Genomic DNA, 72089 nt, shown 5'->3' on the forward strand with positions numbered 1-72089 from the left:
TGATTCTATGGCTCCATTTTGGGCCATCTAGAGTAGAAATCGAACCACCGCTCCGATGCGCATGTCCATGTCATTGGAATTTCTACTCAATAATGTATGGTAAGTTTTACAATCCATTTTACTTGCAATTTACTTATTTGTTTTCCTTTTGGTCGGTCCATGACAAATTAGGTTAGTCGTAACTTTGGTTGGCATATGATGGGAGTCAAGAATCATGTATTTCTGTCTTCAAAATAGCTTTGTTGTTTAAGGGTTCTCCCTCACGTCTTTTCCTGCGTTATATAACAACTTTGTTTTCAATTAAATGAACGAATTGGGACGGTTAGATCTTTGTCATGTGCCGACCACATGTTTATTTCTTATGCTTATATACACTTATTTACCCTTTCGTCAGGTACTAGCTAATCGATTGCCTTCTGTCAATCGTCGACACGACCAAGCAGAGATCTTCGATTTGCACTAGCGTAAAAACTAGGATGGAGAATGAAGACACCGACACACACATAGCCAAGATGGAGGACCAGCTGGCCCAACTTACTGTGATGATGCTTGAGATAAGCCAAAAGCTCAAAGAGCCCCCCATCGTAGTTGTCACTGGGACTTCCACTCCTACATCATTAAGACACGCTCCCTTGTTGACGGGAGACCCACAAGTCTCCAACCTTCCCGGAAAGGAAACTGCCAAAGAAGTCCTTTCTGTCACGCCAATCGTCATCGACTTAGATCCTCCTCAAAAGGAAGAGTCAACGTCCCACCTAGATGGAGAGAGTGAAAAACGCCTGGCTAAGATGGAGGAATGACTGTGTGCCTTGCAAGGATATGAGCTGAAAGGAATTGACAAGCTGTCCCCGTATACCAAGAAGAATTTCCCCGAGACTTTCCAAGAGCCTAAATTCACGAGGAAGTATGACGGAACATGATGCCCTAAGACTCACCTTAGATACTACTTGAGGAAAATGGCTTGCTATGTTGACAACGTGCTCTTCCTCATTCACACGTTCCAAGATAGCTTAGAAAGCATTGCCTTAACTTGGTTCATCGCACTAGACATTGAAGAGTCCACCAGTTGGGAGGACTTGACCAATGAATTCTTGCAGTAATACAGGTTCAACACCGAGCTTGCCCCCATGAGAGAAGAGTTGACCTTTGTAGAAAAGAAGAGGGATGAATTATTTAAGGCCTTCTCGCAGAGGTAGAGAACCATGGCCTCATAGGTAAAGCCAGCCTTGAATGAGAGGGAAACAAAGCAGCTATTCCTCAAGACATTGCCTCTTGAATACTTCCAAGGATTAGTGTACTCATGATGCTAGACATTTTCACAACTGGTAGATATGGGTGAAGGAGTCGAGGGCAATCATCGAGGGAAGGATATCTACCAAAAGCGTTAAGAAATTCTCAGCGAGGAAAGATAAGGAAACTGTGGTTGAAGTAGCGCTGATGCAAGAGCCGTTTCTCTCTAGACCACCTTCAACACCCGTGCATAAGCCTGTAATGGCTCAAGGGAACTCATCCTGGGCATATGACAAGGGCAAGAGACCCATTTGAAGGGAATTTTCCCCGTTACCGCGCGTGTTGTCAAAGCTATTGCCCATGCTTCTTGAATAGAGGATGGTTGCGAAGAAGGCACCTAGAGACAACCCCGCAAAGTTTACTGGATTCGATGTAACTAAAACATGCGAGTATCACATGGGGGAGAGGGGGCATGATGTGGATAATTGCTATGTGCTAAAATGCAAAGTCTAGCAACTACTAGATGTGGGCATCTTGACTTTTAAGGAAGTTCAACCTAACGTGCAACAAAATCTCTCACCAAATCATGCAGAGGTAGTGAACTCAATTTTCGAGGAGGACGTCATATGCATCATCCTGACGTGTGAGAAAGCTGAGTCTTTCGAAGTCGTAATTGTCCCTCTAAAGTAGGGCGATTCTTGTTTAGCTTAGTCTTTTGTTTTATGTCCAATCCCTTGCGTGGGATCTCATTGTTATTTCTTTCTTGTCTATGTCGTTCGTAGTGTGAAATATGGTTAGCCCTGATCTTGAGCAGTTGGTCGAGGGTGGTGTGTGTTAAAATACGACATTATCTTTCCACATTCGATAAAATAGACGCATGTTTTATTAAGGATATGTGGAAGCATATAAAACTAGTCTTATGATGGTCGCTGAGGCCAAGGCCTCCACATGCTCCCAAGTTTGACTGTTTTGCAAGGACGAGGAAATCCAAGGATATGATGATGAGTTCTTGAAACTTTTTACAAAAAAATACTTCAAAAATATTATTCGAAAACGACATGCGTGATCTTTATTGTTGACATGCTCTAACTTATCTCATCGCATCCTAAGAATTTCATTATGCATAATCATGATAAGGACTCATGTGACCCGGATGTGCATGAAGAAAGTCTCTTAGGTTTTGATTACACCGACGATGATCAGAAGGGGATCGAGCGTGAATGGAGTTGACATGAGTAAACGCTGATGCAGTCAAGAAATATTTTCCATGAATGAAATCAAGGCCGTGGAGCCACTTCATGCACAATTTGAGTCGCATAGCATCATGCATAGCATCATAGATATTATGCATATGTTACATATACGCATATCTACTTGTGTTTTAGGCACCCAATTGTTCGATGAGGAAATGACTGAGGAAAGAGTCGATTGAAGGACCCATCAAGTCTCCGCACAAATGGTTGAATATCTATTTTTCTTAAATGAGAGGTAAACCGAGACGATTAAAGAAAAATGTATGGCATCATTCGTATGATCTATTTTCGGTGTCACTATGCGTGCTTCATGTCGGTGACCCTCGAGAAAAGGGGTTTGTAAAAATGTTTTTATTCAGGCAAAAAGGTGAAACGTTAACCATGCCAAACAAGAAGTGCTTAGGATGAAGAAAGCCAAGTTATTTCCAAACACATCCTTCAAACACTTTTGAGAGATGAGTGAAAAACAACCTTCTCTTAGGACGAAGGATTCATTCACATTAAGCACAAATATCAAAATGATAAAGACGTTTCCTTCATCAATCCCAAGCATTGCACTAATCTCTTGCTACCCCTTTGGGTCGAATAAAGATGATCCTTCAAAGTACGCCTATCGAGAATAACCCAACATTGAGGCAACATAGGAGGTTACGGTTGTGTTGTAAAGTGAAAGATTGAGAAAGATTCTATTACTTTCACTTGCATCAATTTTTTAGTGATAGCTTCAAAGGAATTCTCATCAGAGCTTGACTCATCCCAAGGTGAAGAAGAGCATTTCCTTCTCTATCAAAACACTAATACCCATTACTTTAACCAATTTGGGCCTGATTGTTCATTTCTGAACCTCGAGCGGTTATCATCTGCCTTCACTAGGGCAAGGCATGAGGATTGACCACATATAGTTGACATTTACGAGAAAGCGAAAAGCATCTCGAAAGTCATAAGAGCTCCAAAAGTTCAAAGAGCAAAAAGTTCGACAAAATTAGGGAGCATGAAAAAACGGTGTGCACGGTAAAATGCCCGTCAAGAAAAAGAGCCAAAAGGTTGCATCTTATGTAAAAGAAAAATTATTAAAGTCCAAGTGCTTGCGTAAAAAATCATGGCAAGTACAAAAGAAATTAGAGAAATGAGCAAAACTCCAATGCAAAAATGATAAGTCAATTCGAGATGTGCTGTGTTTCAAAAGCCAAATGATTTCGAAAGGTTGAGTGACCTGGTCACAATGCCATGATGATCACCGACTCTTGAAAACCCTTTTGAAAATTTTAAGCCTTTCGAGCCTTTTCCGAGCTAACATTACAACTTTCTTCCGAAGTCTCTTCTGATTGGGATGGTTCGGTGAAAATGAGAATACCACAAAGAAGCTACTGCTTGAAGGAGTGGAAACAATTCTATCTTGTCTTATCTTCCAAGTTCTCGACTTGTAAACTCGATGAAAATAGTGAGAAATGTTCCTTTATTGGTCTCCAAGCAATAATTCTTTTGTGTAAGCCCTAATCGAGCCTATATTGCGGTCATTTCAAAAAACCTTTTTGATCGATCAGATTGTTTTCATCGAGAATGTTTTTGAAAGCCTTTGACATGGGTTATGTGAGATACCCTCAGCAATTAGTTATTTCTCATGCAAATGGATGGGATCAAGTAGCCATTTTATCGAGAGTGTATAAGAAACCCTTTTTGACTAAGAAGCTCTAGTTTGGCATGCTTAATGAACATTTTTCACGAGTCGTAGCCATTTTGATAAGAACTTAACTCCCAGAGAATTCGATGATTAATGATACATCCTTGAGCAAGATGACAGTTTTGCGCTACATGATACTAATTGACATCAAATGTTTTTTTTTTTTAAAAGTAGTCGGACTTAGCTCGATTAGCTTGTTCAATTAAAGTTGCAATATTGCCAATACGTCTCTTGATAACGTCCCTAATGACATTTGCTCAAGTTGAGTTTAACAGGATTTCTCAATGAAGCCATGCAGTTTTTAAGGGGTTAGCGGATGCTTCCCTGAAAATAAAGGTTCATGGTCAGCCTCAAACCATGTCATCTATAAGGTTCATGGTCGGCCTTAAATCATGCCGTCTCCAAAAGTTCATGGTTAGCCTTAAACCATACCATCTCCAAAGGTTCATGGTTAGCCTCAAACCATGTCTTCTACAAGGTTTATGGTTAGCCTTAAACCATGTGCCGTCTCCAAAGGTTCATGGTCAGTCTTAAACCATGTCATTTCCAAAGATTCACGGTCAGCCTTAAATCATGTCATCTATAAGGTTTATGGTCAGCCTTAAACCATGCCCTCTTCAAAGGTTCATGGTCAGCCATAAACCATGTTATCTCCAAAGGTTCATGGTCAGCCTTAAACCATGCCATCTCCAAAGGTTCATGGTCAATCTTAAACCATGTCATCTACAAAGGTTCATTGGTTTTCCTCAAATCATGCATTTTCAACCCAGTCAAAACTCATTGTTACACGGTGAGACTTCATTTCTTTCAATCTCTTTTTCCTATGACACGGTGTGCTTTTGTAGCCCGAGTCTCTCTTTCTTTTTATGACACGGTGTGCTTCTATAGCCCGAAGACTCTTCCTTTTTCCTATGACATGACATGCTTCTATAGCTTGAGGTCTTTCCTTCTTCTTATGACAAGGCGTTCTTCAGTAACCCAAAGTCTTTCCTTTTTCTTACGACACGACGTGCTTCTATAGCCCGTGGTCTTTCATTTTTCTTATGACACGACGTGCTTCTGTAACCCAGGGTCTTTCCTTTTTCCTGTGATACGGCGTGCTTCTGTAGCATGGGGTCCTTCCTTCTTCTTATGACACGATGTGCTTCTATAGCTCGGGGTTTTTCCTTTTTCCAATGATACGGTGTGCTTCTGTAGCCTAGAGTCTTTTTTTTTTTTTTTTTTTTACGACACGGCGTGCTTCTATAGCCCTGAATCTCTCTTTCCTATGACGCGGTGTGCTTCTGTAGCCCGAAGTTTTTATTTTTTCTTAAGACACGTCGTACTTCTGTAGCTCGGGGTCTTTTTTCCTCTTATTGGCATGACACGCTTCCATAGCTCGACCTGGTGCGAGCCTATGCACCCAAGGTCTTTCCACCGCCGAAATAATTTAAGTGTCTTCTATCTTTCAATGCAACCTCTTCGAGGCTACATTCAAAGAGGGGTAGATGTTGACACATATTTTTAAACAAAAAAGAAACAAAAAAAAAAAAGAAAAAAAAAAAAAAATGCTTAGGGGTCGGGCCGAATCCGGCCTTGGCCTGACTTGCCCCTCTTTCTTTTTTTTTTTTTCTTTTTCTTCTTTTCCCCCTTGCTAGGCTTAGCCTAGCCTCCTTTTCTCCCTCACGTGGCCCACCCCAGCCTTTCTTCTTCCTGGCCATCCTCATGCGTAGGGAACCTGCAAAAAGCAAAAGCAGCAATATTAGGGGACAGAGGTGAAAAGGGGAGAAAAGACGAGGGCGGAGCGGGGGCAACATGGGGAGAAAATAGAGGAGCAAAAAGGGAGGAGAAGGGGGGGAGAAGAATATGAGAGGAGAAAATAAAGAGGAAAGCGGAGGAGGAGAGGGAAGAACGAATCGAGGCTACTACCACGACGCATCTCCAGGTCATTGTTATCGCCGCCGTTACCTCTCCAGGCCACCATTGCCGCTGCCGACGCATCTTTGGGCAGGCAGTGAGCCGTTTACCGCTGCCATTCCCACCAGAACTCAGGTTGGTTTTTCGTCGAGCATTTGGTGTGCGTTTTTAGAACCGAGTTGGCCAAAGCTCATCACGACCAGTTCGGACGAGCTCCGGCCACCACCCACCCCCCGCTACATTCCTTGGTGTTCCAGCTTGCTTCGATAGCCCTCTAGACTTGCGCTCGGGCCTTGGCCGAGTTCGAAGCCTCTGTTTCCCATGTCGCTTGCCACCTGATCGATGAAATGCCCAATTGGAATCCCCCCTGTTTTTGTTGTTTAGTGCCTTAGCCGCATCCATCTCTCCCCCTCTCCCTTCTACATGTCTTTTGGGATGGGTCATTGGAGCTGCGTCGTCGGAGCTGAGGAAGAAAGGGAGCCGCGAGTCCTGCGTCATCGTCGTAGCTTACCTAGAGCAGACATTGCCACCGTCGTTGAGACCCTTAGCCCTAGGGGTCAAGAGTCGCTTCCCTCCATCCTTTTCCGAAGTAAAGTTGCCACGCTTTCACCGAAGGACCGCTTGAGCTATGTTGCCGCCATTGCTTCCCCGGGTTGCGGACTAGGGAAGCGGGGCGAGCCGGGTTGGATCACAAATTTGGCCCGCTTAGCCTCTTATGCTCCTTGGGCCAACAACCCAAAGTTAGTCTAGGTTGTGGGCCCACGAGGTGTCTTTTTTCTTGCGAGAGGGGTTGGGCCCGTTGCTTGGGCCTAACCCTCATTTAAATGCAGGCCCGACTAGGGCTAGTCAGGCTTTAGCCCTTTTCTGGCAGGTGGACTGACCCGCCCCAAACCGGACCGGATCTGGGCGGGTATGACTGACCAACCCCAACCGGGTTAGAATCGAGTCGGGTTCGGTTGGGTTAGACTAGACCCGACCGGGTTCCCAAAAAAAATATTATTATTTATTTTTAAAAACTATATATAAAAAAATTTAAAAAATTAAAAAATCTAAAAAATGTAGGGTTTGGTTAGGAATGGTCATATCTTGCTTTCTTAGTGTAATTAGACATTTATTTGCTCATATATTGATTATATTGCATGTTTGATTTGCATATATTATTATGTTTAATTGTAAGTGCTCAAGTTTGCTGCAATTAAGATATTGGTAGTTGTAATTATTATTTTAATGATTGTGCACCCACATGATCATCTCACATGTGAGTGAATAGGTGTAAAATCAATCCAAATTTCATGACAAAAATCTTTTCTTTTAAAATGAATAAGATTAGGTACCGAAGTTGCACTAATTGGTTAATTAGTGTAATTAAGTCCCCAACCCTAGATTTTCTGGTTGTGTAGAAAGCGAGGCATACTTCTATATCTCGCTTGGTTTCTAGCCGACCCCAATAAACTAGTGGTGGTTCTTTTTTACGAAATTCTCTAGAATAACCATTGCCTGCGGTGGCCTAGCTGGATAAGAGCTCCCATGAAGTCTACCCAGGACGGAGGAGTTCAAATCCCGTGGGACGCATGGGATCTTAAGCGCAACGTCCGGGTGGTGGGTCCTCTGCTAGCGTTGCCCCAAGGTGTACCCGCTGGCTGCCGGCTGTACGAGATTCCCTGGGTATCAAAAAAATAAAATCTCTAGAATATCCCAATGTCGCGCAAGGTATGGGCTTGGGAGAGCTCGTGTCTAATCATGGGTCTTAGGTCATTCCTTTAAGTAATATCCCTAAACCTATCCCGTCCCCCCGAGGGGTAGGTCGCGACAAGCTCCCAATCTGAAACACGAAGGGCCTCCCGTCGCCCTAGCTCCTCCTTTGCTTGCAGTGCTGTGAATCTATGTTATGAATGAGAGAGAGGAGTAGGTCTTGTAAGAGAGCAAATGCATAGAACAAATAGAGAAAGATAGAGGGGAGGGGGAAAAGGAGAAGAGAGAAGAGGAATCTCTCCTATGAGAGAATAGAAGTGGCAGATCTAGGGTTGCTTGTGAGAGTGCAGCAGATTGGGCACATGCTTGCCATGTATAGAGGGTTTCATGTGTTTAGGTTCTCTTTTATGAACAAGCCCTAAAAACTAGTTCATTTCTAGGTGAGTTTTCACTTGGAATCGGTTCCTGAACCGGTTCTAATCAGTTTCCAAAAATTGGAATAGGTTCCTGGACTAGTTTAACCAGGAAGCAAATCCTAGACCTACTTTTTGAGTGGTTCGGTCTGATTCTCAGGTAAACGTGGGCAGGTTATGCACCCCTAGATCAAACGAATAGATTGCCTTAGACATTTCAAAAGAAACTTCAACAATTGGAATCTCAAAGATATGTTTCTCGTTATTATTTGGAGGTTCAAACGGCCGGGATGGAAAAATTGAGGAGACAAATCAAGCTCTTATAGGATGGAAAATTTGTTCCTCTTACAAATCAATTTTCCTAGCCTTGGCAAACAATTCTAGTGGGCGTGCGCCCTTCTAAGGTTACATCAATTGCTTCATCATTGAAGAAGCTCCAAAGAAAGATCAAGGAGATATTTGTGCTTCGAAACAGTATTAGAGAAATGGATAGGTAAAGAAAAATTAGTGAATAAAAGAAACCCGCTCCTAAACCTTTTTCAAAGCCTCCCTATTCTCATATGGTCTCAAATCCACCCGAGGCCTTATTATGAGATCAAAGTAGACAAGAGATACCAGCTAATACTACATTCGATTTCGCCAAGCAAAATATCTCTGAATCAGCCTTTGAATTGGATTCCTTTTGTTCTGAAAACACTAGTATCGTATGCATCTATTATCTTTATGGCTGACTTCCTTGAAACAAAAATGGAATCAAATCCATCCGAACCAAAAGTAGTGCACCTTCGTGATCCAAACCTAGATAAGAGGTCTTTAAACTCAAAATACTACTTCATACTCAATGATATCCCATATTCTAAATGGCCATACAAGTTACAAGAGTTTCATGCTTAGTTCAACACAAAAGCACTTTCTATTGAAAATCGGTACAAATACTGATTGAGTTCGTGAGCAGATTTATTGGGAGCTTAAAAGATTGGTGGAGAACTATTTTTGATCAGGATCAAATGACATTTCTACTTCAAATAGATTTTCATTATGTGATCTAGGTTATCCATCAATTCTTTATTGGTAAACCAGAAGATCTTCTTGAGCTTAAAAGAAAAGAATTTCTTTGAAAGAAAATGCTGTTATTTGTGGAAAAAAAAACATTTGAATAGGAATTTCCAAGAAATGCTTAAATTATTCTATTCTCTCGAAGCTGACCCAAATTTGAAGTTGGTCTCCTTGGCTTTTATTCTAAAAGAAATTGGACAAATTGTGGAAAAAATCATTCAAAAAAAGTAGAAGATTGTTGCCAATGTTCTTTTTGAAGAACTCTGGTAGGAAATACATCTTACCCTTAATGATCTCCGCATTTGTAGGAAGGCAGGCTTTTAGAAGTTATCTCAAGAGCAACAAGGAACTTGAGCAAGCTTGCCAAAAGCCTGAGTTGAGAATTAAATGCTCAAAGAAAGACTCTGTGATGACCCTTCTTGTGGGGGATCAATGGAAAAAACATACATTTCAAGAGATTCTCCTTGGAAAATATGATGAAAAGGCGTAAATGGCAATTCTCGAGAAGGAGACACTCTAGATGAAGCTCTTCTGGGTGTTATATATGCAACAGTAAGGGCCATTTTGCAAAGAATTGTCCCAAGGCCAAGTGAAGAAATTCTCATTTGATCTAAAATATAGAAAAGCAAACTAGAGTATCACTTCAAGATGACAATGTTGAATTAGTCTTCTCCCTAGAAGATGAACCAACCAAATAGACTGCGTGTGCCATCCATACATAGTCACAAACTATTGACACCGAAAGTTCGTGTAAAGAATCTAAAGAAGAGGTTTTCTTTTTCTTTGAAACTTTCACAATCCAAGATCTTTGTGCATATGCTCCTTCTCTTCTCCTATATTTCCCTGTCAAAATAAACCCATCAAAATATGAAAAGCCTATTTCTTTCATTGCCCTTATTGACACTGAAGCTAGTGCTTCCATGCTTGATAAAAAGATACTTCTAAAAAAATATTGGACTTCATACACTGGGTATTTTAACTTTGCTTTTGAAGATATCTTTGCTACAAGAGTTTGAAGAAAACCTATCATTATACAGTTCTTTCCCCAATATTCAGTCACCACTAAAATCCTTGGTTCTAGTTAACTAGATAAAGATATCATTATTGGTTGGGATATTCTTACACATATTCCTAAACTCAGAATTGCGCCAAATGGACTATGGTTCAATGGACAATTCTAGAAATTTGTAGATATCCAAAGATCTTTCACTATTCAAATGAGCATTTTATATCCAATGTCACAAACCCTTCTCGAAGCATGTGCAAACTCTTACTTGGACTTTGTCCAAAAATGCTCTAACTCTTTGTCAAAAAATCATGACTTTTTCATCCATCTTTCTTTCAAGAAAAACGAGGATGTCAATCTCACCAAAGCCAGACATTCTAGAATGAATCCAGTTAATTCGCTTTTAGCACAAAAGGAATGCTTGAATTTGCTTCATCAAAGATTAATTGAGCCCTCAAATTTTCAATGGGCTTGTGAAGCATTCTATGTCAACAAACATGTCGAGCAGAACAAAGGAAAAATGAGACTGATTATTACTTATCAACCTCTCAACCAAATTTTGCAAGGTGATAATACTAGATTTTGTATCCCAAATGAACATTTTCAATGGATAGTGCTCTCTTTTGGCCTTATGACAACTCCTTCGATATTCCACAAGGCTATGTGCAGAATTTTCTAGCTTATTCTAGCCAACGCCCAAATTTAAATTGATGGTATCCTCCTTTATAGCTCAGACAAAGATTGTCATTATTGTTGGAGAAAACTCATTTATTGTTTTGAAGTTGACAAAACGTTTCCGTCGGTCTAGTCTGAAGACTTCTAAACTCAAGTGTTAAAGTCTGAAGAACTCCTTTATGTGCAGAATTTTCTAGCTTATTCATAGTGAAATCTAGCTAGTGGGCTGTCAGCACGGGAGAGTGGATGTAGGCTTGAATTAAGCCGAACTACTATAAACCTTGTGTTTAAATTCTCTTTCCTTAACCCACTTATCTTACTCGTTGCTTTACTTAACTACTTTATAGAATTGTTCAAAACTATTTACATTCTGAGTTTATTATTATCATCCAAAGGTGATCTATTTTATTAAGTCTTATGAAAAAGAAAATCATTTTATACACCTATTCACCCCCTTCTAGGTGTGCGTACTAGCCCTTTCAATTATAAATTATTAGCCCCATTTGCTAGCCTGTACAAAAGTATGAAATCATGTTATCCCAGAAGAAGATGATTATTACTCAGAAAGAAATTGAATTTTTGGAATGCATCTCAAAGATGGAACCTATTATCTTGGTCCTCATATCGTTGAGGAATTGCAGAAGTTTCCTAATGAAAATCTTTCCCACAAGTAGGTTCGACAATTCCTTGGGATAGTTACTTATCTTAGGGATTTTGTTTAAAAAATCACAGAATTTGTAAGTCCACTTCAACAAATGCTTAAAAAAGATGCTCCTCTGTGGGGACCACAACAAACTAACTCTGTGCACAGACTTAAAGAAATTCTACAACATCTTCCTCCATTACAAACCATTTTCAATGGAAAAAGAATTTTGCAGACAGATGCCAGTGATGAATATTGGGCTAATGTTCTTCTTGAAGAAATTGATGGAAAGAGGAGTTTGTGGTCACAAGAGTGGAAGATTCATGCAAGTAGAAATGCATTACTACTCGACACTAAAAAAATCCTAGTAGTAAAAGATGACATCAAGAAGTTTGAATTTCATCTTATATGCCATCATTTTCTTGTCGAGATGGACATGTCCTCATTTTTCTAGATGCTGAAGTTCAAGTAGAAATGGATTTTGCATCCTCAGCTTCTAATATTCTTTTGAGACTAAACACATTGTGGGAAAAAAGAATATACTTGCTGATTTTCTATTCCAACCCAAAGAATTTACAACTACCACATCCATAAATATGCATTTGGTGAGTAATCCAAGAGGTGGTTTTGAGGCCCGAGAAATAAAGCCAAATGGCCTTCATATTCATACCACTAGAAATCCCCGAGCTCATCCAAAACAATGTTCTCTTTGAAAATCTTGAAAGACTTATGTGGTAATATCATTTCCATATTTTCAGCAATTATGGTGGTCTTCTCCTTTATTGAGATAGATTGCATCCAAAATATCTCTTTATTCATCCTCTTACTTTCTTCCTAGAAGAAGAATTTTTAGATAAACTCAAATGGTTTTATTGGTATTTGTTTAATTTTTATACCATTGTCATCGAGTTTTTGATAGCCAAGATGCCTCTTATCATCAGCAAAATCATTCAAGGAGAAGCCAAATATAAATATTTCGAGTAGATGCTTAGTTGGTTCAACCCATTGGGTGCATGGAAAAATATTTTCTAGCCTCAATTCAGAGCATGCAGACTTGACCCAGAGCTTTATATAGTTGTTTTATTTTTAGGCCATGGTTATTTGTCCAATCTAGTGGAGATATGTGTAAAACTCTAGCAGATGCCGGAGTATCCACATATAAACCCCAACCTATTCCAAATGAGATTTTTACAACTCTTCCTTATAGAATTTCGGCTTATCCTTGATAGTATCGGGAATTGTAGAGGATATTGTGCCGGCGCAATCAAGTTATTCCACCTGAAACATGGCCAATAGAAGCTAGTAATGTTTCTTAGGATCATTGTGATGACTATTGCACAACTAGACCAACGATCGATGCATGCCTAAGAAGATACTATGGAATGGACGTGCCAGACACTTTTGGGTCACAAACAAATTCACAAAATCTAGCTTTATCATCGCAAGATCTATGAGGTGGACCATTGTCACAAGATCTTTTTTTATCATAGTGAATTATAGCTTGCACTCAATATAGGCCTTAATAAAGAAAGTCCATCACTCTAGCTTGGAAAGCTACCCCAACCTAGCATTTTAGCATGTTCTTCTAATGTTCTGACAAGCTCTCATCAATCATCCAAAAGATAAGAGGCCATTTGAATTAAATATGGAAGTTGCCCCGGCAATTGAAGAAGTAGATAAGCTCCTTAAAGCACTCAGACAACAATATACAGAAAGAAGTAATTACTATCCTCTTGACATTCCATCCACCTCTTATCAGCCCCAAGATAATACAAGTACTGAACATCTTGAAGCTTTAGAAGTTGAAAGACTCATTAGGAAATACTGGAGGTAAAAAGATGGAGAAGACTCGAATAATTCAAACGTTAACTCTGAGGAGCCTATTCATAGGCACAATAAGTAAAAAAGCTAAAGAACCTGTTCAGACAAACTAGAGGGTCAAGAAGTTCACGTGAAGAAGCTGAAAATTTTGGCTCAATGTATTGTATAGCATTATAGCTTCTTGTTTGGTATTGTACACGTGAAGAAGCTGAAAATTTTAGCATATTGTTTGGCACTGTTTGGTACTATTCATAGCACGAGTAGCACATTGTTGGGCACTGCGGCAGAAGCGAAAAAAGTGGGATAAGAATTTGTCAGGAGTAGAAAAGTTAGTCTCTTAGTATGAGGCTCGTCAAAGGCAAGGCCAAAAATGGTCTGTATAATTATAGTGTATTTGTCCTTGTTGCTTATTTTATGTCTATAAAAGGCAATATATGTAATGTTAAGGGGCAGAACATTCCCTCTCCAAAAATAATATTGTGTGATTTGCTATGAATTTCCAAAATCTCTCATCTCTTCCTTTCTATCTGGTATGATTCTTTAAAATTAGAAATGTTCTGATCAATCTTGATAGTATACTTTGCGGTTACCACAATGTGGAACCTGTATATCCGAATTTCGCTACTATAAAATTTTCTATGATATGAGTCAAAAAAATAAAAGAAATTTGGTGGCTAGTAGGTAGTCCCTATTCATAGGTCAAGGAAGAGCTATGTGTGTGGGATAACATACCTGCCACAAGTTCCGTTTTAGTTTTCCCCAGCTCATATCATAGGCTAATTTTCTGGTATACTCTTTTCTCTTGCCTTGCTCTGCTAGTCACTCACCTCTATTCTCTCACCTCGCATCGCGTGTTTATTTATTTATTTATGGTTTGTTGCTTTTAGCAAGTGTGGAATTTTATTATTACTTTATTTTATATTTATGTTTAATATGTATTAATGTTCATAGTTAAGTTACTCAATGTTGCGTTGTTAATGGATATATAATTTGAAATAATATATTTGTGTTTTAAGGAAATATAAATAAAATAAAAAATAATTGGTTGGTCCCGAGTTGATCTTGGAATCAAACCGAATCCATAGGGTTGGTCTAGTACTCGGTCTCGGACTCATAGAGTCGGTCTTTGGTTTCAAAAATTGGGGATCAATATTCTATGAGTTAATCCCCGAGTTAGGTACTGAACCTACTCAATTCCAACTGTGCTGATCCCTAGCACGCGAGCCTCTCTCGATAAACAAAGTCCAAGTTGGACTTTTGTGATCGCCTCTGCGACTTTCTTTAGCATGTTGGCCGTACTTCATACATTAAATGGTCTGCATGTGAAAGGAAGATGGGGAAAAGAAGAAGGGGGAAAATATCAAATCTGTCTTACCGCATGTCACTCCACAGGGGAAGGATGAAGTCAAAGAAAGCAGCAAGCTCACGAGCTACCGTTCAATGAAAGGGGTTTCCCCTCTTGTTCTTTTCAATTAACGAAGCAAGGTAGACTCCTTCAAAGAATGCATGGGAGTTGGCGTGTAGGAAGAAGACTGCAGTGATGGGCATCCATTGTATGTGTCAAAGGGAGAGAAAAGAGGGGGGCCATCATGGAGACGGAGAAAAGTAAGATGAAGTGCAATCATGAGCACGACCATTTCTCCTCGTCTTGTTCCTTCCTGTTTCCCCCCGTTGAGCTTCTTCCTTTATAAATCATGGAGAGAAAGTGAGAAGAGAGAGAACTTTGACACTGCACAAAAGAGGTCGAAGAAAACCGGGGATAAAGAAACTAAAAATATTAGAGGTGAGCATCAGTCTACGGTCAATCCTGGACCGACCCTGGACTGGCCCAACCCTGCCGGTCCTGGTTTGGTTCCTAGGGAGACTGGGTCGGTCCTTGGTCCTAGAATTCTTGGAGCAGCACTGTGTGGGTTGGTCCTCAGTCCTGAGAGTTCAAGATTAGTCCAACCCAGACCAACCATGACTATATATATTATTTATAATTTTTTTATATAGAGAAAATCTTAAAATAAACGGCGTCAACAACATTAAACAGCTCTTTAGTGAGGAGTTTAAGAAATTTTACATTATTTTTTAATAACTTAAATTTTTAATGTCTTTTACGACGTCAATAGTCATAATTTACGAATGAAGAAAATATTTTTGTGAGGAGTCCTCACAACGTCCAAAATGGTATAAACAACTCCTTATGGCATCATCCTTTAGTATTCATTCTAGTCTATCTTATTTGTTCTCTTAGTCTTCAATTTGCCAAAATAAAAAGAAACAACTTCTCCGCTCACCATTCGACACTCACCTCTCTCGCTTTGGGTCACTCGTGCCGCTCATCGCTCAATGCTCGCTTCGCTTGTTGCTCCCTGCTCGACACTTGATGCTCACTCTGTTCAACGCTCAACCCACTCGACCCTCATCGCTTGCCTTTCTTAGTTGACCTCGCTCGTCATTGAACCTATTGGGTCAGTTCGGTCCTTAGTTGTCCTTTTAAGGAGTACAAAAAATGAAATAAAAATTTATTGGTTGGTCTTGAATTGACTCTGGAACTGGATCTAACCTATTGGGTCAGTCCCCAATCGCTTTTTTAAGGAGTTTAAGAAATGAAATAAAAAATTATTGGTTGGTCCCAAGTTGACCCTGGAACCGGAATGAACTAATTTGGTCCTCGGTCCAAAGCTCAATAGAGTCGATCCTCGGTCCAAAAAATTGAGAACCGGTACTGTGTGGGTTGGTTATAGGGTTATGGGGTATACCAGTCCAACCCGGACCATGCTCACCCATAAAAAATATCCAAAGTCATGAACGGCCCTTACTTTAATAAGTGCTATTAAAAAAGGAAAAGATCATTTAAGTGCCAATTCCGATCTGGACTGTTGAAAATCTAATGTGGCCATATTCTATAAGTTTCTCAGTCTTATGTGGCTTGCCAACATGCCTAGTCAGCATATATCCTTAAACGACGTCTTCTAAAAATTATGAAATAATGATTGTTTGAGTGCCAAAATTTTGTTTGAAGTGATCGTTTCAGTGCTAGTCGTTGTTAAAAAAAAGCGAACACTTCAATGTCAAGCATACCACGTGAAAACGACATGTGGATTGAATTTTTAAATAATACTCCAAGTCATATAAAAGTTTTAATTATAAAAGACATATTATTTTTGCCGTGCTTAAATGATAGATTTTATTTGACTCGACATTTAAGTGATCCGAAGAAAACTTTTGACCTTAAAATGAGCGCCGTACATAGCCTTTGCCACTTTTAATATTCTACCAAGAGTAATGTGTAGAGAATTATTCTCTAGAGATTTTTGAGTAGTTTGCTTGTTGTAATTATACCCTATTGCTCTAGTTAATTAAATTCTTGTAAGTAGAATTTGTATAATTCCTTGAGTGAGATTACATTAGAAATTATGATGGGCTAAATATTAAGTGAGTCATTGGGTGTAATTAGGGGTTGGGAAATATCAAAATAGTGTTTGAGTGCTCAAGTGATTGTAATCTCTATTATATTGCTTGTTTTTATAGCGGAACTCTGTATTGTTCTTCTCGTGGACGCATGTATCAACATTCGGATCAAATTATGTAAATCCATTGTCTTGACTTATTTCCTTTCTTCTGTCTTTTATCCGATTAGTTTGTCCCATGTTATCACAAGTGGTTATTTGTATGAGACCGCGTCTTTCGGGCAGGAGAATGGCCATGACGACGATATCCAAGACTTAAACCTTTGCTTTCATAGAATAACTACGAATTAATGGTCAAATTCTAGCTAGAACGGTTGACTAAAAATAGAAAGAAACGAAAAGCTATGCTTCCATCAAAGTTAGAGAAATTAACGACTATCCGAATTATGCAATGTCAGGACAAATAACACAGAAACATACAAGTAGTTCGATGGGAAGCCATAACCTGATTATTTAATTTTACAAAGATGTGCTCGTTCTATGGACAAGCATCAGCTCTCTCTCTCAGTACAGACTTCTGCACCTTCCCTGTGGAATTCACTGGCAATTCCCCGAAACACACCGTTTTTGGAACCATCGCCGCCTTTTGCAGCCGCCCCGCACAAAACTCGATTATCTCCTCGGGGTCGGAACTCCTCCCTTCCTTCAACTTCACGAATGCGCATGGGACTTGCCCCGCAATGACGTCGTTTTGGGCGACAACCGCTGCTTCCGCAACTTTTGGGTGGCTCAACAAGACGGCTTCTATGTCCAATGTGCTGATCACCTCCTTCCCTAAGACTATGACGTCCCTCGCTCGGTCCTTCATCTCTATGCAACCGTCCGCATGCCGCACCCCAACATCCCCGGTCCTGAACCACCCGCCAGAAAAGGCCTTCTGCGTTGCCACCAGGTTGTCCAAGTAGCCCGCCATGAGGGTGTTCCCTCGGAGCATGACTTCTCCGATTGTTTCCCCGTCGTGTGGAACACTCCGCATGGTGGTCGGGTCCTTGACATCGACAGCTTCCAGTGTGATGTTGTGGAGCCCTTCTCTACATTTCAGGTTATGATCGTCGTGGTCATTGTCGTCGTCATGGTGGTGGTGTTGCGATGACCTCCAGGGTCTGATGAGGGCGGGCCCTAGGGCTTCCGTCATGCCATATCCGTAGACAATGTTGAACCCAAGTTCTTGGACTCTCTTGAGGAGGGGATTCGTCGGGAATGCGCCGGCGATGATTACGTCCACCACGGAAGGCAGTGGCTTTTGGTCGACCGGTGGGGAATCAGCAATCATATTTAGGATAGTGGGTTTACCTGTTGAAAGGGAAAAAAGAAGAAGAAAATTCTACTTTTTAATGGGTGATTTTGCATGAACGTAACATTATCCACACTTTCATATGACATGTTTCAAAAAGCGTAGGCATCCTCCCAATTACTTGATTATATATTTATACGACACTTAGGTAATGACACATTAACGACATATCTCAATGCAAGTCATCTATTTTTTTAATGTGAATGGTGAAGCATTCTTATCCTTCGACTCCGTTGAATATGTCATGCTCATGGTGCAACAGGACTGTCTATATTGAAATAAACAAAAAATGGACCATTACCACAGAGATGAGTGACCTTGTAGAGCTGAATGGAGTCGAAGATGATCTTCGCCGACACATTCCTAATACACACATTAACGCAGCGCTGCCATCGCCCACGTGAAGCACCACCCATTGCACCTGAACATGTCCACCGTCCATAGGAGCACAGGCGACTTCCCCATGTCGTACCGGAGGAGCAGCCCTAGAGAGTTCAAGTACGCTGCTCGGTGGCTGTACGCCACTGCCTTGGGCGTCCCCGTCGACCCTGAAGTGAAGTTGACCGAGATGGGATCGCACTCATCGGCTGGACTTATGGCTTGGAAATCGCTCTCTCCCATAGCTAGGGTTTGTTCATACTCTGGAACCTCAAGAACACGTTGGGTTTGACGGTCCAGTGAGACGTCGTGGATTGCGACAAGGAGTGGCTTGTGATCCTGGTGGTTTTCTTGAAGCTGCGTGTCGTTCTTGTTATGGATGACTTTGGAAACGAGGTGCACGAGCTCGGAGTCGACGAAGATGATTTTGGGTCGTAACCGGTGAAGAATGATCGTCAAAGCGTGCTCGTCAAGGCTTACGTTGAGCGCGCAAAGAGTTGCGCCTGCCATTGGAACGGCGAAGTGGAGCTCGTACAGTGCAGGGACGTTTGGTGCCATAACTGCAACCTGCATGAACATAACAACGAATCGTGAGCATAACATTACCAAACTGCCGCCATTGATTGTTGTTCAGATAATCTCGTTGCTCATTTAAAAAAAACAAACCCTATCACCAAACTCGTTGCCCTCTGACGAGCTAGAGTTTGAAAATTCATCACCAAAAGACTTAGGAATCTCCCGCACGCGCCACCATGCGTCACCACGTCACAGGCCACCGACGCCGTCGCCTTAAGTGCCTTTTTCGAAGCAGTAGTTGGATATTATGAACAAAATCCACCAGAAACAGGTTGCTCATCCTCCAACAAGCCCAACCAAATAAACGAAGTCGCCAGATCCCATTTACATGCCCTCACGCGCCGCCCAAGTCCTTTGCGCGTGAGATCCACGAGCCCTTGTTACATCCGTTGAACAGGTGATGTCATCTTCCACGTTAGTGCCACATTTCAACCAAGTTGTCTGCCATGTCATCATCTGACGTCATCCTCCACATCAGCGCCACTCCTTAGCCAAGTTGTCCCCCACGTCATCCTAAGATTATTATTGTTGACCTGTCTTGACTGCTGTTGACCAGACGACTTAAAACGTTTTGGACTGAGTTTGGCATTTTCAAATCAGTTCTTGAGGTATTTTGATGTCTTGAATCTATTTTAGCTTCGTTTTCTCCGTATCAGCTTTGCAAGTACCAATTTTCTTTGAATTCTTTATAGAATCTACTGGTTTATGCTATTATATTATATATCATGATAAATTAGAAGTCTTAATACCCATTCAGACCATCTTGATTGGATCAAACTATATTTTATGGGCTCAAGAAATATCAAGTTTAACAAGATGTAGGCTTTGGTGTTACGTCACCGGAAATAATCGCAAACCTATTCAGGTTATTGATGAGACAATGATCAATTTGTTGAATGTTTAGAGGAGTGGGATTGCAAGAATCATCAGATACTCGCATAGTTTCGAAACATTTCGATTCCATCTATCAAACTTCAGTTGGATCACCTAAATACAACAAAGGAAGCCTAGGATCTTCTTACCAGTTGTTTCTCCACATCAGACATTGCTCATCAGTATTAAGGGTGTGCATGGTCTGGGCAGGCTGTTCCCGACCTACAACCGGGAACCGCCCGCTAAGGACCGGTTCCGAAAAATTGAAACCGAGATCCACCCATTTGTTGCATGGATCCACCCGGGAACCGGACCGCCAGTCCGGTCTGATTCCCAGGTGGACCCATGAAACCGGTCTCACTGTAATAATAATATCACTTTCTAAATCTCACCATGAGAACTCTTCATATCGAGTAATATACTAGAAACCAAAAGGCAACATTCAAAGACCAAAAGAAAATTCCACGAACCATATAGTCTCCTTTTCTCATATTAGGTAATAATACACTTGTTTCCCGTGTCTAATTTTCATATATGCACTGGGCACTACAATGGGCAGTGAAAATTTAATATACAGTAAAGAAAAGGAGGAGGACATTTGGAGAGAGTATCTATGCAAATTTATAGCTGCAGAAAGAATACACTGTCGACGACCCAAGAAGACAAACTCTTTAGCAGAGAGAGAGAGAGAGAGAGAGAGAGAGAGAGAGAGAGAGAGAGAGGGTGGGATGGGAGTACAAATATGATGTTGATGATGCACGTAAAAAAAGAGAAGGGGGCTTGTTGGAGATTGAGACTAATGACTAATGGTTGATGACTGAGAGATGAAGGGAGGAAGGAGTAAATGCAAATCCACTTTGATTTAGCAAATAACTAAAATCAAAGAGAGGAAAGGCCAAAGAAAAGAATAAAGAAACCGAGAGAGAGAGAGAGAGAGAGAGAGAGAGAGAGAGAGAGAGAGAGAGAGAGAGAGAGAGAGCTATTTCCATAAAGTCCCAATCCACCTATCAAACCATTTGTTATAAGTCCAATTTTTAATATTTAAAATTAATCGATCCAGTCCGGGTGGGCGGGTGGACGGATCCGCCCATGGAACCAGGAATTGGACCGGTACCCACTGGTTCCCATAAATTGGAACTGGGAACCGGACTGATTCCCTCAAGAACCCCTGTTTCAGGCGGTTCCGGTCCGGTTCCGGGCGGATCCCGATTCTTTTGCACACCCCTAATCAGTATCAACTATTAGGGAATTTTCATTGTATGCATCAGGATACAAGTCAGTCTATTAATAACTTTTTATCTTCCATGCATGCTATATAAGATTAGCTAGCTATTTGAGCCTAAATGGGAGATGACTTCTTATGCTTGTCAGTTTGCTGAATATCACGATCGTATGGGTATTATGCAATTTCCAATGACATTTAATGATGAGTTTGAATTTATGTGAGCTTTACTTTTGCATTGGGATTCTTTACCTCATCTTGAAGCAGTTGCCTCAAAATTGTTAATGGAGGAGACTCAACTTGCTACTACTTTAAATATGCAACGCGTTATTCTATCAATCTCCATTCTTATTAATGCAATGCTTGCCACTTTTGGTTCCTCCTCATGGTGCAACCCTACTGTACGCACTGTCGTCGACTTGGTCATCGTGCATCCAATTATTATTACCTACAACCTAAGCAACCTACAGGAATGAACAACCTATCCCGATTTAGAGGTCTGCATGCATGTCTATCCACCATTGTTGCTACCATTGAGGATTCCATCGATAGTTCATCTGTTGCTCTTACCATTAGATGATCTTCGGTCCACAGTTCGTTATATCATTCAAGAATCCAATACTTTTAGCTCATTTGTACCCAACCCTTCTACTTTGTTAGTCACCCTAGGTAATCCTTATTTGTGGTTCTTTGATTCTGCCTGCTATAATCACATGACCTCTAGTTCCAATTTATTCAAGTCAAAGTCGTATACTTCACAAGTGCTTATTATTTATATAGCTAGTAACTCTCAGATGATAGTTAGTCATACAGGGCATGTTTCAACGTTCAAATTATCTTTGCCCGATATATTTATGGTTCCCAAACTCTCACTAAACTTGATATTTATGAGATAGCTATGTGAACTTGGTTTTGATGTTGATTTCTCTTCGAATGGTTGTCTTGTATAGGATTCATGGACGGGATAGACAATTAGGATAGGCCGTAAAGTAGGACATTTGTTTGATCTTGTTTCATTAAAGCTTCCCCAAACCTTCACTCATTGTGCTGCTACAATACTATCTAAAACTTGGCATTCTTGATTGGGACATCCTTCTGTTTCTAGTCTAGGTCCTCGGTTGTTTAGGTTCTATTGACAATAATACTTTTGATTGCTTGCCTTGTAAATTGGGAAAATATCATGCTTTGTTGTTCAATATTAGTGAATCTGTCTCTTATGCTCCCTTTAATCTAATTCATTTGATATTTGGGGATTATCTCCTACTCCTACTATGAGAGGATCTTGTTATTTTGTGATTTATGTGGATGATTATTTCTGTTATTCATGGCTTTATTTTATGAAGAATTGCTATGAAATCACTCATATTTATAGTAATTTTGTTGCCATTATCAACACACAATTTTCTTGAGATATTAAGTTTTTCGTACCTATAATACCATGGAACATCGAGACAAATAGTTCCTTAGAATTCATTCTTGGAATGGTACTATGATTCATCGTTCTTGTAGGGGCTTCTCAACAAAATGGTTGAGTAAAGCGTAAATATAGGCACATCTTAGATATCGTACACACTTTTCTAATCTTGGCATCTTGTCCAGAACATTTTTGGGAAGAGGCCTATCATATTGCTATATATACTAGTAATCATATTCCATCACCTACTATAAGTAACTCCTTACAAGCTCTTATATGATAGTGTTCCTAATTACAATCTACTTTGAGTCTTTAGTAGTGCATGTTTTATGCATCTTCTTTCTAATGAATGCACGGCGTTAGAATCTCTTGCTCGTCTATGTTGTTTCCTTGGATATGACATTGAGCATAAAGGGTATAGATGCTGGAACTCTATCTCAAGTCGACATTGTGTGTCTCATCATCTTACCCTTTGGGAAAATGAGATATTCTCGTCTCTTTGTCCTTTTGCATCCTCTCCAACTATTTGCTTATTCACTAATCATTTTACTAATTTATTTCCTAAAGATGACACATTGGAATCTTCCTCTTTGGAATTGTCCTCTCCTAATCTTGATGTAAGTGTCTCTAGTAATCCTACTTCGGTTGCTCTTAACATGTTTGTGCCATTCATGGATTCTCCACCCTTAGACATATCTTCTTCTCTTGTTTGTCATTCCACTTGTGTAAGTCAAACTTATGTTTGGCTTCATGATTTTAACTGTTATTCTACTATTGCTTCTTTTCATGAGTCTCACACATATAGAGAAGCTAGTACTAATTCTCTTTGGTAGCAAGCAATGGTGATTGAGTTGCAAGCGTTAGAAAAATCTCATACTTGGGATTTGGTTGATTTGCCTCTTGAAAAGTCGGCTATAGGTTCCAAATGGGTGTACAAGATCAAAATGAAGGCATAATGTATGGTGGAATGCTACAAAGCTAGACTAGTGGCAAAAGCTTTACTCAAGAGTGTGGCATTGATTGTGATGAGACATTTGCTCCAGTTGCACGTATTACTTTTGTTCTTAGCCTGCTTCCTATTGCTACTATCAAGCAATGGTCTCTGTTCCAAATAGATGTAAAAAATATATTTCTTAATCAGGATCTTACTAAGGAAATTTATATGGAGCCTACTCTTGGATACACTCACACTTCTAATAAAGTGTGTTGACTTCACCGAGCATTATATAAACTAAAGCAGGATTATTGTGCATGGTATTTTGAGTTTAGTTCTACCATGGAACACTATGGATTTACATCTAGTCCCTATGACGATACTCTCTTTGTTCAACGGACATCTCATTGGTATAATACTCTTATATGTTGATGACCTAGTTTTACTAGCGATGATCATAATGGTACTACGAAACTACAAAAGTATTTGATTCAACATCTTGAATAGATCAATTTTTTTTTTTTTTTTTTTTTTTTTTTTTTGGGCTTGGAGGTTGCTCCAGATTCCTCTTGCTATTATCTTTCTTAAGGAAAAAATGCCATTGATCTCCTTTATCAGTTTGGACTTACTGATAACAAGATCACTATAACTCCCATTGAGACTAATGCCAAATTTGATGACAAAGATGAGACTCCTCTTTCAAATCCTACGCTTTATCGATTGCTAGTTGACAGTCTTGTATGCGTCACCGTTACTCGTCCTGACATCGCTAATGATGTTCATATTGTAAGTCAATTCATGCCTTGTCATGAATGACTCACTTTGCGGATGTTTTTCAAATTCTTCACTACGTCTAGGGTACCTTATGTCACATTCTTCACTTTTCTACTAACTCAACCTTAGAGTTTACGACTTATTGTGATGCCAACTGGACTAGTGATCCTCTTGATCGTCCCTCTACTACAAGCTACTGCTTCTTCTTAGGAAACTCTCTTATTTCCTGGCAAAGCAAGAAATAGACTACTATCCACTCGATCTATTACAGAAGCAAAATATCACACCCTTATTGATACAACATCATAATTAATATAGTTGTGGAGGTTATTAGAAGACATGGGAGTCTCTCATGATGGTGCAACAATAATTTGTTGCGATAACTGGAGTGTTTTCCACATAGTTTTCCATGGGCATACCAAATATATTGAAATAGATTGGTTTTTCATACGCTCTCACATGCTTCATTGTATTGTTTGTCTTGTTCCCACTTCATTAGTTGATCAAAGGCTAATATTTTCATTAAGGCACATCCACTTGGACGTGTTTTAGATATTTTCTCCAAACTCTAGTTGACCTCTTCTATGTCACCTCGAGTTTGAAAGGGGATGTTAGATATATTGTTAGAGATAGTATCTTCCTTAATTGATTGTAATTGATTGTAATTGATATCGTAATATCTTGTTATTTTACATAGTTATCTAGAACAGCCTATAAATAGGCAAATATACATAGAAAAATATACAAAAATTCCATTGCCTAGCTTCCTACTAGCAACTCAAATTCTTCGATTCTCTTTTCCGCTTTATTTAAACTCAAATTAAACGTGATAAAATATTCTCAAATATTATCAATTGACAATACTTCTGAATAAATGATAATATCTAGAAAATCACGGACAGCCCAAGTTAGTTGGCCACACTTACGCATGCATGCACATCAGCTTTGACCAGATGAAAACCCATTGTTTCTTTCTTTCTTTTGAAACCACGACTTCTAACTCGAGATGATTATTGTCTTGATAATTTCTGCTTTATGACCACATAAAACGAAATGAGAAACGGTAGAAATTCGATAGTTGTGATCATTGGGAAAAAAAAACTCCCCGAAAGTCTTTTTATGCATCTCCGGGATTGTGTGTCATTTTGGATGGAAAAGCAAGGGTATTGGGTCTTGGAAATGCAATGGAGGTTTGCATCCATATAGGGCGAAACTCCTTAGTGCGTTGTTTATCTATATTAATTAGTGTAATGGGTCCATTAAAAGAAGGAAGTCAGACAAATGTAAAACTGTTGAAACATTAAATATAGTCTGTGACTATTAGCAACCTAAAAATGTCAACTTTGATGTCAATTTTATAAGAATTGATGCCATTAACTAGACACATCACCTATGGTTTTATGGCTTTGATGAGAAAGTGCTAAACCCATTAAGACGAAGAGCAATCTTTTAAGTCGGGCTGTAGTCAACTAAACAAAGGTCAAGGCCGATTATGAATATTGACAGATTAATAGATTATGTAGGGTGTCACTAAGGAAGCAGTAAAGGGTATGTTGACGAGCATATGCAATATGATATTCACTATAAATACAGTAAGTGGTTAAACGTCGACGATGATTGTGAGAAGCCAACGGGATTAAGTGGACAAGGTGGGAATAGTCCAGCCGATGTTGGTCAAATCAATGTCGATGGAATTGAGAAACATTAATATCAACTCAAATAAAGGGCTGTAGTCAACTAAACAAAGGGCTGCTAGTGCAGGGCAGTGAGGCTTGCCCTCGTTGGATGTGGTGAGGGTCAAGCCTAGACAGCCATGGGTGAGGCTCAACCTCGCCAGATCCAGTGAGGTTTAGCCTTGCACCTCGCCCAACCTCTGGTAAGGCTAGATCAAGGCTACCCAATGTGAAGGTGGCCTCGCTAGAAGCTAGGTCAGGGCAAGTCTCGTCTCCTAGTGCGAGGTAGCTCTCATGGCCTAGGCAGCCTCGAGCTATTCTCATCAGAGGCTGGGTGAGGCTCAACCTCGTTGCCTGGCGCGAGTAGCCCTTGTGGCCTTTGGTGAGGACTTAAGCCTCACTAGTGGCCGTGAGGCTCACCGACTGTTGCCTTTGGCCGATCCCTAAGGTTTGGTGACCGGCTGGAGGAAGGAGAAGAAAAAAAGAAAAAAAAGAATAATTTTTTTTAAAATATAAAAATATTATTAAAAAATGTCAACGTCGGTATTAGCCGTACCACATTAGTCGACCAGTGCATAGTTAATAAAATCAGGCCAAAATTAGCCGGAAGGACTGACTTGGCACCAAATCAAAATGTTTAAGATTAAATTGGCACTGATAAAAGGTCTACAAAAGGTTTAGGACCTCTTCAATGCTTTGCCCATCTTATACAAATTTTAAAAAATGAATCGGTGTGTACCAATTGGTAGCATTGACTTAGAGGATTGCAGCTCACCGTTCAATTAAGCATACCAAATCATTTGTAAGATTTACTGGAATGAGCAGAAGAATTTAGGACTAGAGTGTTGGATCCACAAAAGATGTAAGATTCCCTTTTAACCTTTCCTCTCACAAGAGAGATAATATTAACGATGTTGACTCCCCTTTAACACCTTGACTCCCCTCTAACTCCTTCGGGTCAAAGAGACTAATTGGAACATGATGCCATCTGCCCCCATTTCATACTCTCAATCACGCGGAGTATATATAACGTGATGGGTGTAATTCTTCTAACTTGGGAATTGTACCCTCAGCAAATCAAGGAGAACTTCACGCTGAGTCCATCTTCACCGGTTTACACGCCTCGTTTACTTAAATTTTTTCTAGAGATGGACACATGCCATGATTCACGACGTAATATGTTGCACGCGAGTGTACGCCCAAAATTTAGGGACCCTAACTTGTGTATAACGTTAGTTTGTTCTGGTCAAATTGAATGCGTTGTCGAAGCACATGACCCCCAGAAAACATGCAAATATATAGATTTATATTCAGAGATCAAATAGGATCCTCTTTGAAACACGCTTTTCGATCAAGCAAACTCTTTTGATCGGGGATTAATGCGTTTATTATTTTAGCAAAAATTGCTTAATGGGAAGTTAGCTGAAGGCACAGAATTCATTGACGTGCGGGACTCCTCATCGTGCGTGGGTGGAGATTGAGATGGCACCTCTTGGGTTGTCAGATTATAAAAAGACAAAAAAGGATTTCCAAGTGGATAATAAGAATTTGTCTCCCTATAGTCAGCTAAGAAGCATCGACACTCTTTGATAGCTCTTGTGTTGTGTCTGACACTTCGACATGTGTCCGACATGGTCTAACACGTGGTCGACGAGTGTTAGAAAATCTAATACACGATCAACTCTCCCCGACACACTCCGACACGCGAGTCGGAATTCGGACACGCAATTCGACATGCACGGGGTGCATTTTAAAAATTTTCAATACTTGAGGGGTCAAAATGTAAATATATGAAAAAAAAAGAAAAAGAAAAAGAAAAAAGGGTAAGGGTCATGGCTGGGGTTGCTGCCGTTGCCATCGAAGTGGGGCCGGTGAGGTGAGGTCCTAGGTGGCAGATGGGGGCCGGCCCTTGTCGGCCCAGGCAAGGCCATCACCAACCAAGCAAGAGTCGGCAAGTCTCGCGCAACTCTAGGCAATGCCTTGGCTAAGGCTTGGGCAAGGCTTGCCCAAATCTGGTTGATGCCACACCCTCGCTCGGGCTTAGCGAGGGTCGTCAGCCCTCACCTGGGTGGCGACCTTGGTGGGCCCTTTTGATGATGGCAACGGCGGCGGCGGTGGCATGCCCAACCGCTGCCACGACCCTTCCTTTATTTTTTTCCAGTTTTTTTAAAGAAATATTTTAGCCTTTTCCAGTTTTGTTTCTTTAATCTTATTTATAAAAATGAATAAAAAATTCCACATACGATAAACAAATTAATTTTAAAATACCACAGGACTTGTAGTGCACATATCCTCAAATTTAATAGTGAAATGTGATTTGCTTATTTTTTTTCCCTCAAGTTTTATGAATTATTGCAATGGAAAGTAGTTGAATTTGTCAATTTAATGTTGGATTAATGTCTTTAGTGTAAATTAATTCTAGGCTCTTTTTATTATTATTTGTTTATTTGTGAGTTTATATATAAAAATATATTTAATATATAACGTTTGAATTCTCTATTTTTTTTTATTTTATAAATGACATGTTGGCATGTCGTGTCTTGTCGTATTGCATATTGCGTGTCCATGTCAATATTACATAGATACTTAGTGTTGACGACGCTAGAATTCAAACGCGGAGGGGTGCAGGGGTCAACGTGCTCAAATGATTTACTTAACAATTATTACAGTGTGTAGAGAAAATATTGGTTATAATGGATTAATAAAAGAGTGAAATAGTTTATGTTATTTTACTCTTGCTGATATAAAATAACTAAAGGGCACTACAATAATTTGAGTCAGTGGAGCAATTTATAATCATTTTGAAATTTCATCCTTTTCAGATAGAAGAAATTAGCTATAATGTTAGTGTTTCACTTCAAAAAGTTTAGTTTCATCGATGGTCTTGTACTGTTAGCTCTGTACATGTTATATATTACCATATTAAGAGAGGATTCTCAAGTTTCAACACAACCACCAACGGGTCTTAGTTTTTCTGTCTTAGTTTTTCTTCTAAAAGCATATAAAATAGGGGTTCCTATATTTCCAGATTATAGTGCTCTTTGATACTATGTTGGATAGGGGTGATTGGAAATGAAAAAAAATGGGATTGTAAGGTACTTAAGAAGGAACAGGAGAGAAAGGATTTGAAGGACGCGAGGGAAAAGAGAGGGCAGAGATGCATTCATTATATCTTTTAAGTATTTAGGGCTTGCCTAGGCTTATACTTTTTTGCCATTCGCTTAATCTAAATCTTGTGATTTACGCACTGACTTATTTTCAAATCTGAAACTCCCGAAACTTACACTCAAGTATTGATACACAACTTCATATGTAATTTGATCATAATTTTCTAAAATTTAAATAATATTCAAATTTTGGCGGGAAAGCAAAAAAAAAAAAAAAACAGAAAAAAATATTACATTATGCTTTTTTGGAATGCAAAACATGACCTTTTACACAATCGTTGACTTTTACCAACCTCTTCTAATCCTTTCACTTCGTTTCTTTAACTTCATCCAAACAAGAACGTGTTTTTAACAAACCTTCCTCTTGAAATTTGGCAAGTCACTCGCTATCAGTTTAGGTAGGATTAACATGAACTAGGTTTTTTTTTTTTTTTTTTTGGTAAAGAACATGAACTAGGTTACGTATTATAAATTCTTCCTTTGTGAGGCTAGAATTTTTTTTTTTTTTTTGGTCCATGGAATATAGTTTTGTATTTGTATTTCCAATCATTCCAGTTGTTTATGTTAATAATTGGTCCCACGGCATACAGACATCTATGAAATAGCATAGACGACGGAGGATCTCGGGGATTGACTTGCTTCATCTTGACCTAATTGGCAGATCGAACGGTTCCATGGGTTCTCCTTCTCTTGATATACTATCAAAGAGGACGAGGAAAGAAAAAGAGACACGAGATAGCATTAGGGGTGAGTATATCGGACTGACTGACGAGAACCACTCAATCCCAGATCGGACATGCTGGTTTGGTCCATTTTCCTAGGTGTCAGTCTGGTTTCTAGTTCCATAAAAATGGAACCATTGATTTTTGGTCTGGTCCAGCTCCCCCTCCCCTAGGAAAAAAAATTGGACCGACTCTTTTTTTTTTTTAAATATATATATATTTTTCTTAAAAATAGCAATAAACCCTAAATAGTAACACTTCTAGTATTTTTTTTTTTAAATTAACTTTTTTGGCTAAATGACCATTTCTATTGGACCGAACCGGACCAAACCAGATTCTTGATCCTAAGACTGTCCGATCGGTCCTCAATCCCAAAAATTAGGATCCGGTCTTCCAGATCCGGTTCCCAATTTTTAGGTGGAACCGGATCGAACCGGGAACTGATCACTTTTAAATATCATCTCTAGTACATGCATATTTGGTCCGATGTTCGCTTGATCTGACGACGGTTCATGTTCACCAAATGCACTTGAACTCGAAACCGTCAATAATAGCTCGACGAGAATGTACCGTGAAGAACAATCTATATTTGGAAAGATCTTTGTCTCTCCCACTTTTCTTAGGCTTATAGCTTCTCACAGGATGACCCTGACTGTTGTAAAAATAAGTCTGCGAAATGGGTAGAACAATGAAATCGGATCGAGTAAAAACAACTCGGACTTTGAGGCGTGATATCACTTTCTTTAAGGATTTATTTGCCCCACTACGTTGCTAATGGTCACCGGCAAATTTCCTCCAGGATACAACAAAGTCTCAAGTGAGAATACTAGATAGCAATTCTAATATTTCTCCGGGGTCTCTCTAAGAAAAACAATCGAAAAATTGGCTGCAGTTTTTCAGAAAGAAGACTCGAAAATTGACCACTTTTTCTTTCCGAAAATGACAAGTATTTATATGAAACGGTCTTGCAACTCTTCGTGAAAATTGCGAACAAACATGTCTTTAGAAAATTGTTCGGATAAACCAAAGCGACTCTTCGGAAGAAGTCGAAATGAAAAAACGAACAATTTCAATCCTTCGGATAAATTAAAAAACCGAATAAGTAATTTTCCAAAGGTTGTCTTGAAAAGGCACAAATAAAATTCGGAATATAAATATATATATTTAAATAGAATTTCAATTTTCATTTACATTTCATTTCCGAAATTCTCAAATTAAAAGGCAACCTTTGAACTAAAATATAAAATAAAATAAAATAAATAAATAAAAAGCAAGGATTAATGCTAATTAAACCGCGGGCGCGCAGGCGTGCAAAGTGCTAAGTGCGCCAAATAATCGCGCCAAAATCGCGCAATTATCCGCGCACCCGCACGCGGGTATGGTGGGTCTAGCCCCGCCTAATCACTCCTTTAACTACAAAAGGAAATTCCTCATTAATAAACTAATCCTCCTGCTCCCACCTTTTCTATGTGGGACAAAGTAAAAGCACTTATTTTGTTTTAACAAACAAAATTCCAACAATCCCCACTTTGTTTGTAAAACAAAATTTCAAAATAAATTTTTTTTTAAAAACCATACAGCCAAATTTTCAGTAAGATTAATATACATACATAAAGGTCTCTTTCGAGTTAAACCTTTACTTAGTGCAAGTATATCAAAGCTCTATCAAAGTGACAAGTAGCTCGGCTTTAAACTTGTACTTTTATGTAATAGAACCGGACATACCACACATACACTAACCTCTTGTTTCAGCGAGAATTTCTATATTACTCCGCACTATTATGGCCTTGTGCTTGATCTGTTTCATGAGCTCTCTAGAAAGCAACCCTCACTTTCGTAAGAAGCGGCACCACTTCTAAGCTCATATAGGTGAAGTATCTACCATGTGTTTCTGTTACTATCAACACACTACAAACTTGTATCATACTTCATTGAGAATTCAATTCAGCCTACAAAACGTAACAGACAATACTGACTTCTCATATCAGGGCTATGTCAGTATCAAACAATCACATTCAATAACTTGTTCTTACCCATTAAACCTTGTAACTAGTGATGTTCTAGAAAAGGTCGGGTTACCATTATTGGTGATTTTAATTAAAGGGTTTCAGCCCCATTTCTTGTGGTCGTTATTACCATATGTCTTGGTAAAGCCTTCGTCAAAGGATCGGCAAGATTTTTACTTGACCTCACATAGACAATTGTTATGGTACCATCTTTAATCAATTGTCTCACATATTCATGTCTTAGACTAATATGTCTAGACTTACCATTATAGGTGCTACTATAGGCTCTTGCCAAAGTGGCACGACTATCGCAGTGGATAGAAATAGGAGGCATAGGACTAGGCCATAATTTGATATCCAACAACAAATTTCTAATCCATTCAGCCTCTTTCCCAGCTGCCGCCAAAGCAATAAATTCAGATTCCATTGTTGAGTGAGTTATACATGTCTGTTTCTTGCTCGCCCAAGATCTGACACCTCCGGCTAGTGTGAAGATCCATCCGAGGAAGTGGAACGCTCATCTCCCACACTTGTAATCCAACTAGCATCGGTGTATCCTTCTAATACAGCCGGATAATTATTGTAGAACAATCCTAAATTTTTAGTTCTCTTAAGATAACCAAAAATTCTAGTAATGGCTCTCAATGTTCTGTACTTGGATTACTTGTATACCTACTCAACTTGCATACAGAAAAAGCAATATCGGGTCTAGTACAATGCATCGCATACATTAAAGACCCTATAGCACTTGCATATTCTAGTTGTGCCACCGCTCTACCAGTATTATAATTTAATTTAATACTAGAATCAAATGGAGTACTTATTTCTTTAAAACCAAGATGTTGAAATTTATTTAATAATTTTCAACATAACTACATTGGCTTAAAGAATAACCCCCACTATTTTGCTTAACTTTAATACCTAAGATAGTATCTACTTCACCCAAATCCTTCATTTTAAACATGGAAGTTAGATACTTCTTAGTTTCATTAACTCCAGTCATATTCGTTCCAAAGATAAGCATATCATCAACATACAAGCACACTAAGACACCATAGTCTTTAGTGAATTTAGATATATACACCTATCGGCACTATTATTGATGAAACCATTTGACAATATGACCGAATTAAACTTTTCATGCCTTTGCTTAGGAGCTTGCTTAAGTCCATAAAGAGACTTAATCAATTTACATACTTTTCTTTCATTTCCAGGAAGAACAAAACCCTCCGGTTGTTCCATGTAAATCTCCTCATTTAAGTCTCCATTTAAGAAAGCAGTTTTAACATCCATTTGATGAACACAAAGATCATAAATGGAAGCTAGAGCAAAAAGAACTCGAATGGAAGTTATACGTGCAACAGGAGCATATGTATCAAAATAATCTATACCTTCTTTTGTCTATATCCCTTAACTACAAGCCTAGCTTTAAAAGCTTGAATAGAACCATCAGAATGATATTTTCTTCTAAAAACCCATTTGCTTCCAATAGGTTTGATCCTTTTGGTAAATCTACTAATACCCAAGTATTATTGGACATAATGGAGTCCATTTCATCATTCACAGCTTCTTTCCAAAAGAAGCATCTCTAGAAGACATAGCATCATCAAAGCTTCAGGATCATCTTCTAAATTTAACACTAAAAGGGTATTTATTTACCACATTATTATCTCCATCTCCTTCAACAAGAAAAACATGAGTAATAAAATCAGGACCTAAGTCTTTTATTTTCCTAGCTCTAGTACTTCTCCTTGGTTCAATCATGTCTTTAGGATTCGTTTCTTTCTCTTGAAAATCACTTTGAGTTTCCCTAGATCTTGAATTATTTTCAATCATTTCAGAACTTGTAAAACATTTATTCTCAAAGAACTCGACGTCTCTCGACTCTACTATGACATTAGACTCTAAATCAAGAAGCCTATAAGCTTTACTATTTTCAGCATACCCTATGAAAACACTTTTGATAGCTCTAGGACCGAGCTTTGTTCTCTTAGGATCTGGAGCTCGGTAGTACGCTAAACACCCCCACACTTTAAGATATGACAAATTTGGCTTTCTACCTTTCCATATCTCATAAGGGGTTATGTCATTTTCTTGGAAGGTATTCTATTATGAATATAGCATGCAGCAAGTAATGCTTCTCCCCAAAGATTAATTGGTAGCTTTGAATTTGAAAGCATACAATTAACCATTTCTCAAGAGATCGATTTTTCCTTTCAGCCAAACCATTTTGTTGTGGAGTATATGGTGCTGAAGCTTGATGAATAATACCATGTTCTTCACAAAATGAAGAGAATTCATTTAAGAAATATTCTCCACCTCTATCGATCGTAGAACTTTGATTTTCTTTTCTAATTGATTCTCTACTTCAGCTTTATATTTCTTAAACATGGTAAATGCTTCATCCTTCGATCTCATGAGATAAACATATAAGAACCTACTACAATCATCCACAAAAGTAATAAAATACCTTTTACCTCCACGTGTTAGCATACCATTAAATTCACATATATCACTATGAACCAAATCCAATAAATTCAATTTCTTTTAACACTAGGAAATGGCTTCTTAGTAAGTTTTGACTTAGCACATATTTCACATTTATCAAATTCGCCACTGAAATTTATCAAGTCTAATTTTTTTCATATTCTTCAAATAACGAAAATTTATATGTGCCAACCTACTATGCCATAAAATTGAAGACTCGACGGTATAAGCAGAACTAGAAATATTATTATTGATACTCGGTTGATACATGCCATCATTGGCATAACCCTTCCCAACAAACAGCCCATTTTTCGACAGGATAACCTTGTCGGATTCAAACAAAACCGAAACCCCCTCTTACAAAGTAAATCAATAGAAACTAGGTTCTTCCTAATTTCGGGTATAAATAACACATTAAGAAGAGTTATCTTCTTTCCAGAAGTGAAGTCTATCTCCACCGTGCCTTTTCCAGCAACCTTTGCAAGAGCATTATTCGCCATCGGGACCTCTTGAACACTTGAGTCAACAATTTCTTCAAATTGCTTGAACATGTATTTGTCCTTACACACATGAGCAGTTGCTCAGGAATCTATCCACCAACTGGATTGGACAGTGGTAGAATTAATTTCAGAAACCATAGCCATAGCATCATTTATTTCAGAAATTTCCATGTTCGAAAACATGTTCGAAATCATGGCTACATAATTTTCTTCAACCAGATTTGCATCTGCTTTCACCACCGGAATGTTCTTGTCCTTTGAAAAGCTCTTACGTTGAAAGCAATCCTTGGCGTAGTGTCCCTGTTTGCCACATACAAAACAGCAACCCTTTTGCTTCTTTTGTGTTCTCTTGAATTTATGCCCCCCGCTTTTTACTTTGAAGTTCTGGCCGAGTTTCCGTTTTTATCCACAAAATTCACCTTGGAATTATACAAAACAGAATTATCACGTAAACGTGACTCTTCCTCAATGCGAAGATGTTTCTGTATTTGCTCCAAAGTAAAGTCCTCCGACTTGTGAATCAGCCTTTTTCCATAGTCTTTCCAACTTTGAGGCAATTTCGCAATAATTGCTCCAACTTGAAAAGCTTCGGAATATCAATCTTGAGAGCACGAATCTTATTCACAATCACTTGCAATTCATGGACTTGTTCCAGCAAGGGCTTAGTATCAATAAACTTGTAATCAAAATACTTTGCAATTAGATATTTGTTGGTACCTTGCTCCTCCGCTTTGTACTTGAATTCTAGTGCATTCCAAATTTCTACGGCGACTTCATTTCAGTGAATAAGTCGTACAGGACGATCGGAGAGTGTGTTCAGAATGTGTCCTCGACAAAGTAATTCATCCTCCGCACGTTTCTTCTTTTCCTTATTAACCCTCTCAATGGCTTCTGCACTTGGCTGTCCTCCATCGAAAGTAGGCGTAGGATCTTCTATAGGCGCCAAGTTAGGATCCAGAATGTAGGAGATCTTGGAGCGGTGAGTAAGAACATCATCTTGTCCCTCCAGCGAGCAAAATTGTTCCCATCGAACCGGTCTAGTTTGACCATATCTTGATTCATAACTTTGATTGTCTCCGACTCCATTGCAGCAAAATAAATCCTTAAAATTGTTGTAAAAATAAGTCTGCGAAATGGGTAGAACAATGAAATCGGATCGAGTAAAAACAACTCGGACTTTGAGGCGTGATATCACTTTCTTTAAGGATTTATTTGCCCCACTACGTTGCTAATGGTCACCGGCAAATTTCCTCCAGGATACAACAAAGTCTCAAGTGAGAATACTAGATAGCAATTCTAATATTTCTCCAGGGTCTCTCTAAGAAAAACAATCGAAAAATTGGCTGCAGTTTTTCAGAAGAAGACTCGAAAATTGACCACTTTTTCTTTCCGAAAATGACAAGTATTTATATGAAACGGTCTTGCAACTCTTCGTGAAAATTGCGAACAAACATGTCTTTAGAAAATTGTTCGGATAAACCAAATGCGACTCTTCGGAAGAAGTCGAAATGAAAAACGAACAATTGCAATCCTTCGGATAAATTAAAAAACCGAATAAGTAATTTTCCAAAGGTTGTCTTGAAAAGCACAAATAAAATTCGGAATATAAATATATATTTTTAAATAGAATTTCAATTTTCATTTACATTTCATTTCCGAAATTCTCAAATTAAAAGGCAACCTTTGAACTAAAATATAAAATAAAATAAAATAAATAAATAAAAAGCAAGGGATTAATGCTAATTAAACCGCGGGCGCCGAGGCGTGCAAAGTGCTAAGTGCGCCAAATAATCGCGCCAAAATCGCGCAATTATCCGCGCACCCGCACGCGGGTATGGTGGGTCTAGCCCCGCCTAATCACTCCTTTAACTACAAAGGAAATTCCTCATTAATAAACTAATCCTCCTGCTCCCACCTTTTCTATGTGGGACAAAGTAAAAGCACTTATTTTGTTTTAACAAACAAAATTCCAACAATCCCCCACTTTGTTTGTAAAACAAAATTTCAAAATAAAATTTTTTAAAAACCATACAGCCAAATTTTCAGTAAGATTAATATACATACATAAGGTCTCTTTCGAGTTAAACCTTTACTTAGTGCAAGTATATCAAAGCTCTATCAAAGTGACAAGTAGCTCGGCTTTAAACTTGTACTTTTATGTAATAGAACCGGACATACCACACATACACTAACCTCTTGTTTCAGCGAGAATTTCTATATTACTCCGCACTATTATGGCCTTGTGCTTGATCCTGTTTCATGAGCTCTCTAGAAAGCAACCCTCACTTTCGTAAGAAGCGGCACCACTTCTAAGCTCATATAGGTGAAGTATCTACCATGTGTTTCTGTTACTATCAACACACTACAAACTTGTATCATACTTCATTGAGAATTCAATTCAGCCTACAAAAACGTAACAGACAATACTGACTTCTCATATCGGGGCTATGTCGGTATCAAACAATCACATTCAATAACTTGTTCTTACCCATTAAACCTTGTAACTAGTGATGTTCTAGAAAAAGGTCGGGTTACCATTATTGGTGATTTTAATTAAAGGGTTTCAGCCCCATTTCTTGTGAGGTCGTTATTACCATATGTCTTGGTAAAGCCTTCGTCAAAGGATCGGCAAGATTTTTACTTGACCTCACATAGACAATTGTTATGGTACCATCTTTAATCAATTGTCTCACATATTCATGTCTTAGACTAATATGTCTAGACTTACCATTATAGGTGCTACTATAGGCTCTTGCCAAAGTGGCGACTATCGAGTGGATAGAAATAGGAGGCATAGGACTAGGCCATAATTTGATATCCAACAACAAATTTCTAATCCATTCAGCCTCTTTCCCAGCTGCCGCCAAAGCAATAAATTCAGATTCCATTGTTGAGTGAGTTATACATGTCTGTTTCTTGCTCGCCCAAGATACAGCACCTCCGACTAGTGTGAAGATCCATCCGGAAGTGGAACGCTCATCTCACACTTGTAATCCAACTAGCATCGGTGTATCCTTCTAATACAGCCGGATAATTATTGTAGAACAATCCTAAATTTTAGTTCTCTTAAGATAACCAAAAATTCTAGTAATGGCTCTCCAATGTTCTGTACTTGGATTACTTGTATACCTACTCAACTTGCATACAGAAAAAGCAATATCGGGTCTAGTACAATGCATCGCATACATTAAAGACCCTATAGCACTTGCATATTCTAGTTGTGCCACCGCTCTACCAGTATTATAATTTAATTTAATACTAGAATCAAATGGAGTACTTATTTCTTTAAAACCAAGATGTTGAAATTTATTTAATAATTTTTCAACATAACTACATTGGCTTAAAGAATAACCCCCACTATTTTCTTAACTTTAATACCTAAGATAGTATCTACTTCACCCAAATCCTTCATTTTAAACATGGAAGTTAGATACTTCTTAGTTTCATTAACTCCGGTCATATTCGTTCCAAAGATAAGCATATCATCAACATACAAGCACACTAAGACACCATAGTCTTTAGTGAATTTAGAGTATATACACCTATCGGCACTATTATTGATGAAACCATTTGACAATATGACCGAATTAAACTTTTCATGCCACTGCTTAGGAGCTTGCTTAAGTCCATAAAGAGACTTAATCAATTTACATACTTTTCTTTCATTTCCAGGAAGAACAAAACCCTCCGGTTGTTCCATGTAAATCTCCTCATTTAAGTCTCCATTTAAGAAAGCAGTTTTAACATCCATTTGATGAACACAAAGATCATAAATGGAAGCTAGAGCAAAAAGAACTCGAATGGAAGTTATACGTGCAACAGGAGCATATGTATCAAAATAATCTATACCTTCTTTTTGTCTATATCCCTTAACTACAAGCCTAGCTTTAAAAGCTTGAATAGAACCATCAGAATGATATTTTCTTCTAAAAACCCATTTGCTTCCAATAGGTTTTGATCCTTTTAGTAAATCTACTAATACCCAAGTATTATTGGACATAATGGAGTCCATTTCATCATTCACAGCTTCTTTCCAAAAGAAGCATCTCTAGAAGACATAGCATCATCAAAGCTTCCGGGATCATCTTCTAAATTTAACACTAAATGGTATTTATTTACCACATTATTATCTCCATCTCCTTCAACAAGAAAAACATGAGTAATAAAATCAGGACCTAAGTCTTTTATTTTCCTAGCTCTAGTACTTCTCCTTGGTTCAATCATGTCTTTAGAATTCGTTTCTTTCTCTTGAAAATCACTTTGAGTTTCCCTAGATCTTGAATTATTTTCAATCATTTCAGAACTTGTAAAACATTTATTCTCAAAAGAACTCGACGTCTCTCGACTCTACTATGACATTAGACTCTAAATCAAGAAGCCTATAAGCTTTACTATTTTCAGCATACCCTATGAAAACACTTTTGATAGCTCTAGGACCGAGCTTTGTTCTCTTAGGATCTGGAGCTCGGTAGTCACGCTAAACACCCCCACACTTTAAGATATGACAAATTTGGCTTTCTACCTTTCCATATCTCATAAGGGTTATGTCATTTTTTCTTGGAAGGTATTCTATTATGAATATAGCATGCAGCAAGTAATGCTTCTCCCCAAAGATTAATTGGTAGCTTTGAATTTGAAAGCATACAATTAACCATTTCTCAAGAGATCGATTTTCCTTTCAGCCAAACCATTTTGTTGTGGAGTATATGGTGCTGAAGCTTGATGAATAATACCATGTTCTTCACAAAATGAAGAGAATTCATTTAAGAAATATTCTCCACCTCTATCTGATCGTAGAACTTTGATTTTCTTTTCTAATTGATTCTCTACTTCAGCTTTATATTTCTTAAACATGGTAAATGCTTCATCCTTCGATCTCATGAGATAAACATATAAGAACCTACTACAATCATCCACAAAAGTAATAAAATACCTTTTACCTCCACGTGTTAGCATACCATTAAATTCACATATATCACTATGAACCAAATCCAATAAATTCAATTTCTTTTAACACTAGGAAATGGCTTCTTAGTAAGTTTTGACTTAGCACATATTTCACATTTATCAAATTCGCCATTAAAATTTATCAAGTCTAATTTTTCATATTCTTCAAATAACGAAAATTTATATGTGCCAACCTACTATGCCATAAAATTGAAGACTCGACAACATAAGCAGAACTAGAAATATTGTTATTGATACTCAGTTGATACATGCCATCATTGGCATAACCCTTCCCAACAAACAGCCCATTTTCGACAGGATAACCTTGTCGGATTCAAACAAAACCCGAAACCCCCTCTTACAAAGTAAATCAATAGAAACTAGGTTCTTCCTAATTTGGGTATAAATAAACATTAAGAAGAGTTATCTTCTTTCAGTGAAGTCTATCTCCACCGTGCCTTTTCCAGCAACCTTTGCAAGAGCATTATTCGCCATCGGGACCTCTTGAACACTTGAGTCAACAATTTCTTCAAATTGCTTGAACATGTATTTGTCCTTACACACATGAACAGTTGCTCCAGAATCTATCCACCAACCGGATTGGACGGTGGTAGAATTAATTTCAGAAACCATAGCCATAGCATCATTTATTTCAGAAATTTCCATGTTCGAAAACATGTTCGAAATCATGGCTACATAATTTTCTTCAACCAGATTTGCATCTGCTTTCACCACCGGAATGTTCTTGTCCTTTGAAATGCTCTTACGTTGAATGCAATCCTTGGCGTAGTGTCCCTGTTTGCCACATACAAAACAGCAACCCTTTTGCTTCTTTTGTGTTCTCTTGAATTTATGCCCCCCGCTTTTTACTTTGAAGTTCTGGCCGAGTTTCCGTTTTTTATCCACAAAATTCACCTTGGAATTATACAAAACAGAATTATCACGTAAACGTGACTCTTCCTCAATGCGAAGATGTTTCTGTATTTGCTCCAAAGTAAAGTCCTCCGACTTGTGAATCAGCCTTTTTCCATAGTCTTTCCAACTTGAGGCAATTTCGCAATAATTGCTCCAACTTGAAAAGCTTACTGGAATATCAATCTTGAGCACGAATCTTATTCACAATCACTTGCAATTCATGGACTTGTTCCAGCAAGGGCTTAGTATCAATAAACTTGAAATCAAAATACTTTGCAATTAGATATTTGTTGGTACCTTGCTCCTCCGCTTTGTACTTGAATTCTAGTGCATTCCAAATTTCTACGGCCGACTTCATTTCAGTGAATAAGTCGTAAATGAGGACGATCGGAGAGTGTGTTCAGAATGTGTCCTCGACAAAGTAATTCATCCTCCGCACGTTTCTTCTTTTCCTTATTAACCCTCTCAATGGCTTCCGCACTTGGCTGTCCTCCATCGAAAGTAGGCTTAGGATCTTCTATAGGCGCCAAGTTAGGATCCAGAATGTAGGAGATCTTCAGAGCGGTGAGTAAGAACATCATCTTGTCCCTCCAGCGAGCAAAATTGTTCCCATCGAACCGGTCTAGTTTGACCATATCTTGATTCATAACTTTGATTGTCTCCGACTCCATTGCAGCAAAATAAATCCTTAAAATTGTTGTAAAAATAAGTCTTGGAAATGGGTTGAACAATGAAATCGGATCGAATAAAAACAACTCGGACTTTGAGGCGTGATATCACTTTCTTTAAGGATTTATTTGCCCCCTACGTTGCTAATGGTCACCGGCAAATTTCCTCCCAGGATACAACAAAGTCTCAAGTGAGAATACTAAATAGCAATTCTAATATTTCTCAGGGTCTCTCTAAGAAAAACAATCGAAAAATTGGCTGCAGTTTTTTCAGAAAGAAGACTCGAAAATTGACCACTTTTTCTTTCCGAAAATGACAAGTATTTATATGAAACGGTCTTGCAACTCTTCGTGAAAATTGCCGAACAAACATGTCTTTAGAAAATTGTTCGGATAAACAAATGCGACTCTTCGGAAGAAGTCGAAAACCGAACAATTGCAATCCTTCGGAAAATTAAAAAACCGAATAAGTAATTTTCCAAAGGTTGTCTTGAAAAGACACAAATAAAATTCGGAATATAAATATTATTATTTTTAAATAGAATTTCGAATTTTCATTTATATTTCATTTCCGAAATTCTCAAATTAAAAGGCAACCTTTGAACTAAAATATAAAATAAAATAAAATAAAAATAAATAAAAAAAGCAAGGGATTAATGCTAATTAAACCGCGGGCGCGCAGGCGTGCAAAGTGCTAAGTGCGCCAAATAATCGCGCCAAAATCGCGCAATTATCCGCGCACCCGCACGCGGGTATGGTGGGGTCTAGCCCCACCTAATCACTCCTTTAACTACAAAAGGAAAATTCCTCATTAATAAACTAATCCTCCTGCTCCCACCTTTTCTATGTGGGACAAAGTAAAAGGCACTTATTTTGTTTTAACAAACAAAATTCCAACATAATTCAGGTACGTTGGAAGAAATTATAGATCGGCTTCCGAAGTTACTCCACGTGCGTGATGAAAACGGGAGGACACCACTGCACGTTGCAGCATCGCGTGGATATACGCATGTAGTGGAGCTCCTGCTGGAGAAATGCCTTCATCTCGCCCTTCAAACGGACAAAGACGGCTACTACACGGTTCACATCGCTTGCGAAGGTTGGAACGATCATTTACTCATGGTGAATTCGAAAGATGTCGATGGAAACACACCCCTCCATTTGGCATCGATGCACAACCATTGTGGCGCTATGCTCTGTTTGACGAGGGACAAAACAATTGACTTGCGGCTTCAGAACAATGATGGGTTGACCGCCCTGGATGTGGCCATGGAATCTAGAAGCTTGTCGACGAAAAATCTAGCGGTAGTGTAATTTTGGCTGCGGACAGTATTTACTCTTAACTGAATTTAATGCGCTCAGGATTGATGACTAATTCTCTGATTTGACATTTGCAGTTACTAGGACGTGCGATTTTGATTGTCGCTGGTGTACCGCGAAGCGGAGGTCATGACCTTCTGTCACCAAGAGAACGAGGTTTTGGAGCGAGCAAATCATCTCCGGCCAAATGGATGAAGGACCAAGTCAATACCTTATTGCTAGTGGCCACGCTTGTGGCCTCCGTCACATTCACTGCGGGCTTAACCTTGCCCGGCGGATATAATGCTTCCGGTGATCCGCACCCGGGAACAGCGACCATGTTGCACCACAGAATGTTCGAATTTTCATAATTGCCAACTTGTTCGCCATGTGCAGCTCCATTTTGCAGTCATAGTTCTCCTTTGGGGTCTCAATAGAGATTTCTACTTTGCAGAACTAGCTTATCACTCAGCAGGGCCATTATTGTTGATGGCTCTCACCGGCATGTCAGTGGCTTTTTTTGCGGCCATAATTGTAGCAATGGGCAGACTTACTTAGCTAGGGAGCCTTGTTATGTCCGTCGGAGTCCTTTACCTCGTGATGGTCGTGGTGGTTTTAGCAGCCTTGATATTCCCCTCCTCCAAGACTACTATGTTTATTGTGGTCTTTTACTATATAGCGGTATATAGAGCCAGAGAAATTGTCAAATTCTGTGCTAGGGCTTTTTAAGAAATTGCGTTTATAGTACCTGCATTACTATTCACTTTCTGCTTTCGAAGAGTAGTTAGAATTTGCAAACGTGTATTCCGATTACGAGAGTCCTAAGAACTTAGTCGGACTCTGTACTTATCATCAATTCAATGGGAATCTTTTAATGGTTCTTTTCATTGGAAATTCTTCACAATCTTCTATATTCTCTTCAATAAAATGGGAGTTCCCACTCTTTCTCTTTCCTTTTTTCCCTTCCTTTTCTCCTCAGTTTCCCTATTAATACATTTACATCCTTATATTTATATATCTTCTAATGCATTAACGCGGGACATCAAGAGAGAAGCCTGCGAACATCCACGTAAGAAAGCCACGTGTCAATCAATTCGCCCACTCTTCCCCCTCCAATTATTATTTTTTTTGGTCGCTTTCGCATATATGTTCTCGCCCTTCATTTGCTGAACAAACGTAAGAATTTTGCGGAGTTGAGTTTTTCTTCTTTCCTCCATATTATATTATTTTTAAATAAAGAAAAAATTATTTATAAGCATTTAAACGTTACTTTTAAATTCTTATATATTTTCGCGTCAACCTATTAATGTGCTGTTCATTATTATTATTATTATTATTATTATTATTATTATTATTATTATTATTATTATTATTATTATTATTGTTGTTGTTGTTGTTGTTGTTGTTGTTGTTGTTGTTGTTGTTGTTTTTGTTGTATTCTGTTAATAATTCTTTCTTATTTTTGGTACGTGTCATTTTGGAACGCCTATTTTTATGGAATTAGATTTTGAGCTTGTTGAACAAGAATAACGTTTGCAATTTTGAAGAATTGAGGCCCTTGCAATTTACCTTCTATGGCTATCTATATGTTAATTAATGATTGAGTAACGGTTCAAATTTCAAATTTCCAGTTAAGGGCGATCATCGTTTGTATTCCAGTTCACAAATTTCTGAGTTATTTGTCTTTTTCGTTGTTCTAATAATTCTCCCCAAAGTTGTATCAATTGAAATTTTAAATAACAAATTTTTGTATTCATGTCCTCACAGTATGGATAATTCAAATTTTCGATTTTACTTTGCAACTATTGGAATCGATATTTTCTCAATATTAATTTGGATATGTATAGCTGTTTTCTGAACACGGGAATACAATGAAAAACTGTAAATTCTACCTTCAATAGTCAATAAATTTTCAGAGTATGTTAGATCCAAATTATCTTGGAAATTGTTAGAAAGTCCAATTTACAGCGAAAACCACGTGTATAAAGATTATGTAACACGTAGAATTTGACAATGGGCACACATGTCAACTAGAGCAAAACTTGATTCTGATACTGTATTAGAATAATTGACTTAAAATCTTAAGCTAATAGGTGGAAAAAAATCACATGTATATAAAGAGTATTAACCTACATAACATGCAATGTGGGATATTTCAATAGCTACTGTATTATCCAATTTTTTTTTTATTCTCTTTAAATGGTAAATATATTTGTTGATGGTTTTAGTAAGCTTGTAGTTCACTTCTATTCCCATAGCGATTTGGAATATGGTATTTAATTATGTTAATTCTATTTCGTGCTTGGCCGTTTCATATTGATATTAAGACTTTTAATTGGTACGTTAGATGCATTCCCAAAGGACATCACAGGTCTAGTTGAAGAACTTAATAGGAAATCCATCCGATCCTTTACTTTCACCACCTTCTTATTTGAATTCATTCAGTAATCATTTAATGACTATAAAAGAGAGATCTTGTGGGTCATCGGCGTCGAGCATATAGTTGAGTGAAGCATCGATGTTGATGTGCAAACACGATGTTATTGGAAAGCATTTTCTAATAAGTCATTATTCAGAAAAATAGCAATGTCATTTTATGTTCAGTGAAAATTAAAAAATGAGTTTAAAAAATTCCGCTATTGGAATAGAAAATTGTTTTGTGATGTGATTTTCATTATAGAATGGGATGAATTATCTTTATAGGAGCACTTCTTTTTTCTTTTTTTCTTTTTCAGATAGTTGTGTTTCAGGATATGTAAGATAGGTTTTATGTCCTAAAACCAGAAACAGGTCCTGACAGAGCAAGTTCTAGGTTGGGTCAGAACTACTCACCCCTAAAGCTGTGGCGAATGGTCTCTCTGTCGTTTGGTGCTCTGCACTGGGCAAACAAGGAAGGAAAGTTCCCCGTTGTATTTGGCAGTCGAAGCCGAGCACTTGGAGATCCTCACACTTTCGCTCGCCGTTCCATTTGGTCCATCAAGGATTCAGGGCATGTCCCCTGCTGTGCCTCGGTAACTCACTGGAATCTGGTTAACTTCAGTTTCAAGTTCCGAAATGAGATGTTGTCGTTGCAAGCACTGATCCAAGGATAAGAAAAAACTCAGGCTGTATCTGCATGAAAAAGAATTTAGCGTAAGTTCCAGCATATTCATTATCACCTAAGAAAGTAAACCATCAGTCATGGTCGTTGGGATCCTCAGCGCCTTTAATGCCAGTTTGCTGAAAAGATGGCAGAAAGGAAGGAGGAGCTTTTCCATTCGAGAGATGACGCAAATTACAAACGGCATCAGCTACATTCTGCAGCATATCTCAATCATGGTGACGGAGTTCAGTTTATGCTGAGAAAATCCACAACTAGCGCTATCAAGGATGACGGAGATGGCAATCTTCCGATTCACATCACTTGCAAGATGAATCGGCTTGGGAGAGAGTCAAGGATCTACCTTCGTGGTAACTGAGCAAGAATCTAAACAGACAGGGACATAACATTCTGCATGTTACAGCAAAGTATGGCATATACTCGGCCGAGGAATACATACTCAGAAGTCCCAAAGCAGAGAAGCTTGTGATTGAAAGGGACAGTAATGGGAATACATCACTCCATTGGGGCGACAATGCATTGACAATCTAGGATTTTGTTCCTTCTCTCGAGGGATACAAGAGCTAATCTCAAGGTGGTGACTAAGGCAAGCTTCACAGTGCCGGACATTGCCCGGGAGCACTTGAAAATGGGCTATCCCTACCAAAAGGTATGATCGTCTCTATAATATAAACACACGCTTTTCATAGGTGACGTATGATCTAGCGATATATGCAACTAAAATCTGATTCAAAGTCATATATGTCAATTGGCAACGAATACCACTAGTAAATAATATTATGAGCTGTACACACATAGACATAGCACAATGTCTTTTCCTTCCTTCCATGATAGAGTCTAACACCCGAAAGTAGATATTTGGTCATGTTTATGCCTGAGCGAGAGCATTACATTGTAGTGGGACAAATCCAGACTCCAGAGGAGACTTCATGGAGGACCAGTAAATGCCCACTTGCTTTTGGCAACACTCATGTCCACTGTAACTTTCACCACTGGTCTAGCAGTTCTAGGAGGTTATAAAGGTTCTGGCGCAGAACAAGACCATGGCATTGCCATCGCATTGAAGAAGACTGCGTTCCATGTATTCTCTGCATGCACTACCCTCTTCGTGTTCAACTTGATGGTCATGGTCGTCATGCTCCTCTATGCACAAATCAATGACCCTCAAGCGGCGCCATTTACATATGGAACCATGGTATTGCCAATGTTGGCAGCTCTCGAATGTCCCCACATTCACAGCAGGCTTGTACATGATCGTCAGCAAGCTCAGCCGGCTCGCAAATACTACTTTGGTTATGGGTGTCATTTAAAGCATCATCTTCACTCTTCAAGTTATGTTCTATGTGCCACTCAGATTGAATCTAACTTACCTTTGCCATATCTCCTACAACCTAATCTTGACTGCTCTTTACGGGACAGGAAGTTTTGATCGAAACTGTGCCGACACTAACATTGAAGAGAGGAGGATATCTCAATGTGAAGACTCGAGGGGGCTGAGATGTACACTCAGCCTAGTGGCTCGGAGTGGGCTTAGTGGTCAAGGGCACAAGATATCTTCACTGGAAAATTGGGCCAAGGGAAGGATAAGTTTGATAGCATTACGACTAGCTATAGCTACCATAGTTCGAAAGACGAATTCAAGCTAGTTGAAATGATTTTTCTTTTTCCAATCCAGCATCATTTAGTAATGTTCACTTGGTGGAAGGCCAATGTCAAGAAAGCAAGATTGGTGTTTCCATATTTAACAAAAGGGGCCATGACAAGGACGGGCAAAAGACATCCCGGAGCGACAATCTGGTCTATTGAATTAAATTGTCTTCTGCGCACAAAGTTATACCGGTAACATAAAGGGATAAATCATCTAAGCTAATGGATAAGAATAGATTGTGTGAAGAGAGCAGTCAAGGTTATTTCCCATCTAAACATCAGAAAACCTGCAGCGTGTTTGGATTAAAAACTCTGCCTTTCACTCTGCTCTGAGGCATCTACAAGAAGTTGTACTTATTCTTTACCGGAGGCAGCTAGTAAGCACTCAAATTAACCAAAAGAAGAGAAAGAAAGTCAATCAAATAAGAAAGAGAATGGAAAAGTTGCACCACTCGGCAGTGACTGCCCCCATTTCAGCAGCTTTTTCTCCCTCAGGGGCTTCATGAACCTCTGCTTTCTCAGGGTCTCCACCGTCCGGCGCGACTTTGGGAGGGGCCGCCGGCTTCTCTGCGGCCGGTTTCTCTGCAGCACTGCCAGGAACATCACCAGATATGGCAACTGCAAGAATTTTCCCACTCTTTTCGTCCTTGCTCCCTTCCTTTGAGTCCTTCTCCTTCCCATTTTTTGTCTCCTTCCCACCTTTTGTGGGCGGTGGCGATGGGGGAGGCATCATGTGAGGCGGAGGGCGCTGTTTCAGCTTAAACAAAACTTGCCTCGTTCTCGAAAGATCGGTTGGCATTCCTGGCTTCGGCTCCTGAACGACCACTACTGAGGGCTTTTTCTCGGCATCCCTCTTCCCTCTCTTCTCGATGTTTGGAACTTCTCGAGGAATGATCTCAGCTATAATGTTTGTCGGCTTCCTTGCGAAACTTCTCTTGGTGGCCAAGTACAATTGACGGAGAATAAAGTAATGCTCATGAGCTAACCCAACGAAGATTTTCTCATGGCGTTTTGTAAATAATGAATGTGAAAAGGGTGACCGTCACTACTTGAGAGAAGTTTACCTTTCTTTTTCTCTGTTATTGGCCTCGTTCGTTTTCCAACGAGAAATTATTTAGTAGTTAGAATGCACCATGTCTTAGGCTGACGTGGCATGGATTTTTTTGAAATGCAAACAAAATGCCACGTGATGATGTGGACATAAATAAAAAATTAGAACGGTCACTTTCTCTCTCTCTTTCTCTTCTCCCTACGTCGTCCACAGCCAGCTCCTCCATCTGCAATCATTGGCACATTCGGCGGAGCCACATCTAGGCCGACCGTCCATGGTCGTGCCACCCCCCTGCCGTCACGGCGACTCGCATTCGTTGCCCGTCCATGGTTGAGCCAGCAACCCACTTCCTCGTCACTCGCAGCCACCCCTTCGAGAATGAGCAAACCTCACAATAACTTGCAGCTCGTCCATTTGGTTCGGCAGGCGGTCAAGCAAAGGTAGAGACTTTCAAGTCAATCTCACTTTGAGACTATCAATGGCGTAGCCATTGAAGCATACGACATTGCGGTGAAGGTCCATCACATAAAAAAAACAAAGTTCAGAGCTTCAAAGGCCATCAAATATGTCTCTGTACAAATCTGGATATGAGCGTTGCTCCAAATCCGTCCAACAACTCTTTTTGTGATTAGATGAAACCACCAAGCGATGTCGACGCTCGTCCATGGCCATCGTTGATGTCGTTCTTCCAGATCTGGAATTCTAGGCGCTCGCGAAAACATGAAAATCCCAGGTCCATGGTCGCCGAAGGAAACCTGGAAATCCGTGCTCCATGGGTGCCGGCGGGAGTCATCGGAGCTCACGGTGGAAATCCGAGGTCTTTGGCCACCGGCGGAGTCACCGGCACTCGCAGAGATCTGGAGATTGGAGGACGATGGCTATCAATGTGTGGGGACAGCGTAGAAGAGCGAAAAGAACAAGAGAGTGAGATTTTTAATATTTTTATTTAATCCACATCATCGAAATGTGGCATTTTGTGATTGGACCTCATAAAAGCCACGTCAGCCTATACTTTCTTCTTCAGTTGAGCTTCATTTCTCATAGAAAGCTCGTTCGAACTCTTCGGCTTCGGCACGATGATATGATTCCGCATCTCCGCCTCCTCCTTTTCCTAGAGGTTTATGGCATTTCGATTGCATTTGGGAAGTGGATGTGCTTTTAGTCTCTACTAAGGGTGCGTTTATTTCATGGAAAACTTAATGATAAAGGAAAATCAGGAAAACATTTTTAAAGAATACGGTTTGTTTTTAACTTTATTTGTGATGTATAATTGAAAATATTTTATGCCGTTTGGATCCCATTAAAAAATAATTTCACATTTTATCATAGGAAAAAAATGAATTTTTAATTTAAAAAACTTCAAATTTTTAATATTGTTGTTTTTTATTTACTTTTACTTTTTTTTTTTTTCTTTTTCCTTCTTCTTGTCCTTCACTCCTCAGCTTCCTCATGCCATCCCTTATGCTTTGGTAGTTTGTTCCGGTGGCTTACAAGGGGTGAGCTCGGCCGCTAGAACTTGAGCTCGCCGGCCGCCGGAGGCTGTGAGCTCGCCCAATCTGGTGAGGCTTGAGCCTCATCGTTGGAGGCCACGAGATCACCCGATTTAGCGAGGCTTGAGACTCATCGGCCTCGGGCAAGCTCAAGCCTTGTTGTTGAAGGCCATGAGATCACTCGATCTGGTGATACCAGAGCTCACCGGTTGTCCTTGTGGTGGTGACGGGTGAAGAAGAAGCAAAAGAAAAAAAGGAAGAAAAAAAAAGAAAAGAAGCAAATTCGATTTTTTTATTTTTAAAAAAATATTTTCCAAATTTTAATTTTTTAAAATAAGAAATTCAAATTCAATTTTTAAAAAAATATAATTTTATAAGAATAATTGTTTGTAAACCAAGCATCAAATCTAACCTTTGGTAGATTCGTAAAACGTTTTCCGATCCTTCTAAAGGGAAATCATATTTTGAATTTAGGCTTTACTAGGAAAACGTTTTAGTTGATTAGAAAAACGTTTTCCGTTGACTCATTTTCTAAGTGACCCAAATGCCGAAAAATGAGGAAAATGTTTTTCCAAAAATGTATTCCACAAAACAAACGCACCCTAAATTCATGGAAAAAGCGCAACTATTGTCATAGGGTACTACAAATGCAATCTCTATGTAAGCAGCAAGATCAAATAATGCTTCCAGAAAACAAGAGCAATGAAATTAAACTCCACAGAAATGTCCAAAGCAGATAAGAAACCAAATCCTTCCTGGTTTATTACAAACTTTAACTATTAAACCGATGCAAATGGAAATCAACGAAGATGAATAAAAACATAAAGTTCCTACCCGAAGTTACACCGAACTCAAAATTATAAATCTAGTCGGTCCATGAATAAGTGTGGCTTCCTATTCTATTTGATTGTATAGTGTTGAGTGTATTAGCATTGGCCTTACATGGTAATTGTTGAATATATCAACCAACAAATCTCGGTTCAGTGACAAGTACCCCGCATGATGTCGCCCTCCGCAGCGGACAGAGGGGGGAGCGTTGGCGAAGAAGTCAGTTGGAGGGGGCAAGGCAAGGTCGTAGCCCGATGAAGGCATTGTCGTGGAAAGGGCTCGGCTGGTGGGCCTACCGGTCGGGGTTTCGGGGGTGTGCTCCGGCTTTGGTGTCCACCGCATCGAATGACTCCATTTCTCAGCCTCATTTTGGGTCTGGGCCAGGTTTGGCTCTGGGCCTCAATGCCCTAATCCAGGCCCAATTTATTTTCTTGAAGAGGCCGAATCCGACAGCCGGTCACATGGGCCCAACCTTATTGAAGTTTTGGGTCTCAGGAGGACCATTTAAACGATGTTTAAATTAAACAAAAACAAAAAGATATAAAAAAATCTACCAAGACAAGCCCTTATCTATATGGCTAATGTTTGGGAAAGCGCGGAGCTTATAATTCACCGCAAGTGGCGGACCCCATTATTGTCCTTCCATTTCATGTGTCATCTGCTCTCTTTTGCCTCTTCTCCTCACTTTTTCCTCTTTTTTCCAAAGGCGGCCATATAGATGTAACATAAAGCCATAATTTTCTGTCATCTCTCTTTTTCCTATTTTCCTTATTTTTTTTCTTTTTCCAGAAGGCGATCACAAACAATTTTCTATATTTGTCTATTTTTCCTCTTTTTTTTTCCTTACTTTTCCCTTTTCTATAGGACCACCACATTAAGTATAAGATACGGTCACAATTTTCCACTCATTGATGTCACTGCGGTGACGCAAAAGAATCTTTTAATGGAAATTTTTTCATTGGCCAACATATCAAAATCACCGTTTACTTACCAAGGCTACACTACATCCAGAACAATCAATTCAAGCCTAGCAACCATCTCATTACAGCTTAGACAACAGCATCAGCAGCATAGGGAATGCTATAGTGGCTTCACAATCTCTGGTGCTCGCAAGATAATATCAACTTTATGCTCGATTGTATAATGTTACATTTGACTTCCAATAGTAAACATTATTATTTTATATCTATCTCATTCTCTCATAGTTTCTTTTCTATGAACCAAATGCTAAAAAATTCAAAAACGTTCTTTTTTGGAAGTTGTTTTCGTGAAACAAATGTAACCTAAAATATGTTTGATCCCAGTGTAACTTTTCTAGCGACAAGTATCCCCTAAATCAAGAGAATCCTTATCTCTTTTATTTTTATGTTGTTGCACAAGTTATTTCACTTCTTCATGAAACTTACAATGTCACAAAACAAACTATCTAAGAATAGCTTTCCAGATCATATAAAAAATTCCTTAATGAAACCTACCTCTTGTCTATCATATCAGTACTCTTTAGAATAAGAGAGTGTTAACCCCGTAATCCTACTCACAAGTCCATAATTAACCATTCAAAGGTTGTGTGTAGGCCCTGGTTTTATTAAGCGTACCCAATAAGTCCATGGGCATAAGCGTAGTTATCTTTATATAGGTACACACCCTCTTTCTATATCGCAGCCATGAGGAACAACTATATGCAAGAAATATTTTTGAAAAGCTGCTATAATTGAGCTTAGATAGGTGACAAAGTGTTTTAGACACAAAGATACAATTCTGGGACAAGTACACTTGAAGCACTAAAATTTATCATGAAATTGCAATCGAATCCAATAATTTTCAGATAGTGCAATTAAGGGGTGTTGGCACCTAAATTATTTTTTTTTAATTAGGTTTCTTTTATTTTTATTTTATTTTTTCTTTTTAGAAACGCAGAAAAAACACAAAAGAGAAAAAGAAGCAGAAGCTGCCCTCGCATGGGCCCGTGAGGCCCATTTCTGCCTCAGCCTGGCCCAGTCGGGTCTTCTTCTTCCTCGCACAGTTGCAGCGCACGCGCCGGAGCGGAGGGAAGGAGCAACGACGCGCATGGGGGAGCTGGCGACCCGCTAAAGGACGGGCAAGTAGCGAATGGGACGCCGGTTCGACCGACGGAGGCCATTCGGCGCACAGGGACCGGTGGTCGAAGCTCCGTCGACCGACCGCCCCCTCGCCTATAAATAAGGCTCCCCCGATGACGGCAAAGGGCACGCCGAGAACGATCGAAGGCTGCAAAGCTTCATGCTTCCTGCTAAGAGACTTCAGAAATGGGGCCGAGGACGAGCAAAGCCCAGATCTGCGAGCGGCTGAGGCTAGAAGAGAGGGAGAGGTTCTGCCGGAGCGACAGAGAGAGAGAGAGAGAGAGAGAGAGAAGCGGATTGAGGTTGCAAACCTCGGACGACCCATTGAGAGACTTCAGGGGGTCCGAGGGCTCGTGGCCGGAGACCCGAGGCGTTGCCGGAGGAGGAAATCGAGAGAGAAAGGGGGAGATCGAGCACGAGGAAGGCAAAAGCGCGTCGAACACCGTGCGACGTTGTCACCGTCTCTGCTGTGCACGGTTGCCGGTCTTGGCCAGGTAGCCTATCTCCGTCGTCGTCGTCACTGTCGCCATCGCAACCCTCTCCGTTGTCCCGTTCTCATCACGCCGCCATCGCCGCCACCACGCCTAAGCCTTCCCTCTCCCGGCGCCGCGAATCGAGAACCCTAGGGTTCTCGATAGGTTCTCGATTTTCGAGTCGCGGCCTCGGGTCATCGGATCGGACCCGGCTGCAAACCGAGTAGGGTTTTGAGGGGCGGCTACAAGTCGGGTTGGGAGTCGGGTCGGACTCGGGTAGGGTTCCGCTAGGAACCCAGTCCTCCGGGTCGGGCCGGGCATCTCCATACACCCGACCGCGACGTCGTTTTAAAAAAAAAAAAAAAAGAAAGTCGGGCCACGCGAGCCCGTACGCGTTTTGGGCGACCTAGGTCGGACCCAACCTACTGAGATCCAACCCGGGTCGGCTTTTATATTATTTTATATAATATTTTAATAAAAAATCAAAAATAATTTATTTTCGAAAAAATATTAAAAAATGTTTTATTTTCCAAAAAATCAAAAAATATTTAATATTTAATATTTTCCAAAAATGCCAAAAAAAAAGCCAAAAATTCATAAAAAGCCAAAAGACTTGTATTTTCCAAAAAAATCCCAAAAAAATCCCTTTTGTGTCAAAAAAATAGAAAAAAGACCCAAAAAGTGTTTTTTCCTCCCAAAATTACATGGAAAATCCCTCAAACATCCAAAAACCTCGGGGTTTAAACAAGATTAGGTACCGAAAGGGCATTAGTGATTAACTAGTGTAATCAAGTCCTCGATCCTAATTTCTGCAGTTGCGCAGAGTGAGTATTTCTCTTGATACTTCGCTTGGGTTTCTAATCAACCCACCCCAAATCGATGAGTGGCGACTCCATTTTAAAAATTGATTTACTGGTTAAAAACTTAGACTATTAAAGTCGTGAATTGGTGGACTTTGAAGGGTCCGGGCATAACTAATTTCAGCCGAGCCATTAGCCTCCTTAGGCGCTCGTACCCGATTGCGAGCGCCAAAAAAAAGAGGTCGCGATAGCTTGGCGACATTGGGGAATTTGAAGACTTAGGCCATTTTTGTCTTGTTTAAATTCTTTCTTTGACTTAGATTTTTTTCTTTATGCAGGTCAAAAGCTTAGAAATTTATTTTAATTTTGCTTAAAATAGATTATCTTGTGATTATAAACTGTAGTGCATGCTTTACTGCTTTTAACACTACACATGGCACACACAACCCAACCGCCGGACTGGGCCGCCATAGGATTTCTAGGATGGTGTTAAGAAAGATACAACCTCGAACGCGAGACTGCGATGTAGAGGTTGCCTTTCTTTTCCTCGAATTTCTTAGCCGAGGTTAAGGGGGTATGCTGCTAATGCGAGACTGCGATGGGCATATACCCTTTTAATTTCATCAAACCTTCTTAGTTAGAAATCGAGCCGCACATATCATGCGCATGTCTATGTAATTGTCATCAATTTTCTCGCGTAATGTAGGTTTTTTTTCGTGTACTTTGCAATTTAATTACCTTTCTGCATATATTGAGCGGTCCATGATTAGTCTAGGATTTAATACCACGGTCATTTAAATTTGAAAGTAATTGTCATAAAGTTTTAAAAAAAAATTTGCAAAAGAAATTACTTTCAGTTGATGTTTTTATTCTCAAGCATGTTACAAAGTTCTTTTTCGCAAGAATTTTCATTTGCTTCAAAAGGGATAGAAGTCTTTTTCAAAATTTGTTGCAATTCATGCTTTCTTCGCCTTTCAAATTAAATATCTTTTTAACCCATGCTAACATGTCACATGCCCTTTTTCAATCCATGCTTAGGAAATCGTCTACCTTTTCATGAATAAACAGGATTAGGTCATCATCATGGACCGACTCCCTATCTACGCCTTGTATTCACACACGCTTGCTTATTCATGGCCAGGTAATCACGGAGCGTCAACGTTCGCCGATCCAGACTCGCTCAAAAGCAAGAGCAAGAATGGCCGAGAAAATGTACCAAGCCGTATTGCAGTTGTAGAAAGCGAAATGAAGCAAGTCTTTACTGTGCTTCAACAACTTTCAAAGCAGATAGACTTCATCCAGGGCAAACTTACTCCCGCCCCAGCCTCAGTCAAAGTATTGTTGCCACAATCATCTACCAGGGTGATCAAGGTGGAGATATCGACGATAACATGCCTGAATTGGAGGATGATCCGCACCAAACCGCGATTGAGAAAGCGAAGCCAGACAATTTGTCTAAAATTGAGCATGACAAACGCCTCAAAAAGCTTGAGGAGAGGTTGAAAAAACTACAAGGCCTCCAAGATCCTACTTTGACGGACCTCTCCATTTATTCCAATGTCAAAATGCCGGAAAAATTCAAAATGCCTGAGTTTGAGAAGTACAATGGCACGACTTGCCTTGGGGCTCATTTGCAAATGTACTTGGTTCGAATGACCCAATACGTTAATAATGCACCATTAATAATCCAGTTGTTCCAATCAAGTCTAATAGGCCCTGCCCTAAGGTGGTACATTACAAAGAACATGAATCTCCTTGAAACATGGAGCGAAGTGGGTGAGGCATTCCTCAAGCAGTATAAGTTCATAATGGACATTACCCCTTCTCGTGAGAATCTTGAGCGTACCGAAAAGAAAAAGCACGAATCGTTCAAAGAATATACTATTAGATGGAGGAATCTGGCCGCTCAAATCAATCTTGAACCAACCGATTTCGAGTTGAGAAAGATGTTTATCAAAACCCTCCCTTACGAGTACCGCAATCGAATGGTAACCACGATCGCCGAATTTAATCAACTCATTCTAGTAGGGAAGCAAATCGAGATAGGGTTGAGAGATGGTTGGTTCACTGAACCTGCATCCACGAGCAGGTTCAACATGAAGAAAGATAAAGAACCCCTGGTAGATGTCAATGCAACCTAGATCATCCTCCAACAATTCAGACAGGTGCAAGATAGCAACAGACCACCGGCCGTTAGCCATCCCAGCGTTACAACAACAAGAGACAATTTACTCCTCTTCCTAGATCTCCGTCACAGGTACTGACAATCCTCCGGAAGAAGAACCTCCTTTCGATTGAGCCAAAACGACCCAACGCTAAAAGTTTTTCCAACTATGATCCGTCAAAAATATGCGACTATCACATAGAAGAAGTGGGGCATTCGACTGATGAATGCTTCGCCCTCAAGAATCGAATCCAGAACCTATTAGACACTAAAGCTTTCTCATTCCAGAGCAATCCGCTCCCTGATCACACCGACAAAGTAAACGCGGTATTCGGTTCTAAAGATAATCATAGCAGAAATGTCGAAGCACATACTGCTGACATCTATCAGGGGTTGGTGGAGGCTGGGTATTATTCATGCAATGAAGTAGCACCCTTAGCAACAAAGAAAGAAGAGCTAGATGACATGACCACCGTGTTTGGAGACCTTTTCATGGGCGCCATCAACGAAGGACCATAAGGGGAAATGGGTGCAGGCCCGCTCAAGTAGAACCCTTTTTAATTTACTTGCGTACTCCCCTACGTGGGAACATGTACATTTTTCTTAAGTCTGGCTTGTTTTATTTTCAACATCCGTTCCGCCTGATGAACTAACTTTTGAAATCACTCTTCCAAAATGTAAATCCACCTATTAAATAAGGTTGAAAATATTTTGAGAGCATGAGGTGGTATTCCAAACCAGCCCGGTGATGCTATCCAATAATGAAAAGAAAATATCATCCAAGGAGAATGCGAGAGCTGGGCTTCCTCATGCTTTCTTCCCTCCAAAAATATATACTTTTGAAAACAAAAAATATTTCATTATCAAAAGCTTTTGAACAAGATGATAAATTTAATTATATTTGTCTTTTTGATTCACTCCCTTTGTGTCTCAGAATATCATCTCTTTTGACTTAGTGTGACCGGGAGGCATTTAAAGCCGGCACATCGTGTGAACTTGCCAAATTCAAAAGCACCCTTCCAAGAAAACGAGGGCAAACAGAAAGGATCATCCGTTTCAAAAGGGTAAGTCATATTCCCTGAACATAATGTCGAAAATGACATCCTCTCTCTTCCATCTACAGGAGACGAAGGATGGGACGTAATAGGCACAGGCATATTATCAAACTTGAAGCATGCATAACATGATAGCTCAAGGCAGGATGTCGCGAATTCATTGATGGGACTTCCAACTTCAACGAACCAAGAAGCACAAAGAAGAAATTTCTTATCTTCCTTTGAATTGGCTACTGTCAATAGGGAGGAAATCTAGACAGTTGAGGCAGTCTTTAGCCCCTTATTTCAGACAATGACTTAAGGCCTAGAAACCTCACTTCATGCTCCAGACACATGCTCTCCCAAGAATTGATTGCCATAAGAGAATTGGAAGTTTTGATTATCCATTTCAGATTCCATAGAAGCTTGAAATACATGACTTTGCCCAATCTACTAATGGTCATATAGTCAAAGATAGAAGAAAATTCCACAAAAGGAAGGCGTTGAAGATGAATCAATGACCATCAATCATGCATACAGGGCCACAAATGAGGAGAGCTAATAGAAAGAAATGTCGAACCATGTCAAGACGAAGAGGCTGTCATCAACATACAGAGATCCCTAGGAGCTAACAAATACAAACTTTAGGGAAGAGTAATTTGGTATCGTTCCCAATATTCCCAGTATCTAAACTCGTTTTTGATATATTTTCCCTATTGACAGGAAGCATCGGGATTCAAGAGCCAAACTTGATGGTTAGGTTTGGCAAATCAATATTGGCCAAGCTAGTACGTGGAAATGACCCACATCGAATTCACCTGATTTCGTATAAAATGACGTGTCATCCAGGAGCCAATAATTGACCTAACGAAACAAGGGATGTAGGACTTTGTGTACCCCTCTCACTTCAGGTTCACCCAATCATCTGCGAATCAATGAAGGGTAATGTTGTATCGTTCCCAGTTGTTCAACTTCTGAGAGAATTTGTGACTGACACGTTCTTTCCAATCTTTTGTAGGATCACTTGACTGTCAAAAACAAGGATAACAAATCAATGAGAGGCATGACAAACTCTCCTAAACGAAATGGCGTCCTGAGTAATCGCCAAAGCAAATGACAGAAAATCTTTAGGCCTCAACTCACATTTGATTTTAGCCAGACTAATTGATCTACTTGTACATTTTCTCTTCTACAGGGGCAAAAGCAAAAAGGCCCGTCAAATCAATGATCAGATCCCCAACCCTGGCTGATCTTTCTTGTGTCATGTCCCTACTAATAGGAGCAATCCATCGACACCCATTTGTGAATAACCCTTTTGATGTTCAAAATTTAACAATACTATTATGTTGTTCCTTAAAGCTACTAACAAGGTCTTTTTGAGCCAAGACCATTCATTTGTTTCGAGAGTACAAACTCTCTCATGTTTAAAGTACTACATGCCTTTTCTAAATGGATTTTTGCATGACGATTTTGTCTATCTAAATCTTTGATTTCAGGATTATTAGAATAGACTGCTAAGTGAAGAATACAAGATTAATTGAGCATGCTGGATGAGGCACATTAGAATGATGACAGGCAAGCCATATCCTACACACAGTCTCCCATCTATACACTTGTGAGATGAGTACCGAAGATTCAATGACTGCAGGGTAAAGAGTTCTCTCGCGAATGATATGATAACCAAAACAGTGAGAGGCATTTCATTGCTCACCCCATTGAGCCCCATACATTAGTGAAGCTTCTCTCATACCCCTATCAAGAACCACCCCGCACTGGGGCAGATCAGAGGCGAAGCGTCATCACAAGGTGAGAAGAGGGATAGAAATTTTCTTGCTTACACTTACATCAATCTTCGGGTGTCTTTATTGCATATGAACACTCATGTTAATTTAAGTGCCTTAGAATGACGAAGAACAATTCTTTCTCTACGCACTTGTATTCATTGTACAACCCTATTGAGTTTGTAATTTTACCATCATGTGGAGGCAAAACAGAAGTTACTACCATTTAAACAGCATAGCTCGGAGCGCTAGCTGAAGACGAAGACTCAAGAGTCTAACAACAATGTCGTACCTGAGCCTGCCTAGGCCAGTTCCTCTAACGACAAGAATGAAAAAACATGGGCATAAAAAGCGGTGTACCTAGTAAAAGCAAAGTCAATGCCTATAAAAGAAGAACTGGAATAAAAAATAGGGGCATGAAAAAAGCAATGTGCCTGGTAAAAGCAAGGCCAATGCCCCCCAGTCAAAAATACTCCCAAGAGAAATTGCTGTTGTGGTCCAAAGAACCTCCATCTAATACTGAGAAGAAAGACCGGTGACAAATGCCAAGACAATCACCAGCTCTCACCCTTTTACACGTGAGCCAAGTCTACGTTACATTCCCATTGTAAAAATCTCTTCTGACTAGGGGCACTTCAATTAACGTCGGATTTCATATGTTCATAAGCATTGCTCGAAGAAGTACGAGCAAGATTACTCTATCTCTTTCCACAGATTCTTGACTTGCAAACCCGAAGATGATCGTGCGGCACTTCGTTCACGAGCCTTGACCTCGACGGTCCCATTTGACGAGCGGTTGACCAAGTATTCATCACAATTTCAACAAAGACCTCTCACAATGGTAAAGTCGTACCACTTGTGAGAATACTCGGACCCCTGTTGACATGATGATAGTGAGATAGTGTAGTCCTTATAAATCCTGCATCAATGGTCAGGATAGCCTTTTCCATGAGAGTGAGTGAAAAGTCCTTTCAGACTGAAAGTCCCTCATCTGGCATGCTCAAGACATCTACATTCTAAATGAAGGTTGTCTTTCAAATTCTTTCCCAGTAGAACTCAGATGATGCGAAACTGACCAAATTGTCATGCATAAATCACATTTAAACTCATGAATTTACAGCGTATACAATCATGTGTGCATATTGTGTAAATAGCAGACATACTCTTAGAGATCAAAGATATTGCTAGGTAAGCATATCTCTATCCCCATTTGTCTTAAAGTATCTACCACTGTCCAGGTACTCTCTTATTAACACTCAACCTATTTGAGTCGTCCTTTGAGTTTGGGTGCTTACTGTTGTCTAGGTATCCCTATTGTCTTTGAGTACCGGCCACCGTTCGGATACTCCCTTTTCCTGACACTCAACCTGTTCGAGTTGTCCCTAGGGTACTGATACTTGTTACTAACCAAGTATCCCTTTATCTTTGAATACCTACTACTATCTAGGTATCCCCATATCATTAAGTATCCCACTACCTTTGAGTGCCTTTCATTGTCTAGGTACTCCAGTTCCGTGACACTCAACCTGCCCGAGTTGTCCACAAATAATATTAGTAGCTGTTCAAGCACTCCACTGCATTGTGCACCTGCGGTTACCCAGTACTCCAATACTTTGTACACCTGCGGCTACCCAGGTGTTCTAGCCCTTTTAAGTGCCTGCAGCAATCCAGGAGGTGAGAGACCTTCACGAATATCTCAGGTATGCTCTCGATATTCCCAATTACCAAGAGGTGAGAGACATTCACGAATATCCCAGGTACATCCTTGATATTCCCCTTTACCAGGAGGTGAGAGACTTTCATGAATATGCGAGGTACGTCCTCAATATTCCCGATTATCAGGAGGTGAGAGACCTTCACGAATATCTCAGGTACGCCCTCGATATTTCCGATTACCAGGAGGTGAGAGACCTTCACGAATATCTCAATTACGCCCTCGATATTCCCAATTACTAGGAGGTGAGAGACCTTCACGAATATCTCAGGTACGTCATCAATATTCCCAATTACCAGGAGGTGGGAGACCTTCACGAATATCTCAGGTACGTCCTCGTTATTCCCATTACGAGGAGGTGAGAGACCTTTACGAATATCTCAGGTACGCCCTCGATATTACTAGGAGGTGAGAGACCTTCACGAATATCTCAAGTACGTCCTCGATATTCCCATTACCAGTAGGTGAGAGACCTTCACGAACAGAGAGAGAGAGAGAGAGAGAGAGAGAGAGAGAGGCGGCGAAGGTTGAGGGCTGCAGATCCTCGAAACCTCCCAACTGAGAGACTTCAGAAAGGGGGGCCGAGGACGAGCAGGCCGAGATCTGAGGTCGGCCGGAGTCGTTCGAGGCGGATCTGAGTGTGAGGGGGAAGATCCGAGCGTGGAGGGGACTCGCGTAAGGTCTCACCATCGCCGCCATCTTCGCCCTCGTCGTGCCATCGCCAAGCAGGTATCGCGCTATCGCCGTCGCCGTCGCCATCTCCCTCTCCATAAGTCCAGTCATCACCACCATCGCCGCCGTCTTCGCCATCATTGCCGCTGCACCTCCTCGGTGCCCGATTCGGAAACCCTAGGGTTCCCGATTTTTCGGGTCGCGATCCCGAGTTGTCGGGTCGGACCCGAATCAGAAACAGTAGGGATTCCACAAATCCCAAGGGTGGCGGAGTTCAGGTCGCGATTCGGGTTAGATCCGAGTAGGGTTTTCGCGTGGAGCAGGCTGTGGGGCCGGGTTGTCGGGTCGGGCCAAGTGTCCCTAAACACCCGACCACAATGCCGTTTCATTTTTTAAAAAAGGAGAAAAACTCGAGTCGGGCCCGCAACGGTTCCGGCCAGTTGGACCTAACCGCGGATCTCGACCGGTCGGTTTTTATAATATTTTAATATAAAATAATATTTTAAATAATAAATAATTGAGTAATTTATTTTCAAAAAAATCAAAAAATAATTTATTTTCGAAAAAATATTCAAAAATATTTTTTAAAAATGTTGAAAAATGTTTTATTTTCCGAGAAAATCAAGAAAAATCAAAAGTAATTTATTTTCCAAAAAATATTGAAAAATATTAAAAAATATTTTATTTTCCAAAAAATCAAAAAATAAAAAATATTCCATATTTTCCAAAAAAATGCCAAAAATCCAAAAAAGCCAAAATTTCATGAAAAAGCCAAAAAAAAAAATCAGAAAAAGCCAAAAGGGGGTGCATGACAACCGTAATTTGTTAGAAACAATTTTTTCTATTCCAGGACTTGTTTCGGAATAGAAATCCGTTTGGTAAAATTATTCAACTTTTCTATTTTCGAAATAGATTTTTGTTCCGAGAAATAGGTTTTAAATAGAAATCGAAGTAAAAATTTCATACTTCTCTATTTCGGAATAGAAATGAAAAATAAAAATTCTTCTTATTGTGTTCTCCATCCGTCGCCGCTGACCACTATCCATCGCCGCCACCGCCACTGATCGCCGTCAGTCGCTAGTCACCACCATTGGCTGCCACTGCCGATTCCGGTCACCGCTGTTGGCCACCGCCGCCCGCCACCATGGCCAATGGTTGTCGTCCATCACCGCGATCACCGGTCCACCGCCGTCGTCGCCACCAATCACCGGTCCACCACCATTCACCGATCCGCCACCGTTTGAAAGGAAGAAATTTTTGTCATTATCAAACGAATTTCTATTTTTGAAGTAGAAATTTTATATCGTTATCAAACGGTTATTTTTGCTTAGAAACTCATCTAGAAATAGAAATAGAAAAATCTATTTCTCTTCCAAAAATCAATTTCTGGTCAGAATGGTTATCATTCGCGTCCCAAGTCTAGCTTGTCAATTTGATACAATAAAATCTCTTTGTTAAACTCCATTCAATTTGGTTAATGGAATATACTAATATGACATTTTTTATTACTCTCCTAAGACACTTGGTCCCAATGTGGTGCCTAACAAGCGCCACATTAGAAAAACTTCGAAAATTCAAAAAAGAAAAAGAAAAAGAAAAAGAAGATGAATGAAATTAAAAAAGGAAAAGGAAAATTTTTGTTGTTCATATCTTTATAATCACCATGTGGAAATCTTACAAAAACAGTAGGAAAATTACCTACTTCAGTAATTGGTATGGTGATTTTGAATTTTCTACATAGGGCAATAACAGAAGATCTTTTTCGGTAGAAAGAGAATTTCATTAAACAAAAGCATAATCCTCACCAAAACCATTCATAGTAGTGGGGGCATACACCTATCAGCATCAACACTTGGTAAATCATTTAGCAAGAAAGGTATACCACAGAATTCAAAGATAACAAAGTCATTTTCTAGATTCCACACTATAAACTTTGGGGTATTAGTAACGTGAGAAATTTTTTGATACATTGATATCAAAGCAAGCATAAGTCAAGGTTTTTGTTATAATTTTCTAGATCTACTTAACTTTCATTAGTTTATAAGTTGTTTTGACAGAACTGCAACAGACTGCATTCTTATTATATTGCTTTAAGTTTGAAGGTTTTGATGATATAATAAAACGTTTAGAGTATTAATTGAGAGTGCTAGTATGAACACCTAGAGGGGGGTGAATAGGTGTTTAAAATAAATCTTGGCAAATATATGCGGAATAAAATAAACTTCAAACAAAGGAGTTAGGGAAGAGAATAAGAACACAGAAATTATAGTGGTTCGGCTTAATCCAAGCCTACGTCCACTCTCCCACGCTAACAGCCTTTTTGGCTGGATTCCACTATGCAATCATCAAGAGATTACAACTTCGAGTGCAAACACTTAGTAGATCACACTATCTCACTAAGTCACTCTTTTGGTATTTCTTTCACGATCACAAACGTTTAAGCTCTCAAGAGACAAGTATATGATCGAAGGTCGCTCAAACTTTGGAATTATAAATTCTACGTTCCGTCTCTTACTTGCTCATCGGTCCATGATCTCCTTAAATACTCATCCACTTCCAAACTACCCGTTGGACAGTATCCCGGAGATCGTCATCCAATATACCCATTGGACAGCTCTGTATCTAGAAGATTTGGTAGCCATTGAGTGACAAAGATAGAATCCTAAATTGATTCCGATCGCCCATACAAACGGAATCTTGGTTTCCATAAGTAAAGCTTCTTCGTATAGAAAGATCTTGTCTTCAAGATCCAATCGTCAATCAAATCAATATTGATGTGGAATCCAAACCAGATCACTAACCGTTATATAATTGGGCTTAAATTACGTTATGTCGAATCTGGATGTAAAGTCTGAGAGTAATAGACTTTGCAATATGAGTCTGAGTGCGATAGACTTTGCAGTCTGAACATATTCTAACCGAACAAATTTAGCTTTAAGTGCATCACTGGTTGAACGGCTTCAAAGATAGTAGTCCTCTTCCTGGTTCATCATTTACGTTCGGGCCCGGAATTTGTCGAGTGAGCGGACTTACGATGTAGAACGACTTTGACACTAAAAAGTCCAGCGTCTTCGACTTTGACACGTAAGCCCTGGAAATCTTCAAAATATACTTTGGACATATGTTACGTTCGATCTTCCTACGTCTTGAGACTTTCGACAATATCCTTTACATGTTCTATCATCTACATGGTCTATTACTTAACCATTAAATATGTTAGTAGCCTTTGATTTGTTTTGTCATCTTCAAAACATCATAAGGGATTTCCCTAACATTAATATTATAATATGCATGATTTAGGATTTTAAGTAATAATTTAGAGATTTAGGTGATTTTTTTTTTTTTTGGTGAAGTGAGATTTAGGTGATATTTTTCCTTTTTACAATACTTATCTTTTTTACCTTGAGGTAATTTGTCACGTTTGTTTTCTCTCTCTGAGTCCACGAGGTAATTCGTCCCTGTCGTTGTCCACTTGATGCGGTATCATATTTCCATTTGTCAAAAGTAAGAAAAGTCGGTCACTAAAGAGCTAAAAGGCAGACAAATATATAGAAAAGTCCAAGTTAGGTATAGAGAATCTTTTGACTTCTGTCGTAAGAAAAGTCACCTATTCAACGACTAAAAGACAAACAAATATAAAGACAAGTCCAAGTTAGGCATAGAGAATCTTTTGACTTATGTCCCCGGCCATGACAAATTAATATTCACGTGCTAGTAAAGGTCTTGTCAACAATACTTATCTTTTTTACCTTGAGGTAATTCATCACGGTTGTTTTCTCTCTCTGAGTCCACGAGGTAATTCGTCCCTATCGCTGTCCACTTGATGCGGTATCATATTTCCATTTGTCAAAAGTAAGAAAAGTCGGTCACTAAAGAGCTAAAAGGCAGACATATATATAGAAAAGTCTAAGTTAGGTATAGAGAATCTTTTGACTTCTGTCGTAAGAAAAGTCACCTATTTTGACAGCCAAAAGACAAACAAATATAAAGACAAGTCCAAGTTAGGCATAGAGAATCTTTTGACTTCTGTCCCCGGCCATGACAAATTAATATTCACGTGCTAGTAAAGGTCTTGTCAACAATACTTATCTTTTTACCTTGAGGTAATTCATCACGTTTGTTTTCTCTCTTTGAGTCCACGAGGTAATTCGTCCCTGTTGCTGTCCACATGATGCGGTATCATATTTCCATTTGTCAAAAGTAAGAAAAGTCGGTCACTAAAGAGCTAAAAGGCAGACAGATATATAGAGAAGTCTAAGTGAGGCATAGAGAATCTTTTCTCTTCTGTCGTAAAAAAAGTCACCTATTTTGACGGCTAAAAGACAAACAAATATAAGGACAAGTCCAAGTTAGGCATAGAGAATCTTTTGACTTCTGTCCCCGGCCATGACAAATTAATATTCACGTGCTAGTAAAGGTCTTGTCAACAATACTTATCTTTTTTACCTTGAGGTAATTCATCACGTTTGTTTTCTCTCTTTGAGTCCACGAGGTAATTCGTCCCTGTCGTTGTCCACATGATGCGGTATCATATTTCCATTTGTCAAAAAGTAAGAAAAGTCAATCACTAAAGAGCTAAAAGGCAGACAGATATATAGAAAAGTCTAAGTGAGGCATAGAGAATCTTTTCTCTTCTGTCGTAAGAAAAGTCACCTATTCGACGGCTAAAAGACAAACAAATTAAAGACAAGTCCAAGTTAGGCATAGAGAATCTTTTGACTTCTGTCCTTGGCCATGACAAATTAATATTCACGTGCTAGTAAAAGTCTTGTCAACAATACTTATCTTTTTACCTTGAGGTAATTCATCACGTTTGTTTTTCTCTCTCTGAGTCCACAAGGTAATTCATCCCTGTTGCTATCCACATGATGCGGTATCATATTTCCATTTGTCAAAAAGTAAGAAAAGTCAGTCACTAAAGAGCTAAAAGGCATACATATATATAGAAAAGTCCAAGTGAGGCATAGATAATCTTTTCACTTCTGTCGTAAGAAAAGTCACATATTCGACGGCTAAAAGACAAACAAATATAAAGACAAATCCAAGTTAGGCATAGAGAATCTTTTGACTTTTGTCCCCGGCCAGGACAAATTAATATTCACGTGTTAGTAAAGGTCTTGTCAACAATACTTATCTTTTTTACCCTGAGGTAATTCATCACGTTTGTTTTCTCCCTCTGAGTCCACGAGGTAATTCGTCCCTTTGTCACTGTCCACATAATGCGGTATCATATCTCCATTTGTCAAAAAGTAAAAGTCAGTCACTAAAGAGCTAAAAGGCCAACATATATATAGAAAGTCTAAGTTAGGCATAGAGAATCTTTTCACTTCTATCGTAAGAAAAGTCACCTATTCTACAGCTAAAAGACAAACAAATATAAAGACAAGTCCAAGTTAGGCATAGAGAATCTTTTGACTTCTGTCCTCAGCCATGACAAATTAATATTCATGTGCTAGTAAAGATCTTGTCAACGTATGCTTCTAAAATATTTGTTAACAATGCTTACTAAAAAAATACTTTAATTTCCAACAAACTGACTACCACATAAATTATGATTAATACCTTGAAAAATTCTTAATTAGTATATATGTGAAAAATTTATCCTAAATTAATTTTTTGACACCGAAAAACCCTAAACTAATACACATGTAATAAATTTACCCTAAGTGACTATAAAAAATCTCAAACTAGTATATTTGTGATAAATTTACCCCAAGCTAATTTGTTCGACCGCCACAAATCCCAAATTGATACATTAATTGGATTAATAATACAAAAAATCACAAAATAGTATAACTATGACAAATATATGGTAAAATCCCAAACTAATACACTAGTCCATTGTCACAGATCATCCAACTTAGTAATTTGACAATAAATTTTAATGGAAACTACTAGAGGACAAATTTGTCACAAGTATATTAGTTTGGGGTAAATTTCTCAAATGTGTACTAGTTTGGAGTTTTTTGTGGTCAAAAAAATTAATTTTGGGTAAATTTGTCATAGGTATATTAGTTTGAAGTTTTTAGGATATTAACCCCATAAATTAAAAAAAAATCCCCACACAATCCCATTTGTCTAGAGACATTTTGATGTCGTGATTCACATCTCTCTTGATGCTAAGTTATAGTTTAGCAACTAATGAGCACACAATCTATGAGAAGAAAAACATCTTTAAAACATTAAAGAAAAAAAAGGACTAAAAGAATAATTGGAGAAGAGTGCCCGAGATACGGACAATGAAAGAGTCAGGAATAGCAATGAGAATAAAATATTTTTAAAAAAGCCACAAGTAGGACGAAATTAACGTAATGTCTCGATTGTATTAACTTGATAAGTTTTAGGACTTGATTATACTTTTTGTAAGTTTTATGATTCAATTGCATTTTGTAATAAGTTTTAAAAATTCAGTACACTTATTCTAAAAAAATATCTCATTTGTTCCCTATCAATCCCCTTCCAAAACTCTCCACATTGTTAGTGCACTTGATTGTCTTGGATACAATCATATATTTGTAGACTCCATGAAATAATACTTTTACCCATTTATGGAAAGAAAAAAAAAAGGAGAATGAAGTCATCGTGTGCAAACTTGAGCAAACTTTATTTATACCAAAAAGGTTTACCAAATGCATGAAGTGTGTAATGATCCAATGATAAAAGGAGAACATTATCTTCCTTTTGATTACAAGATTAAGTAATGTCATGAGGTTTGTATAGTTATGAGTGGACAAAATAGTTATAAATCAAACCGAACATGTTGTAATGGGCATGGATTCTCGGCAGATAGAGAAGATAGTTGAAAACTAACATAAGCATTGAGTTATAGCTAAATTCAAGAAAAGTAAAATGAGTAATGCTACTTGTGCTAAGAGTTTGTGAATAATTTTTTTTCTAAATGATGTGGCAACTCATGTGCCTTATGCCATGACATTAAGTTTGCATACAATTAGCAATAATAATAAATAAATAACTAATGAAAGAAATTACAAATTGAACAAGACTAAAATTGGTTTATTATCCAAAAGAAATGAAGTAAAATTCCCAAGCTTCACTTATTCTACTAAGAGTAGAATTAAGGGGGATTGAGTATAATTAACTCAAATCATCTGAATGTCTCTTTTGTACCCAACTAGTAAAATTGGTGAAAAACTATCTAAAACATTGTGACAGAAGGCTACTATGGCATGAGGTTATCTATGCATGGAAAGACCTTTCATATAATTGAAAAAGAAAGTTGCAGGGATTGGACCTGACGAGAGCATGCATGACAAAATTTCTAAAACAAAAATCAATTTCTATTATCGGACAAGTTTCGAGCAAAGAAATGCATTTGATAACAACTCAAAATTTTTATTTCTACAATAGAAATTCATTTAATAACATAATAAAATTTCTATTTTTAGGGATGGGCTGCGGTTGGCGTTCGGCGACTTACGGCGGTGTCATAGGACATTGGCCATCAGTCGCCAGACGCTGTTTAGTAGTTGATGGCCGGTGTTAGGCATTCCACAGGCGACGAATGGACGGTATAGTGATGAGATTAAACGATGAGAATAATTTTCATTTCTTACTTTTGTTCCAAAAATAGCAAAATTAAAAATTTTAGCTTCAAATTTATGTTTCAAATCTATATTTCAAATATAAATCTATTTTTCAAATATAAATTTGTTCCAAAAATAAAAGGATGAAATTGCGTTATCAAATAAATTTATGTTCCAAACCTATTTCGAAAATAAATAAAAAAATAAAAATAAAAAATAAAATATTGTCATGTACATCTTTTGTTCGTGAAAAGACCAAGGCAACATGATAAAACTTGCTGCAGATGCCTCGCTCAATGAAAGTCCCAGTCCCTGTCATCTGTACGTTTATCCTTAATGCGAGATGATAGACAATAAAAAAGATGTGGGGTCTCCGAGATAAAGAGGGCCGGACTGTAGGGGGTGAGCAACGGTCTAGGGTCGACCCTGGACTGACCCTAGACCGGCCCAACCCTGCCGGTCCTGGTCTAGTTCCCAAGGGGACTGGGTCGGTCCTTGGTCCTGAAATTCCAAGACCAACATTGTGCGGGTTGGTCATCGATCTTAAGAGTTTTGGGTCGGTCCAACCTTGGACCCACCCTGTATATTATATTATATTATATTATATTATATTATATTATTTATAATTCTCTTATATATTCAAACATAAGTAAAATGTATGTTATATTATATTATATTGAGATGTTCTATCAATAGCACTAATAGTAATTTCAATTTAAAACTTTTGTTGAGTATTAATTATGTGTCGTTTGTTTTGTTTTCAGGTTTTTAGAAGTTCAAGTGAATTAACAAGATGTGAAGTTATATATTCATGATTTATATTAAGTATTTTGAACTTTTTATGGTTTAATTATATTTTACTAATGAATTTCAGCAAGTACTTTGCTTTTCAATTTGTGTCAAATGGTAGAAGTTTTTGAAGAGTAGAGTAATATTGTGGTTGTTATGGTGATTTGCTAGTCAAGTGGTGCGAAGCTCACTTTTTGGTTGAGTGGACTTTACATGATCAAATGCAGGAAAACGCTTTTGCATATGGTGTTATGAATATTAAAGATAGATGATTACAATAACTTTCGATTTGTCTCGTATCTCGATAAGTGGGTAGTAGGTACGAAATTTCTATTATTGTATCATCTTAAATTTGCTAAATATGTATTGGTATTTATAGTTTAGTTGCACAATGCCGCATTGTTGATGGATGTGTAATTTGAATTTGTAGGTTTGCTTTTTTAAGGAGTATAAAAAATAAGAAGAAAAAAATTATTGATCGGTCCTAGGTTGACCCTAGAACCAGACCAAACCCATTGGGTCGGTTCGGTCCTTGGTCCTAGGCTCAATAGGGTCAGTCATCGGTCCTAAAAATTAAGGAACGACACTATACAGGTTGGTCCTAGGGTTAGGGGGTGGCTCGGACCAACCCAGACCATGCTCACCCCTAGCGAATTGTATTAGGGAGTGAATGATAACCATTATGTTCCAGAAATAGGTTTCGGAAGAAAAATAGATTTTTCTATTTCTATTTCTAGAAGAATTTCTAAGCAAAAATAAACGTTTGATAACGACACAAAATTTCTACTCTAAAAATAGAAATTCGTTTGATAACGACACAAATTTTTCTTTTCGGATGGTGGTGGACCGGTGATCGCGGCGGTGGCGACGGTGGTGGCTAACGGCCGGGCAGCGGCCGGCAATTGGCGATAGCAAGTGGCGGCGGCCGTGATTGGCGACCGGCAAAGCAGCGGACGATGGTCAATGGCGACGGATGAATGACCGATTGATGAATGATGAGAATAATTTTTATTTCTCATTTATTTTAAATGAAAAGTAGAAAATTTTTTTTCGATTTTTATTATAAACATATTTCTAAAATAAAAATTTATTTTAAAAATAGAAAAATGAAATAGGTTTATCAAACGAATTTTTATTTTAAAAATAAATTTGAAATAGAAAAATTATTTTTGGAATAGAAAAATTGTTTATCATGCACCCGTTAGTCTCCATTCATGGAAAGAGCCGAGGCAACAAGCAAAACTGCATGGGGAGGCCTCGCTCAATCGAAGTCCGTACCAGTACGGTACTCTGTCATTCAATGCAAGAAAGAGAGGATAGCATGTGATGTGGGGCCTCAGTGTCTCGCTAAAGAAAAGGAAGATGCGGGGCCTACTTGAGAAGAGGAAAGTTGGATACAGCTATGAGTTATGATATGAACCATGCGACAGGAACTGTCCCGACTTTTCTTGAACGCTATAATGCCCCCTACAATTCATGGGGAGCAGATATTATGGCGTTGCCCCTCTAGAAATTATTCAATAAATTGAATACTTAAATTACAAATATATACAAACCATGGGATTAGATGCTAACCATGGAGGTTTTTCTTTTTCCGCAACAAGAGTCTCTATTTAATTGGTAAGCTCCTCATCAAATTCGTACCACGGCCGCCAAGATTTTTATTTCTCTACAACTGAAATGGGTTTTGGCATGTCTTTAGTCTAGACGCGTGAAAGCAAAACTAACCTTTATTAAAGCAAATTTTCTTTTTAATCTCTTTAATCATAACGCAACAACACAAGAGGACTGGATGTCAACTTTATTTCTTTTCCTCTGCTTTTCTTATTCTTTCTCTTTTGATTGGGAAGGTCATTTTCCCTGCATAGTAACCTTTTTCCCTCTCCTTTTTGGTATTTGCAAGGTGTTCAATAAATGTCCAGGTAGCCAAGCCTATCGTATCCCTAGATTATTAAATTACAGAGAACTATTATAAGCATTGAATTTTAGCTAATTTCAAGCAAAAAAATATGAGTATTGATAAGTGTACTAAGAGTCTACTAAGAAATATTTACTAAGTGATGTGCCAACTCGTGTGAAGTGTGCCATGTCATTTAGTATGTGTGTAATAAGCAATAATGATACATAAAAAAAGGAAATATAAATTGGGCAAGATTAAAAAAGCTTCTTTTTTTTTTTTTTCTCCAAGCCTCACTTATTCCACTAGAAATAGAATTAAAGAACTGAGTAT

The 72089-nt window shown here is 39.0% G+C and overlaps 1 protein-coding gene across 1 annotated transcript; it reads right to left on the reverse strand.

Moving 5' to 3' along the window:
- Window positions 1–17194: 17194 nt before the first annotated feature.
- LOC104420752 (probable acyl-activating enzyme 1, peroxisomal) lies at window positions 17195–40424 on the reverse strand. The gene is made up of 4 exons (XM_039302578.1): window positions 40263–40424; window positions 18621–19063; window positions 18420–18574; window positions 17195–18117 (listed from the first exon to the last, which is right to left on the reverse strand). The coding sequence occupies exons 1-4, from the start codon at window positions 40422–40424 to the stop codon at window positions 17303–17305; spliced, it is 1575 nt and encodes a 524-aa protein (XP_039158512.1). The 3' UTR covers window positions 17195–17302.
- Between the last annotated feature and the right edge of the window lie 31665 nt (window positions 40425–72089).

Source organism: Eucalyptus grandis, chromosome 9 (assembly GCF_016545825.1).
Source record: "Eucalyptus grandis isolate ANBG69807.140 chromosome 9, ASM1654582v1, whole genome shotgun sequence".
In the NCBI taxonomy this organism is placed as follows: domain Eukaryota; kingdom Viridiplantae; phylum Streptophyta; class Magnoliopsida; order Myrtales; family Myrtaceae; genus Eucalyptus; species Eucalyptus grandis.

What these genes read in the sequence shown, in the direction of transcription:
- LOC104420752 (XM_039302578.1), bottom strand. Translation starts at nt 40,424, where the DNA reads ATGGTTTCTGAAATTAATTCTACCACCGTCCAATCCGGTTGGTGGATA. An exon ending in GCGTACAGCCACCGAGCAGC is followed by an intron (nt 18,575 to 18,620) that starts GTACTTGAACTC and finishes GACATGGGGAAG; the next exon opens with TCGCCTGTGCTCCTATGGAC. An exon ending in CAAGGTCACTCATCTCTGTG is followed by an intron (nt 18,118 to 18,419) that starts GTAATGGTCCAT and finishes CCCTTTCAACAG; the next exon opens with GTAAACCCACTATCCTAAAT.